This window comes from Drosophila elegans, unplaced genomic scaffold (genome assembly GCF_018152505.1).
Source record: "Drosophila elegans isolate 14027-0461.03 unplaced genomic scaffold, ASM1815250v1 contig_814, whole genome shotgun sequence".
Taxonomy (NCBI): domain Eukaryota; kingdom Metazoa; phylum Arthropoda; class Insecta; order Diptera; family Drosophilidae; genus Drosophila; species Drosophila elegans.
The window spans coordinates 9,436,999-9,509,087 of record NW_024546167.1 but is presented as its reverse complement, the minus strand read 5'-3'; the positions used below and the strand labels follow the sequence as shown (position 1 = coordinate 9,509,087).

General features: G+C 37.5%; 3 protein-coding genes and 1 long non-coding RNA gene across 4 annotated transcripts; 1 reads left to right on the top strand and 3 right to left on the bottom strand.

The window, feature by feature from the left end:
- The first annotated feature begins 17,643 nt into the window (after positions 1-17,643).
- Positions 17,644-19,352, top strand: LOC108150435 (serine/threonine-protein phosphatase 4 regulatory subunit 2). Its single transcript, XM_017278593.2, has 2 exons — positions 17,644-18,096; positions 18,164-19,352. Exons 1-2 carry the CDS (start codon positions 17,787-17,789, stop codon positions 19,177-19,179), a joined length of 1,326 nt encoding a protein of 441 aa, XP_017134082.1. The 5' UTR covers positions 17,644-17,786; the 3' UTR covers positions 19,180-19,352.
- Positions 19,353-24,091: 4,739 nt separating this feature from the next.
- Positions 24,092-33,689, bottom strand: LOC108150434. Its single transcript, XR_001774672.1, has 2 exons — positions 33,535-33,689; positions 24,092-24,440 (listed from the first exon to the last, which is right to left on the bottom strand). It is a non-coding gene; the product is annotated as an uncharacterized LOC108150434 (long non-coding RNA).
- A 5,858-nt stretch (positions 33,690-39,547) lies between these two features.
- Positions 39,548-59,507, bottom strand: LOC108150523. Its single transcript, XM_017278750.2, is given in 7 exon segments — positions 39,548-40,115; positions 40,567-40,717; positions 41,972-42,234; positions 46,049-46,184; positions 47,279-47,487; positions 55,097-55,672; positions 59,290-59,507. Coding segments are annotated over 6 exon segments (1,197 nt in total). The 5' UTR covers positions 55,173-55,672; positions 59,290-59,507; the 3' UTR covers positions 39,548-39,753.
- On the bottom strand, positions 46,472-47,059 carry LOC108150524 (altered inheritance of mitochondria protein 44). The gene has a single exon (XM_017278752.2). The coding sequence runs from the start codon at positions 46,982-46,984 to the stop codon at positions 46,502-46,504; it is 483 nt and encodes a 160-aa protein (XP_017134241.1). The 5' UTR covers positions 46,985-47,059; the 3' UTR covers positions 46,472-46,501.
- Positions 59,508-72,089: the final 12,582 nt, after the last annotated feature.

Here is a 72,089-nt window from a genome sequence, read left to right as displayed (position 1 = left end):
GTGTGAAATGAATGGAGCAGCCAACAATGTGTTGTACATGGCACTTGGACATGGTCCGAGGCGAGAGTTGTGGCATCCATTCATTGTTGATTGCCATACCGACATAGGAAGTCAACATACACCGAGGAAAAGGGGTAAGAAGTTGGATTTCATGGTACAAGACAAGCACACAATAACCACAATTACTCAACCACTTGCAGTTATGATTTGGTTTTTGCTCAAAACAAAACAAAAACTTCTGGGCTGTTGAAAATTTTTCCGAAAATTATAAATAATTATAAGCGTAAAAACTTAGCAGAAGATATGCTTAAAACATCTTAAACAGCTATAAACATTTTAGTATAGCTATCTTTCGCAGTGTATTTCTCATCACAATCGTAAACACGGAGACGGATCCAGCTCGAGCTGTTCTTTTGTTTCCTCGCCACCGGGCACAGTTCATTTCGCACTGCTCCATCATCATTCTCCGCCTCAACGAATCATGCGTTGGCATTCCAGCTTCCTCGTTTCGTCCTTCAGTCCCATTGTCCTTAGAGCTGGTGTTTTGTCTACCAGCGACTAGAGCAGGAATAACAACAACACATGACACGTGTCACAGGCTGCGCCCACAAGCAGGAAGAGAGTGACAAAAGGGTTGAGCTTTGGGTGCATGAAAGCGGTATTCTTGGGAAAAAGCTGGAATGTAGTACGAAATGGAGTCTGGGGTGAGCTGAAAAGTTTTCCTCTGCAGACAATGGTAATGGGTTTCTTGCATTGATTAAGTTATCTCTTTAGTAGGGACACGCATTAACTTTTTAAGTTACCTAACTTTTATATATTTGTTGTTTAATTTGAAGTTGCTTCAAAAATATTTTATGTTGGGATAGTCAGTGTAATTCAGGCGCACTTTTTCTGATTGTCTCTTTCTACTCTTCTTCCACCATCTCTTTCGCTCGCTACAAGTATTTGTAAATTAACGCTTATTGTATTCGATCCCCCCACCAGTTTTTGCATTTTTTGCCCAACTTTTTTCAGTCAGAATTCGCAAACTTCATGTGGGATCGTGATTGTTCTTTTATTTTTTATTTGCCTGCCTGCTTCAACACATGTGCTTTGTTGTTGGTGTTCCTGCGGCTGACACACTGCGAAAAAAAGAGGCTGGCATCTGAGTATATTGGCAGTGGCAGCGTTGCATTTCAAATTTCAATTTACCGACAACTGTTTCGATTGTTTACATTGATTTATTTACGTTGTTGTTTATGCGGTTTCGAATAAATCTACCTCTCTCCCTTCCCCCAATATGCCATGCCCCTACTCTTCACTCCCCCTAATCCACTAATACTCGTGCTATGGCGCTTTGCTTTCGCTGAGTTTCCATATCATGCTCCTAGTTTTTTGTCTGTTTTTTTTTGCTTGTATGGCAACTGAATTGAAATGGATTTATTTGTACTTGCAAAATATTTTCGGCAAAATCCTGACGCACGCAAAAATGCCCAGTCGGTATTTTTTGTTTCGGTTTTTCGGGGGAGATTGGTTTTTGCATTCAATATATCCTACTCATAGATACAATAGTTACTGTTTATATTAGGTCGAAACTGAATGTTCAAAAGGGTAGACAGAAGAGCATGAACATCAGCTCAAATGGCACAAAAGCCGTTGGAAATCATATTTACTGCATTGGGTCTTAGTTTTTATTCAGAATTGCGCTTGCTGAGTAAGCTAAATTTAATAAAAAAAAATTTTCGGTAAGCTTTATTCTTTCGCGATCAATGGAGAAGTTTTTTTTTGTTGGCTAGTTTTCACTCGATTATGTATAAATGGAATGTAAACCTTAGCTGGGAATAATCTTGGCTTTCAGTTCATCTTAGCGTAAAAATTCCCTATTTTAAAAAGCTTTTTAATAACTATATGTTAGTATTTATTGAAAGTCTACGTATTTAAGTGCTTAACAAAAATTAAAACTAGGGAAATTGAAAATAAAGAGATTGATATAAATTCTTATATTTGAAGGTAGATAATAATAATGAAAAATACTCAATACTAATCAAACTTCAACTAAATGTATTAGAAACAATATTTTTTGTTAGTTTGGTAATCTTTTTAAAAATGTAATATTCTCTTAAGTGATCAGATTACTCATGACTTTAAAAGAATCACCGTGATAATCTTTGCTGTACCTGTTTTCACCTCCAGACATTTTTCTGCTTAAGTGTTGATGGAATTCTTCTTTCACCAGCCGCAAGGTGAAGTGGCAAATGCTGTAACTTGTCCATTCTAATTATAAACTTGAGAGCTGCAAATGCTCTTACCCTCTTACACACACTTTAGCAAACCAAAAATAAAGAACAGGCGAACAAACAAGATAAAACCGCAGCAAAGCATTTAAAATGAAAAATCAGTAAATGGTGGAGATTGTGCCAAAAATAAAATCAACCCAAAATTTCTTTATTTTAAATACTTCTTTTTCCTTGAAATTGATATCTTTATTACCAACTCAAATAGACATTTTTTGATTAATAATGAGTACCTTTTATTTTGGTTACATTTCAATTATGATGTTTGCTTAGCGCCAGCTGCTGTCTAATTAAGATGATTATGCACAAGCCGCTGCCTAAAATTATATGCTATGCTAATTTCGCGAACTGAAACTCAAACAAACTGCCGAAAATACATACGAGCACACGGCGAAAGGTAAACGCAGACTGTGGCTTGGCTTGACCTCATCTGATTGAAAAGCCATTAAAAAGCTTTCAGCTGCTCATTATACATTTAAATATTCGCCGTTTTTATTTCGGTGCAGAAAACTCCAACACTGCCCTCACTCCCATGTGGCCTGCAAAATCCAAGTTATTTAAGTGTTTCACCCGTTTTTAAAGTTCATGTCCAGGTGGAGCAGGAAAACATACGAAATGCACACGAAAACATGTTTGGCATGCAATTTATGCTCAGGTAACTACATTTGACTTTATACATAAATGCAAACAAATGCAACAGTGCAATAGTTAAGTAGTGAATTAAAAATCTCAGGATTTTAACTAGTCAACTTTGAAAGGTAGTTGCATTAGCAACTTAAATTGCTAATGAGGTAATTTACAAATAAGGCACCATCATGCGAGGTAAGATTGAAATTACAAGTACCATTTTACGCTGGTAAGTATGCTACATTTTCCATTATTCCAATTTATGAGTTTAATTTCGCCAATGTCAGATCATTTCCATCAGAAAATTGGTGTTGAAACCCAAAACCCCATAGGCACCCGCTAACCCACTGATCCCCAGCCACTTTAAAATGGATATGCACATGGAAATTCAATATCCCGGCAAACAAGTTCAACCTGTTTGGGTTGTGCGGCGACCGCTAATACTATAAACGCCAAAAACAGATTGCACAATTATGCCGGTCAGCTTCCCGAGGGCAAACGTACCCCTGCCGAGCGAAAGAGAGGGGTATCCATGGGGGTTGAGAGAGACAGGAAAACACACTCGCGCGCAGTGAGAAAAGGCTTTAAGGCACTCAACAAGATGAAGCGTCATCAGCTATGCAATGCGCACTGGAATGGCGTGGATGGAAAGACAACTCACTGTTTAGGAGGGGTGGAAATAAAATATTAATAATTTTCCGGGGGGGGCCAGATAAAAAAACTAGACCAGAAATAGCTCGACAGGTGTCGTGCTTGGCTTACACAACAATAAACAAAGATTCGGACGGGGTAGAGAAATCCAGGGATGAGGTCTTCCAGCTGCGTGCCTGGGAATTGGAGCAACAACTCCTTTTTCTGGCTGGCAATCTTTGGGGAAATTAGTTTAAAAGGTCAACGAAGATGGTACCTTTTCGGCAAAACAAAATTAACTGCGTTACTAACTTGTAAACAGATTATTTATGATGCCAATCGAGGGCTCTAGAAAATAGTTAGTGAGAAACATTTTATTACACTTGCCGCATACAGCAGCTAGTAAAATTATAAATTGCACTAAAAATTAACAACTTCACCAACAATTCCACTTAAAATGTTTATTGCGCTCATTAATTTTTCGGTTGTTTTCTGGAGTGCTCTCGTTTTCGGTTGTTTTGGCCAACACAATAAAAATGGGAATGGCAGCTGCCAGCAGTCGAAAACCCGACACTCAGGAATTGCATTAAAGTTTCAAGAGCTTTAATTTGTGCAATACTCTTTCGATCCTTACCGTCTCATTCTCCGCCTGTCTGGTCGTGCTTAATGAAAATTCCGAGCAGGCAAAATATAATTTATGCCTTCTATATGGTTTATTGAGTGCGATTTATACGACAGCAGGCGACATCAGACGGAGTCAGCCAATTCATTGCCAATACAAAAAGAGATATATGTGCGCAATAATAACAGTAAACAAGGACATCATCAACGCAAAGTTATTGTGCTCGCATATATGTATAATATATATAAAATAAAATTAATATTTATAATAACAATGTTGTTGGCCGGTCGAGCTATAAATAAAGGCGACTTAAAGTTTTAATGAAGCGCATAAATAAAATGCGTAAATTAAGTTCATTTTATTTGGCTGGCCTGGGGAACAAGTGTAGAGGAAATCAAAAGGAAAAACAGCATATTGATAATAGATAATCGATGGATGAAAGAAAGAATAATGCAGAGAAGAAGCCATTAATGAACTTGAGTTTATTTTTTTAATATATTATCTCACACTTTCAAATAACCTTTTCTTAAAATGTAAATACATTTCTGATATTGGGCTTATTATACTCTTTGGTAACTCGTATTTCATGAATTGTGTTATGTAACATCTATTAACTTGTTGTTGTTTGTCTTATAATATAATATTATATTAAAACTTCTTAGCATATAAGGAGGAGTTCTATTAAAGCTTCCTTAGTTACGAAAACCCATTTAACTACGTGAAAATCTTATTATAGATCTTAAGAGTCCTTTTTTATTTTTAATAACACAAATGAACTGAACTCAAATCAATCGTGAAGCTTAGACCCTCGAATATAAACACATGTTTCTTGAGTGCCACTTCATGAGTAAGTCCCAAAGCAAAAGGCTTAAAGCCGTAAAAAAAAGCTGGCCATGACAGAGGTGTGGCAGAAACAGACGGGCCGAAGTAAGCGGTCTAGAACACCATGCGCCATTAGGCCAGGAAATGAAACGGGAAAGGCTGGCACTGGGAACGAGAAAGCTACACGAAGATGAAGATGCATGTAAGTGTCCGTCGCTGTCCCCCACAGTTCTTCTCTCCTTCTGCGTGTAAATTGGTGCTAAAGTGCAGTACAGACACGTCGAGCCAAAGGAAAATGTCGCCTGGAATCGAGTGACACATGCAGCAGATCCTTTCAAGAAGAACATATCCGTATATGCCCGGTGGTCGAGCAGCCAGGGGGATTCAAATGAATGTTGAATGGAAAAGGACACGGGCCTGGGGATGAGCACAGGTGAGAAGATTCATCAATGGTTAGATGGATATAGCACAGAAAAAACTGGCATACAAATTCTGACAGGGGCACTTACAATTTTTTTGCCGAAATATACTTATCCATGTGCTTAAAATTTTGTTCTCTAAGGTAAAAACATGTTTATTTTATTTTTTCATGAGATTTTCACTTTTATTATCTAAACACAAAAAAAAAAAACTACAAAATGTAAACTTATTTTCGGTTTTTATTTATATATCAAACCTTAAAAATAATTTCTTTAACAGTTTAATTGGTTTTGTACTTCCTAGAAAATAAATTGGATTAAATTAGTCCAAAGGCTTCTCAAATAAATATATAAAGTTTTCTTTAAATTTTTTTAAACTACGTTCAATTAGTTATTGGATTCCAAACTTTTTTGTACGTTTTAATTTGAACTTTTAAAATATTATTGTGGCCAAGCCGCCTTAAACTGCAAAACTTTTCCATTAGAATGCTTAATACAACAGCAAAAACAACAGCGAAAGCAAGAACAATAAATCCAAAAAATTGCATGGCCACGCCCACTGGCGAAAAGAAGGCGCTCGGGGAATTTTGGCGACCGCCGTCAAATGCACTTCAAACTCATTTCATTTGGAAAATAAAACCTGAACCCAAAAGCGGCGAATAAAAGACATTGGAACTCAAAGCGGCTAAAGCAGCAACAACAACAACGGCGGCGAAAGGAAAACTTAGTTTTTCCAACAGTTATTGTTGTTGTTTTGGTGGGTTTTGTTGTAGTTGTTGCCGTCAAGTGCGCGTGACTTTTTCGGGAGCTTCAACAAATTTCGGTTGAATAATTTAATTGTTGCCAAAAAGAGAGCTCGGGAAAAGTGAGAGGGTGTGGTGGAAAAATGGGTGGGAAAAGCAGGAAAACCTTGAATGATGGCGGCGTTAGTGCTGCGAAAACTTAATGCTTTCCCGCCAAATTTAAAATTTTGAAGCAATGACAAGCCTTTAGTTTGATCAAGATTATAATAAATGTTTTTTTATATTATTTTAATTCATTTTCGAACTTATTTTAATAAGATTTCATTAGGTGATTTTTATAAAAGGATTAATTTATAAGATTGTTTTTAAGTACCTGTCTACATTTCTCGTTTGAGGCAAAAATGAAAACATGATGTTTTAGGCATATAATATTTGTGGTTATTAAAAACTTTGTTTTCTTTCGTAATTAAAATCAGCTTGTTTGAATAACGACACTATTAACATTATCCAAAGCATCTCAGCGTCAATGCAAAAATAAAACTTTTTTACTTTTTTTTACCACCCCACCACCCCGTTTATTCGTTCGCTTTGAAAATAAGCGCAAATAAAATATGCAAAAAGGCGTAGCGAACTTTATGATATTTGACTTTGTGGGACGCTAAGAAAAAAAATCTCGCAAAAAAGAACGAAACCGAAAAATGCCAACCGAAAAAAACTGAGGCAAACTTTTATTTTAAGTTCAAGTTAACTTTCTGGTTAGAATGCTGCTGGGGGAAATAAGGGAAAAGGTCTTTGGTAAAGGGAAATCGGGTAAAAGGGAGGAGGATACTATCACTAAAGCTTTGGATCTATGGATACCCTACTTCGAATTAAAAACTTTCTGCTTTATTTAAGTTATAAAAGCGATTTTATTTTTGAATAATTTTTGAATATTGTGTGCCTTTGATTTTAAATAATAATATGTTTCCTAATAAAATTACAATTTCCCCGCGCTATTTTCTATGTTTTAATAATTTACAATAGGCTTAATTTTTAGAGAACAGGATTTATACACTTTAGATTTATTTTGGTTGTCAATAGTTGTCAACTATTGTTGCAGGACTCTAAAACCAACTTTGTTATGGAAAGTTATAATATTTTTTAAAAAGTTTTATCACATCAAGAACCCGAATTTTTTAAAAAATTATTTTTAACATTAAGCTTACTGTGTACAGGTTAATAATAAAGCCTTTTTTTATTTTCATAGAGAATCTATATCTTTATCAGCGTGACCGGTTGCCGGAAATCAACAGCATACCCTGTATGAGTCGTTGAAAAAATTATTGTACGTTTACCTAGCGATTCCTCACCTGTTTTTGTTTCATACTCTCGTTGCCTTTCGCTTTCTTTTGCTTTCTCAGGCAGGATTTTCATTTTCGGGCCATAGAGCAAAGCGAACGGAATAATTTATTTGCAAATCAAAGTTGGCAGCGCGTTGCGTATATTAGCAATGTGCACTCGCATAGGGATGTTCTTTTTTTTCTGGGTTTTTTGGTTAGCTGCCTAGTCGAAAATTTAATTTCCCAGCTCTCTCTCGCACTGTGTTTTATTTATGATCTTGATATGCTTATTCGTACCTTTCTGCAAGTTTTCACAATTCGACTTGGAGTCATATTTCATATTTCTTTTCTTTGGCTTGGCAAAAAGTTGGCCAAAACGGGTGTGTGAGGGGTGGGCTTAGACTGCCTGCTGGTCTTACCTTTTGCTACCTTTTAGCCAGGTCTCTTCCGCTCTTAGAATTTTCTTGGCCTCCCCCCGGTGCCTTTAACATATGACTTCCGTAATGTTTGCGTGCACAATGAATAACTTACTTCTATGTTATCCTTTTGTGCTCCTGCTCCTGCAGCTGTGCGTGTGTGTAAGTGGGTTGGTCCTCGGGTTGAAGCATACCCCATATAATATATATTTGTGTGTACTATATCCCAGACCCAGCTGCGCTTTAAGTCATAATTTTGCATGCAAGCAGCGACAGCTGCTTAAAAATGTAAGCTCGGTCGCTCCTAGATTAAGTTTGCTCTGCTCCTGTGTTTACTGGCTCCCTTAGAGTTCCGAAGGACTTCAGTTGCCTCTCAGATTCTTTTACAACACACTCATCATACAATACAATACGTTTCTATCAGCCATGGAAAAAAATTAATGATATGTTGACTCATTAAAAGAACCGTTCTGAGATACATAGCTGAGTCAATCTTGCAATTAGCTGAAGAAAATATAGTAGAAAAAATAGTAGTGCTTATGTATAAAATATATTTTTAAAAATTATAAACACAATTGCAAAATTGATTTTTGATATAATGTTCAAAACTAAGGTAAGGAATGTAAAGTACCTAGCTAACAGCTTTTAGCAATTAATTTTAATATTTAAAAAACAAAAAAAACAATAAAAGCTAAACACTTGATTTGGTTTTCACTATAACTACTTTACAGCTTAACACACAAGTTACCTTACTGCATTGAATATGTATATACTAATTAGCATAAGAATTTTATTTTTGTTTGTTGAAAAATTCAGAGCCGACTAATAACGAATTTTAAATAATTGATAAATGCTAATTATGCATTACATATTCTTTAACATCAAAAACCCACACACACATCAAACTCTCGCTCGTTAGCCAATGTTTTCCATTGTTTTAGCCCGAATTTTCTGTTGTAATCAGCGAGTTTGGCAAAATTACATTTATCAAGGCAACAAGAACAACGATGGCGATAAACAAATTACGTTTCTTTTTGCAACTAATCAAAAGTAATCACTTTGCAATTTTCCGACAGAAAGACAAACAGAAAGTGGGCCGAAAGGAAAATGCCTGACACAAGAGAGTTAGAAGGGGGTTTCGGTGAAGGGCGGAGGAAAAGTCTGAGCAAAAGCGGAGGGTACCATCAACAGCTGCCATTCGCTGCTGGCATTCACATCAAAAACAACAGCATCCGAGACACTTTCCCGCCTATCAAGGCACCGAACATACGCGACAAAGTTCGGCAAACAAAATCATGATAAATGAACCCGACCAACAAACAAACAAAGCGACAAACAGAGATCTCGAGAGCGGGCAAAACTTTTGCCTTGTGTCTCTTCTGTGTGTTTTTAATTTGACAAAAGAGAGCAGGAAATTAGCGAGAAAAGGGCAAGAAAAACAAAACTCACGCTGATTGAAAGGGGTGAAATGATTAGTCAGAGTGGAAAACTGAGAAGATCAAAAATAAACTTATTCGAAGCATTAAATACCCTAAATTTTTTGCGGAAAGTTATAAAATTAATAAAAATGTTCTATTAAAAAAAAATTAGAAAGAAAATCAGATCCATTAAATAAATAAATATCCAATAATAGATTTCTTGTAAAACTAAAATTCCTATTAAAAGAAGAATGCAATCTGCAAAAATTCTTTGGGCATGCAAAAACATGTTTCTAAAATAACCTGCGGGCTAGTTCTATTTGACATTAAGCCCTTGTCTTAAAGTGTTTTACATACAAACAGCGATTGTTCAATCGACGCAAATAATTCAACGAGTTATTACAAAAGCTAATTACAACGGCACTTACCACTCCATTCATTGCGAAACCCCTCCGTACAACCCACTAAGTAATTATGTTGCCGAAAAACATTTTGGACGCAGGCCAGCGAAAATATATCCATGTCTGGCCAAAGCGATGCATTTTCCACACGCAATTCGAAATTCGCAATTCGCATAAATTTCCACAAGTTTTCAGACCGCAATATAGCGCATATAGAGCAGTTATAGTTTTCGGATTGGGGGAAAAGAGGAGTTTTCATGTCGCAGACAATGAATGAACATCGATTAGAGCGCCACTAAAATGTTTCGCAAATTAACGACCTCTGAAATGGGTCGTGGCTAAATAATTGCTGTGGCTCCCCAAACATTCTCATTCTATTATAAAGCGGACTGATTCATATTTATTTTGGGCAATTTAGATTTGATTTTCATTAAGATCAAATAGTGCTGTGGTAATAATGAGTTCATTGTGACGTTGACGTCAGAATTAACTCACTCAAGTTAGAGTTAAAACAAAAAAAAACTGATTTGTGTATTTTTATACCCTTGCAAAGGGTATTATAATTTCAGTCAGAAGTTTGCAACGCAGTGAAGGAGACGTTTCCGACCCCATAAAGTATATATATTCTTTATCAGCATCACTAGGAGAGTTGATCTAGTCATGTCCGTCTGTCAGACTGTCTATGCAAACTAGTTTCTCAGTTTAAAGTTATCTGCATGAAACTTCCCCAAAAGTTGTCTTCCTATTGCAGGTAGTATATAAGTCGGAACGAGCCGGATCGGACGACTATCGCATATAGCTCCCATAGTAACAATTGGAAAAAATAAATTAAAAAAATTATAACTTTGTTGTTTTTTAAATTTTTTTTGTAGTTCTTCGACATATAGTAATAGTTAAATATTTCAGAACTACGGAAAAAATGTAACAAAATCGGACGACTATAACATAAAGCTCCCATGGGAACAATAGAAATAATTAAAAAAATATTTTAAAAAAATTTAACTTGCCGAAGCGGCTTTCTTTCTTGATTAAAATGATTTTTTTCGGAATTTAATTAGGGAGTTATGTCGTAAAAATATCAACTCAAACTTTCAAAACAGAATTTTAATGCAAATTTTTGGAGGATTAAGCCACAAGACTTTGAAGATATACAACTTTGAAATCGGATGTGTGAAATAAAAGTTATGGACTTATAACTGCAGGTTTTTGGTCACTTTTCTGCAAAGACGATTTTTTTGGAAATTTAGAAAGGAGTTACATCATAAAAATGACAAATAATCGACCCGAAATAACAAACCAATTTTTAAACGTAGAGTTTTAAGGACTGAAGCTTCAATACTATAAAGATATGCCATTTTGAAATCGGATGTTTGGAAAAAAAGTTATGGAATTAAAACTGTAGGTTTTTGGTACCTTTTTTAAAATGTTTTTTTTTCAGAATTTAATGTCGTTAAAATATGAACCCAAACTTTCAAAACAGAATTTAAATGCACATTTTTAGAGGATTAATCCACAAGAATTTGAAGATATACAACTTTGAAATCGGATGCGTGATATAAAAGTTATGGATTTAGAACTGCAGGTTTTTGGTCACTTTTCTGCAAAGACGATTTTTTTGGATATTTAGAAAGGAGTTACATCATAAAAATGACAAAAAATCGACCCGATATTACAAACCATTTTTAAAACGCAAAGTTTGAAGCCCCAATACATTAAAGTTATGCCATTTTGAAATCGGATATTTGTAAGAAAAGTTATGGAATTAAAAGTAAGGGTTTTTGGTACCTTTTTTAAAATGATTTTTTTTCGGAATTTAATGTCGTAAAAATACCAACCCAAACTCTCAAAACAATATTTTTAGAAGATTAAGCCACAAGACTTTAAAGATATACAACTTTGAAATCAGATGCGTGAAATAAAAGTTATGGATTTACAACTGCGATTTTGTTAACTTTTCTGCAAAGACGAAGTTTGCTTCCTTTCTTGATATTTATGAACAAAGGAAAAACATTAAAAAAAAAAAACAGGAAAAAAAATAAACAACTTGATATATGAGCTATAAATATTTTTCATGTACTACGAATTAATAAAATAGTAATTCTAATTGCTTTTACCTTATCGCACCTCGGAAAATCTATACTTTTCCAACTGTACCCTACCCTTAACTATTTTTATATTTTTCCCTTGACCACCTTTAACCCCAACAATCATAATTCCATAATTTCTCAGACATCATTAGGGCAACTTCAACGACTGTCCATCAATTAGACATGAGCGGAAAGCTGCTTCTTTTCGTCGGCAGACTTTCTGACCCCCAGTCAAGTCGGCTCACATCAAATAATGTCAGGTGGGCGTGAATCAGGGCTTCTTTCTGGGCCGAGCCATTAATGATTGAAATCTATTCAATTGTCTGATTGACTGAGTGCGAGGGTGAGTGGATGGTCAGGGATTTCACAATGTACAACGCATGATTAATGATCTGCAGACATTTTGGGCTTTTTTCAGGCGCCGGGACTTTGGGCGTAGGAATTAAAAAATTATTTGGGGGGAGAGTGCACAACGAGTGGGCATCATTCATCGTTATCGTTATCGAATTATGCGGCAATTACTTGCGGGAACCATCGGGAACCAGTGGCCTTCCGCCGACTGTCTGCTTAGCATTTGTCAATCATTAATCAAACAATTTATGTTAATTGAAGTCGATTTATGGCAATTTTTCAATCAGATTTCCTTTTTTTTCTGTTTTGTTCCCTGTCCTTCCCTTGAACTGTCAGTTTCATATTGATTTTGCATAAAAAATCAAACTCCCACCCGCGCCGAGGACTATGATGTTGATGATGATGATGACGACGATGTGACTATAAAATGTCCGCCGTGTCCATGGTTGGCCGTGTCCATAAAATGTATCCATGGATGCATGCGAATAAGCGCTTTAACTACAGTTTCCCACTGCTTTTATGGACAGTGCGTTGCATAAGCGTAATGCAGTCGTTGATTTGAATTGTGTGGATTTAAAAGCTATTGACTAAAGCTCTAAAGATACGTGGATGTGGCGTAAGCGTGCTTTAATTCGTTTGAAGGACGGAGGTAGTTTCGAAAAGCGTAAAAATAAAATATTATTAATTTCTAATCTATTACCAAGGTTGTAGAAAAATGCACTTGCTGAAAATGGTCTTTATTCCATTCTTGTTAGTGTAAGTTGCCATTTTTTTATTACTATATTTGAATAAACATTCTGAGGGTAATTGGTAATTTAATAAAAATATTTATAAATTAAATTATTTTACTGGTTAATAAACGTTAAATTCTAGTGTCAAATGAAGACTGATACTAACTTATTAATATCCGTTGCAATTACCTTTTGCCGTCGAATTGTCATACGCACTGTACATTATTACCGAAATCAGCTCAAACAATTGACCCAGTTAGCCACGCACACCAGCAAACACATTCTCCTACACACAAACTGATACTGTGTGTATTTCCGATGGATGGTCCAAATTTAAGTTTACCCAAACGTAACGAAAGCCTGACACAGGGGAACCTCCTCCGCAGTCAAAGCGCCCATATTTGTTTAGCTTGATTACAGACCAAATTGTGATTTAAGGCACGTTAAATACACACAGACACGATTCTACCAACGCGTTTACATATATAGTACGCATGAAGGAAGGGGCAAATTGCAACAATCCTCCGGTCCACAATCAAAGCTCAGACAACAACAATTTAGAGGCAGCCAGACGGACGGCTCGTAAGTGGAGTCGTGTCCTGCGGTCAGCTGCAGTTCCACATTACTTCCCGCCCTCGTCTGTACATCTCCGATGAAGCCATAAAATATGCAGGCACACGCCCCTCACATGCGCCAACCGCCCACTTATTTCCACTTGCCAACAACAAGGCGTCATTTGGTAGGGAAAATCGACATATTTTTTTTAATTTTTCCAATATATTAGAACATTTTTCCGATTAAGAAGCAAAGAAACGCAAAAGAGGGGAAAAAGAAAAGTTTTTTTTTTTAATTTTTGTGCACATATATGGCAAATTAAAATATGTAATATTTATACACCTTATACACCTGATGAATAGTTTTTACAATTAAATGTAGTGTTCAATAAATTCATCTAGAAATCATTTAAACTTTTAAAGATTAATATATATTCCTATATATATATATATATAGATTATATTTTTTTTATTGTTAAACATTTTTAGTAGTTTTGTAAAAAAGTTTATTAGATTAAATTTATTTATTTATTTAAATTTATTAATGGGCGTTAAATCATTTTTGAGAAAAGCAGCTGAAAGTCCCTAGCCAACTGGCTATTGCCTCAAAAATTGAAGCTGGGCAATTTCGGCAAGGAATCTGTAACAATGAGTCTGCAGATCCATAGCACTTGGTCCATCTTGGCCGAAACTGATGTTGCAGACCCGGTGGAGATGCACTATTCCTGGAATGCCGTCGACAGTAAAGCCCCCTGTGAGTAGTTTCTGTTGTACTTGCTGGTAGTGGTGGTGATGGTGGTGAATCTGGTGTTGTGTCTATGCTACTGCCACAGCCCGTGATGCCGCTTTAACCACAGCCAAAACAAACCTAAGGATACAGGAACTGCCAGTCCTGGTCCTTACTCCTCACATGCACTTGGAAAAATTAGATTGGGCTTTTAATTAGCAAACATTTTTTATAAGTGAGTTAAGGCTGGCAAAAAAATATGGTTAGCATATGGAGGAGCTTATGTACCTTTAGCAAAAGTTATACATTTCATATTAAACTTGTTAGTTGTGAATTTTAATTTTATTTTTACAAATTTTCAAAAACCACATCACGGGATAACACTTTTCTTGTAGTTTCTTGATAACATTTTTTTCTAGTGCTTCAATCGCCGGTTGACTTCATTGAGGTAGAGGAGCAGGCGATGTTGATGCCACCTCCCGGTTAACTCGTTGTTCCGATGGCCTCACCTTGCTGAAATTGTCCGTACGTATAGTTTGTGGTCTCGTTTGGTAATTAAGTCAAAGTTGCCTCTTTTAATGCATAATGCTTTGCTTTCGGCCCCGACTAAATGACAAATCGTTGCGGGTGAGAAACTTTAACTGCTGCGTGTGTAGGGGATTCATAAAAAAAAATGGCCAAATCCTTTGATTTGTGTGCGTGCCGATGCCAAATTGCTTAATCTCCCTTCGCACGAACACTTGACCCAATTTTTAATCACTTTCCAGGCACACATGCTCACTTTTAGTCCGTCCCGGCATAAATTTGTGTCTTAAAACTTTCCACCTGACCGAGGCGAAAGTTTCCATTGCACGTTTTAAGCTGCCCCAGCAGAGTCACCGTCCGAAACAAGCTTAAAATTGTGAATAAAGCCAAACCGACATAACTACCACAAACTTCCAGCTCCCGATTCGGAGATGCAATATTATAGGAGAAATAATCGGTCGTAATCTGCATGGGAAATATAAGACTTAAAATTATATTTTCTTAAAGAATTTAATGAATTTAAGCAAAGATTTTTGCAAACAACTTTATTTATTAACTAAAAAAAATTGTTAATTTCATTTTAAGTTAAATTATTTTTTATCAATTGCTTGGCCGTTTCTTAAGCTACTCCCAAAAATAATAATTTAAATGGGAATTGATAGCAACTCGTTTTTATTATAATTTAAGTTCATAATTTTTTTCTACTATAATATTTTTCCATTGATCTATAATCCTTGTATATTATACCATATTGGTCGGACAGCCATCTCTAGTTCCATTTTGCATCTGTGCAATTTTTGAGGTAATTTCCGTGTTACAAAATATTCTAAAAACACATTTCCCAGCACGAAACAAAGAGGCCAGGCCAATTGTGTGTGAGCTCTGTTCTCTGACTTTTTTGTTGTGTGGGTGCAAAAGTTTCTAACAATAATAAGCAAATGCCCAAAAGTGAGCAGTGGGATCCTGTTGTTTTTGTCTCCACTGCTACAATTGCCAACACTAACCTCCCCCCAGAAAATATTTGTATATATATCCCTCTCGTTGTTGTTGGTGCAAATACGATTAAATATGGCAAAAGTTGTGCGTACACACACGTCGGCCATTTTATTTAGATTGCAAGAGGGCGAAAGCACAGGCACTAACAGGAACAGGAGCAACGACAACGACAACATTGAGGTCGTCGTCGAGGGGCCCTCAAAAATATTTTGTGAACTGAGAACAAAAAAATTACAAAATTGTGGTTAAAGATTAAATATATATATTAATTTTTAAACGCTGATAGATGCATAAATATAAAAATGAATGTTATAGATTGTTCTTAATCCTTAACTTTTGAAATTAAGATAATAATTTACTGTTGTGTTTATAAATGAAATTTACATACATGGATTAAATATCTGTAAATCTTAGAGTAAACCATCAAAACATTAATTTAATAAATATAGGTAACTGCAGGGATATTACATTTTTTCTGAGCTAAATTTTTAAATAATGTCAAATTAATAATTTTTTAATAGCTTAATTTTGAATGTTCTATCTCATAACTTTTGGGACAACCTAAGCCAGTTAAGTGAATTTTTTAAAGTTTATTTCGAAATAAGACTCCAAATTTTTTGCAGTGCACATGTGTGTTGCTTTTGCTGCTAGGAGGGCCAACACATGTTTTTGTGTGTGGCCCGGACCACACAAAGCACAGCAATTCTGTTAACAATTTTATTATTAAAATGATGTCAGTGCCTCAGTTCGCTTTACCGCCCTCTTCCTGCGGCTCGGCAATTGACCACAAATGCATTAGCGGCGGTCGCCTCCACTTTCACCTACTTCCCAAGGCGAGTTACACGAAAAATTTGCAACACTCCATGCATTGGCAAATAGGTGATTTTGTGGTAATCCCCAGATGACCTACAAGTTGTCGAACAACGTTGTAGAAAATTGTGCACGGATCGCCGAATTGATTTGAATTATCTATAATAATTACATTCATGTTGGTTGCTTCTTTTTTTTATCTTTAGAATTTAATTTCCCCTAGATAAGGCTCAAGTAAATCAGCTAGTACAGTAATCTTTTGCGCTGATACTTCCTTATTATTTCGCTTACTCATATTCGTCATGTATACTTACCTAAGCTGTCTTTATTTCTATTTTTATGCAAGTTCCACTTGTTCCGTCTGGATTTGTTCAGCTTCGGGCTAGCGAAAGCGCAAGTAAATTTTACCCAAGCCAAACAACCTGATTATATAGCCAAACGTTCACAGCTCCTGAGCAGTTATTACGTTTTACTTATTGCGTTTTTCTGCTCTTTGCATTTTCGCTTGAGCTTGCAAAACGATACAGGGACGGGAATGGAAATCGTAACGAGCATTCAAGGAGCCCCAGCATGTGGCTCACATGACATCTGGCCAAGGGGGTGATCACTGTGGTTGCACGAAGGACGAACCAGGACGAACCCCTGCCGAGCCAAGCTCACTGCACTGGGCCATTGTTTGTTTGTTTTTACAACTCTGATTGAGGTGAAATTGCATATTTCTGTGCGCTTCTTTCATTTCATTTCGTTTCATTTCATTTCTCCGTCTGCAGCACTTTCGCTCACTCCTCGTGCAATATTTTCAAACGTTTTATTGAATGTCGTTTACCGCTGGCACTGGTTGCCAGTACTGGCTTTTCCTTTTGCCACGTACCCATCTTCAGTTCCATCTTCAGTTCCATCTTCACATTTTACCTGCGTTTTCCCTGCCTACCTTGGCTTTGTGTTTATTGTGCGAATAAATGTCAACAATGCAGAAAGGCACATGGATTGCCAGTCGATTTAGAAGGTGGAGTGATCGGAAATATCGTTTGTCGACTTTAAGGTGGGCAATTTATAAAATATATTAGCCAATACTTTAAAAGTAGCCATAGTAGCAACAGTAGTCATATAGTAGGTTTTTTAAAAACAATCACAAATATATTTGTTTCTGGCGTTGCAACTCCAGACATTTGTTCACTAGCAGGCCTAGCTAGATACTTTACATTTTCTTTTAACGTGCAGCTCCAATCATACGCATAAATATACAGATCTCTGTCTGAAACAAAAGCAGTCAATATTCACAAAACAAGGCAATAGACCAAAAAAACAGGGGAAAATGCACAATTTGATAAAAAGTCGTGCTCTCCTCGAGATTCTTAAGTCTCCTGTGCAAGATCTTGACTTCATAAAGGAAATCCAGGTGGAAAATGAAAATAAATCTGGCAAACTGGCAGTTACAAGTACAGTGAAGCTAAATGTTAATGCACAAGAGTTTGTGCCACGTTTTAAAACCGAGGAGTCGAGCAAAGATGAGGCTGAAGTCGTTACCAATGAAATAAAAAAAACGTTTGAGACTTTGGATGAGCAGAATACCAATACTAATTTAATGTTGCCTTGGAAAGGATTTCCTAAGAAAGCTGAAACAAGTAAGGGGTTTACGTAGCTTTTGATAATCACATTTTCGTATAATACTTTGCTACATTTATTTTTTAGGTACTCGAAATACCCGTATAGTTTGGTTTAACGATGCTGACTATATTATTCGTCCTTGCGCAAAGCGAACTAAGAAGTCGAAGGATGAAAAACCACTTGTCGACATGGTTGAACACCCCGACCCCAAGGAAACTCTTCCGAGTACATCTACCAATTCTAATAAAAATGCTGAGGAAAAGCGCCGTGAAAAGGAAAGAAAAGTAGCTGTGGAAGCCTTGAAATTGGCAGAACAAAGGCGCATGAGGGCTCCATTAGTTCCGTCGACTCCGGCCAATGAGAATTGCAATGATGGCCAACCAGTTGTCCATCTCTCCCGATCGCCCATAAGATTTTCTCCAGAGGAAAGAATAAGAGTGGATAGTTTGAGGGCCGCAAAGAGGGAGCGCATCGAAAGGGTCCTTCGCGAAATGACAAATGAGAAACAGGAGCAACTGGATAAATTGGAAAAACTGGAGAAACTGGAACAACAGGAGAAATTGCAGCAGGAGAAACAGATTAGTCACGATCCCATGAATCATGTCCCTATTCAAAAGGAAACGGAAAAGAAGGAGGCGGTGGCCTTAGTCCGCAAAAATAGATATATTCCCACCACCAAGGAATGGGACGAGCGATGTCGGGCCAAGCAGATGGCTAAGATGGAGGCGGAAAAGAAGGACTCAAAGGACTCCAGTTCCAGCAAAGCTAACTCGGTTAACCCAAGTCTGGTAGAGATCACCTCTTCGGGGGTCATCAGACTGGGCGATCTCAGGGCTGTGGCTAAGCCTCGCTATTGTCCTCCTGGTGAACTAATGGAAACGGAGAAACGCAAAGGAAATCTTACCCATTTCCGGCCTCTTTCTAACTGGACATCCCGTCAAAATCCCCACACTACCTTGAATACCATTTCCAATCACAAGGGAAAAATAGTCCAACGCTATAGCATTGAGCAATTGCTGGAATTTGAACCGCAACCTGGAGATCTTACAAAACCCATTTTAGATGAGGCTGTCTATCATTTGGGTTTTCTATGCATTTGAATCAAAGAACGTTTTATTCTCTTCAGAAATTTCCTTAACTTCTTCCTCGTTTTGCACTCATTCAGTTTCTAATTAGTTGTGCAATTTTCCATCAAAGATTTTCCTTGTCACCTTAATTGTTATTATGCGTGGAAGCTGAAGAGAAAATTCCCATTCCAAAACAAACAAATAAAATATAGCAATGTAATTCGTTTTTTTTTTAATATCTTTAGGGGTAATTCTAAATAGAAGACCAAGTAGTATTTTAGGCAATTGAACCTAAAATAAGAGCTCCACAGTTACCTCCATTTTTATATTATTGATTATAATAACAGCATAAATTCATTGGCATTTTTCTGCTTTTTGCACTTTGACTCCGGTAATTGAGCAGCGTAATTTTCCGATGCTTTTGGTGTTGCTGTCAACGGCAGTGGCCAGGTGCAATAATTTTAATGCCATTATTGTGCTTATTATTATTATGCCTACTGTGCGCAGTCCGCCGCTTCGGCATATTAAATTTCACTGAAAATTTGTTTTAATTTCATTAAACGGGAGAGAGAGCAATTTACACATCAGTAAAGTGTCTGGCACTGCACTGAAATAAATTTTGCAGGACGAATCCCCTACGGGTCCGTGTAACCGAGACCGTAGCGTAAAAATATTGACAAGTGGCTATGGCAACGATTGCTTGGTGCAGGGGGGTAGGTCATGGAAGTCCCGAAAGGGGGGACAGCGAAAAGGGGGACCAGTGGCAGTATCATATAGCGTACAGACATTGCCCTTGTATATTTGCCTGTTGTTGTGGCTCGGCCAGGGTTTCACAAATAAAGCGGAAAATTGTGTTTTTCGAATTGTTTTTTGCGTGTTCGAAACAAAAAAGAAAAAAACAATGACAGAGACAACAAAAAAACACATACAATCAAATGCATTTCACTGCTCAGCGTGCGTGTGTGCATGTGTTAAAATGACCTTTGGCTTTTATTGTCGCCTGCTTTCTGGTTGCAGTTTACTTTCTCGTAAAAATTCTTTGACCTCTCGGATTCTACTTTCCCACTTAGTTTTTCTTTGTTCCTCTTGCTGTCGATCCCTTACTACAATTACAGAGGTTTCTATCTTCCTGCACATAAAGTATTAAATAAATGACGGTGATTATCTCTAAATCCTTTGAAGTTTTGAAGATTTGAAATTGTAATACCCTTGCAGACAGGAAATGGATCCGAAATGAAGTTAAACCATATGACATAAAACCATAAAGGACAATAAAAGCGAGATACAAACAAATTTCTTCTCTGTTTGTATATATTTAAGTTGACCAAACTATGTAAAACATATTTAAAATTTTACTACACTCGCTTTTAAAGAATTCCATATTTATGATCTAGCCAATAAAGTTTATTTACAGGAAATACCTGTAATTTAATTTAACCAAAGAGCACTGTACTGAAATTGCTTCTTTGCACAACAGCACTTGACTCTGCTCATTTTCCGTTTATTTTATTGTTCTTTTTTTGCAGCTTCAAGCTGTTGCGTTAATTGCATATTTAAATTTATGCTGTTAATTGTTGGCAGCCCACGAGGCTCCGGATGCATTGCCTTCATTGCCAGTCGCTCGGTTGAGTTATGTTTGCCCGGCCAATGCGAATCCTCGAATTCCCTCTGCTGACTGAAAGCCATCAACAGCTCGGTTTGATGTTTGTGTTTCCGCGGATGTGTGTGTGTGTGTTGGGAAGAGGGCGTGTCTGCCGCCTCAATCGTTACATTTTATACATTCCATTCGAGGCCAGATCAAGGAGAGTGGGAACAAGGCACTCAGAGTGAGTGAAATGCCAGCTTTTCACTTTAAAATTTAAACCAAATTCAGTTGCTTTTAAGGGCATATTAATTGGACACTTAAAATATTTTTTCACCACGCACTCCAAACTCGAAAAACACACTAATCTTACATTTACATTATAAAGAAATATTTTTTTATTGAAAAACATTTTTAGTTATATTATGCATGAGATTTTCAGAAAAAAATGTATGTATTTGACGGCACAATAAAATTTCATACAATTTTAATGTAATGTTTTTATAAGAACAATCTGGTATTTATTAAACTGAAGGGCATTTGTTCGTTGTTGTAAATAAGTAAATAATTGTTACAAATTGTATATTGTCTGATAAATTTTTTTTAATTAAACATCTCTATTAGCAAGCAGTTTCTAAAAATTTAACTCTTGGACTAAAGCAAAATCAACTTGTCGTACAGCATCTGCTTAGTATTAGTATCCTAGCAACCAATGGTGGCTTTTCAAGGTTGCCTTTTCTGGAGCAATGAAAGGGAAAATCCGTGAAGTAGAGCTCACATAGTCCACTACGTGTAAGCTGATTAAGGGCCGCAAATTTGAACCACCCATAAGAGGGATTCAGAAAGGGAGCAGGGACGCAGGAGCCCCTCAATTGGCAAACACTTTGTCGCACTAATTAAGCCACTTAGAGGTGGGTCGGATCCTGGGCCTTGGCTTCTTCTTAGCCAAGCGTGTCACTCGGTCGTATGCGTAATAAATATTGAATGCAGCTTGAGGAGCAGCAGCAGCAGCAGCAGCAGCAGCAGCAGCAGCAGCGATAAGCTCAGCCCGGCAAAGGCCAAAGTTTTGCATCAAGTATTCCCTTTTCGGGCAAGCATGTGGGTCACTACGTGATCCCCGAAAGAAAACGTGACGAGCTGCAGAGCTCGCACTGAATTGCCTTAATTTTCTTGCTTCCGCCGCCGTGTGCAAAGTGGGAAGTGCAAAGTGCAAAGTGCAAAAAGAGGCTGCTTTCTTTTCAACCTCGTAAAACCAAAAAGTGCCTTCTTTTACTTTTCATGTGAAGTTTATGGTGACTAAAATTAGTTTCTACCTTGATTTGTGTACCTAGAGTTCTAAGAATTTTGAAATTAAGCAAAATTGCTATTTCGGTAACATATCAAGTTTATTTGACTAAAATCTTTGGAAAAATTGTTTAGAAAAACGTGACTAAAAACAGTAGTTGTACAGCTAATTTATCCATAAACTAATTAATATACAATATTTTAGACACGCTGTTCAATTTTAAAAATTGTTGTATTCCTAATCTACAAAAAATTTCCTCACTTTGGTGAAAACAATTTTTAATTTGGCTCTTAGCAGTACTTTTATTTATTAGCAAACTTTGCCTTATCATCGTGAATATTTTTTTCGAGAAAAAAGGGTGTGTGTGTGAGTGAGTGTGTTTTGAGTGTGGCAAGGGTGCAACAGAGTATTGCCGTGTTGTCACCGATTGTTGTAGTTGCTTCGTGTTGCTGTTTAGCCGTGTTGTTATTGCAGCTGGCTGTTGTTATTGCCGGTGAGGCCATCCCATCATCAACATCATTGTCGGCACCATCAGCGTTGATGGCTTGTTAAATTGCCTGTTTCACCTTGTTCCTGTTGTTGTTATTGTTGCACGTGTCACTTGAATGCGAGTGTGCCAGAATATCTGTGTGTGTGTGAGTGTGTGTGTATGTATATGGGACGTGTGCTGTTGGTGTGCAGGTATGCGTGTCTGGTTTTTGGCTCGCATACATTATGCACATTAGCGCACATTATGAACATGTTCGCTGTGACCCTTTCGGCCCGCATGAGAACATGAAAAATCAGGGCCCCGAAAACTGAAACTGGACTGGAGCGACAGCGACAGCGCCAGTTCGTGACCTGATTGGCAACTAGCCAGAAAGCAAAAGCGTCGAAAATGATTTTCACTCTTAAATTAGTCGTCGCATCGCATCGCATCGCACCGCCCGCCCAGCTGACAGTTGAGAAATTAAGTCAAACCATCAGCCAGCAGGGTGCCTGCCATGTTTTTGTCCCTCCACACCCACAATCAGGGCCAGGTTAAGTGTTTACGTGTGCACTTTAGCCATCATCAAAGCCCAGCCAGCGGATGTCAGCTCAGGGTTGGGAAAAGTGCGTTGGAGTGTTGGAATCACAGGGAGTTCGAAAAGGTTTGCCTGCTTTTTCCTAACAAATAGTTGGTAGTAGGTTTTGAAACTTTAAAAACTCTAATGTTTAACTTAATTTTTCTAAAATGCTTGTAGACGTTTATATATTTTACTTAATTTGTTTATATTTTTTTCACTATCATATACATTTCTTTTAAAGCCTTCTCTTTCAAATCAACAATCCTCGCCGAGGTGCAATTATTCCCTTATTAAGAGTTCGAACTGTTGTCAGCATAAATGCTACTTAAATGCACTTAAATATGTCCCTTCGTCAAGAACCCCGCACCTCAATCGACCTCAAACCTTTGTGTGGCCATAATTATCACTGAAAATGGCTCAGCTTCAATCGATGCTGAAAAATGCAGACACAAAAAGTCGCACATGACAATGAATGTTAATTGCAATGGGGAGACAGAGGCTGTCTCTGTCCCTATCTCCTCCTCATTATCCCTCTCGCTCTTTCCCTGCCTGCCCGCAAATGACTGTGGAATTTACGCGCTCAAATTATGTTTAATAAATGTATAACAATAACAGAAACATTTTGCATTAAGTGAAGCCACAATTGTTAGTGGCCTGTGTGAAGGTTTTTTTATCTGATGTGGCAAAAGCAATAAAAAGATCAGCAAGTGTCGGGCCATAAGGCTTAAACTCAACCGGGAGAAGTCATCAGCAGCTAATGGAAATGAAATATTTTTAATGAAAGATTGTCATATAAATTGCACCTTTATCCCTTTGGTAAATATAAAGCAAGAGGAGGATTAAAGGTTGAGTTGTTAATATATGTTAAACTTGGCTATTTTGGTTCAACGCAAGCTGGTAAGTTTTAAATAATACAAATGATTTTAAAAATTTGTCTTTTAGCTAGCACAAAAATTGTGTTTTAAGTAATCAGAAGCTCTATTGTTAAAAAAAAATAAAGCAGGAATAAAATAATAGCTTTGACCATCAAAATTGAATTCATTATTTTCGTTTTAATTTCAGCATTTTTAATTAACTTTATCGTTGAACAATTTTATGCCATCATCGACTCTTGGTCTAAATTAATAAATGTATTTATTTTTGCTTAGCTTCCGTGTGTCCTATTATTCCAATTGTAATCAGATTTCGTTAATCCCGCATTGAGAGCTTTCATGCCATTGGTTAGGCAAGTACTTTTCCGCATTAACGGCATTGAAATCTATTTGAAAGTTTAAAAAAAATCATTTTAATTATCCATTCAAATTAGTGAAAGGACCTGAAAAAACGAGAATTAACTACAGAACTTCGTGCCATTGGTTAATGAGGTCAGTTGATTTGGATCCTGTAGGAGAAAAAAAAATAAAAGTAAATGCAGATAACTATGAAATTGAATTGCTTTAAATGTTTTACATTTTTAACACCTTCTCCTCAATTAGTTAAATAATAAACACCCATGATTATAATTATATATATGAAATTTTTATTTTTTGTTTCTTTAAATTAATAAAATTATTAAATGTTTTTATTTTATTTTAAGAAAATGAAGCAGGGGTCCTTCAGGGGTCCTGAAAAAGAAACACCTGTGGTCAACTTTTGATAAGGTTCAAAAGGACTAGCCACGATAAGCCTGAGAAAATATGAAGAGAAAAATTGTATGGAACGACGAAACTAAATTGATTTGATTTGGAAATAAAGCTCTAGGTATTTCAGAACCAAAACCAATTCTCTTTTGGAATTTATGGATCCCATATCCTAACCTTAATCCTTGATGTGCATATGGACATTCAGTCAGATTGGAAGTGACACTCATTAAGTTGACTTTAAGCCGCATGGCGCTTTGGCCGCATTAATCCTCTTGTTCGGCTTTCATTACATTTGCGCTTATCTGCATAATTGAAATGAATGTTTCAACATTATTTGCCGTTTTAAATACCTATAAAAGAGCGCATAAAAAACGGATATATACCGGACATGTATTTGTATTAAATAAATGCACAAATGTGCAATGACATATGAAAAACATATCATTAATTTTAAATAACCAAATTAAACAATTAATTGCCAAAGACATGGTCCCCGCGCAAAAGTCCGCGACAGCAAATTTAATTTCACATTTCAATGCACAAACACTCTGTCCCAAAGAACCGATCCCAACTCAAACTTAAATGTATCCATTCCCACTCGACCGTCATAAGTAATTAAAAATTAAATAACTATCAACCAGCTGGCAATGAAAAAGTGCCAAACAAAAGAAATACATTTGCTGGCCTAAATAAATAAAAACCAGTTTAAAGAAAAATGGGGAGATTTTAATAAATTATATGAATACTCTAATGAGAAAATTTTGATGCATTTATTTTTAATTTTTTGTACTTTTTAACAGGCTTTGAAGAAATAAACTTTTTATGTCGGAAAATTTGTTTTTGCCTTATGCTAAAAACTTGTTTAATTTAATTTTAATTATAGCCGCAGAAAGTGTATATAAATTTTAAAATAACGCATTCGTATTGAAAGCAAAAGTGGACAAAACAGCAAGCAAACAAGCCAAAAATGAAAAAGACAGAAAAAAATACAGAGTTCGGTCGACAGGCGGACAAACAAATGAAATTCATTAACAGCCATCTAATTACACCAGACAATGACAGCCAACGGACAGTGGGCAGATGAAGGGACTGGCCATGGTTTTTAGCCTCTGCGTGTGCATTTTGCATATAAATTGCCAAATTAATGAGCACCCGAATGAGAAACCGCAGCAAATAAGGCCCAAATAAATTTATAAATTCAAGGAAAACGGCGGAAAAATTCTTTCAATTATTAACTAATTGTAGATTGAACTTGAAGGGTCTTGGATATAAAAAAATAAGGAGATGTTAAGAAAGTGTTTAGAAATATTTAAAATCGATCAAAAGTAAATTGAAAAAATATTAAATTAGTTCTTATTGTAATAGGCAATGTTGAAGATAGTTGTAATGAAATAAGGCATTTTTTTAATTTCTTAAAATTTATTCAGTTCTGTTCAAAAGAATCCCTTTTAAGTTTCTTTTAGAACTTTTAATTAACCTCTGGCTGCATTCTGCGGTCTGGTCATTTTTTAGCTCTGGGATATTTTTGATCGGTGAGGGGGGGACGAAAAAATTGGTTTTGGCCAGGTGGTAAAAATATGGCCAACATATACATATGCTTGGCCTAGACCCAACAAGCCGAAACAAAGTCAGATGTCAGAAAAGTCAGTCGCCAGAGTCAGGAGTCCGAATCTGTCTATGGAGCCAAATCCTAGTTCACTTAAAATTTCACATTTCCTTCCGGACACTCGAAATGCTTGCGGGAAGCACATGGATTGTCGAGGGAAATGCGGAGAAAGCCGGAGGGAAATGCAGAGGATGGCAGAAACTCACACAGCCCGACACTAAAAGCTGCTGTAGGAGCTTAAGTTAACAACTTATGCCGGTTGTGGAGATATCATGGCCGTAGAGGCGGCGCTCAGCTCCTCGAACGGCGGGACGAAGGACTCGGGGCGAAGGACATCTCGCACAGAGAATGCATTTAGGAAGGAAATTAGTAAGTAAATGTCATAATTTGCCGAAGCCACTGGAAAAGGGATTTGGGCATGAAAAGGGGATTACGAAGTCATTATGGACACATATGCCTGAGCCCTCCCTTTCCTCTCACTTTCGCCCTGCAAATGGAAATTAATGGAATGGGAAGTAGGGATCGGGCACCTTGGACTGTCATTCAGCGCGAGCTAATCAAAATGCAAATTTCAATTTGCCGAGTTTGAGACAGAAAACAAACAGGAGGGGAATACAAACCTAAAAACAAAAGGATAGAAATGCGTTGGCTTAAACACTCACAAAAATAAAAAGTCCAAAGAAAATGAACCAAAAATACAGAAAGGGTATAAATAAAAGCAATAAATGTAATTTTTAAATTAAGTAAAAATTCACAACAAATATATCAATTAATGGACTGGCAAAGTGATGTGATATTAATAATAATAATAATAAACTTGGTAAAATAAATAAAACGCTTAACATTAAAAGAATAATTGAAATGTACACCAACGAATTATTTTAATAAAAGAAAACACCAACAATTTAAATTAATTAACTCAATTTAAACCCACATTTACAGACATTGTAACAAACTTAAAAAAATTGATTTTAAATTAAGTTCACAGAACTCTTTAAACTTTATTACTTTCTCAATGCATTTTAGTGTAGTGAATGTAGGAGCTAACAATGCTTATAATAACGAAGTCCCAATTGCACAAAATCTTTGACTTTTTACCTTGGCCTGAAGAGGGAAGAGAAGGCGAAGACAGTGGCTGCCAAAGGAGCCAAGGACCCAAGGGGTAGCTACAAATGGCCCAATAGCTGGCGACGCTAACTGGTTGTTGTCAGCACAGACTCACACACACAGACGGTCACGGAGAAAGGAGAAAGTAGAGCCAGAAGCGGAGAAATGTAGAAAGGGGAGCTGGCTAAAAGCGAGAGTTGGTCACAAAAGACGAGTCTCTGGCACGCCGTAATCCTTTTCAATGTTAACTTCCGCTGTGCCCACATTGCCCTTGGCAAATTACTTGTGTCCTTTTCTTTCCACATTTTTTTTTATTTTTTTTATGTATACCTTATATATATATATTTCCTGGATGCTTCGTTTTATTTTTGTTACTTGTGCCGCAACTTTTGATAACGTCAACAGAATTGAACATAGCCGCAAACCAGAAGCAGCAACAACTTCTGTCCCTGCTTTGGCATATTTTCTTCTTTGGCTTTGAATTTTCATTTCGGTTTCTCCTTGTTTTTCCTGGACTCGGCTGTCTTTGGATAACATATTTTTCTACATTTTTGCCGCCTTTTGTGTGGTTCCTGGCCGAGAGAGCAAGGAGGAAAATCCCTTTGTGCCAACGACGAGTTTGTCAATTTGTGGCAAATGCAGTAAACATCATCTAATTGACGTTGAAACTACCGCCTGCCAGAGTGCCACAAAAGGTTTGACCTGCCGCACTACAGCGCTTTCCCACAGTTTTCCACAAACCCTGGGTTTCCTTGCTGTGCTTGACATCTGTCCATGTGTCTTTCTTTTATATCTTCTGGCTTTTTATAACAAGAGCCCCTGTACGACATTGGGTATTTGCAATTAAATTGAAACGATCAAGTAACTCAACATTTGATTTGAAAGGAATATCTTAAGAATATTTATTTATAAAATATTTATTTAGTAAAGAACTTAAAATGAGTCAAATGTTTGCAGAGTTTCTTAAATTAAAGTACTATTTAAAATTGTATCACTTGTAAGGAGGAAACATGGCGAGGAAATGTGTTAGTTCTCATACCTGTTTAAAATTGTACTTAATATGACTCTAGGGTATTAAACATAAAATACCTCTGATAAGCACATATGTATTTCTTGTTATTTCCCTCTTTACACAGCTTTTTAATCTGGCCCGTCAACACTGACATCAGTGGGATTGGTCCAAAAGGGATAAACAAACGACTAATTCCCGTCTGGTTTGCATTTGGGAAAAGCCCTCCCTCACATATCCTTGTTTTAAGTCTGCCTGTGCCTGTCAGTCGGTTAATGTTGCTTTGCATAATGTTTTAAATTGAGTGATGGATCGGTTATGAAATTATATCAATGGGGGCTGGCTTACATAAGCAAAGTAAAGTTGAGTTGCAAGAAAATTGAATTGAAAACGGAGTAGGGAACGAACGGCAAAACTGTCGTAATTTTTCAACAAGTCTATCAGTCAAAAATCAAATGTTTCGTGTGTGTCTCACAGTGAAGAAAGTTTTTGGATTTTAGTAAAGTTTTACAAAGTGAAGTGCGTCAAGTGGCAGGGGAAAATACAGAAAATTTGGGAAACCTTACGGCTAACCACTAAATAAAAGAGGGTAATTATACAACAACAAAAAAATCAAAGAAATAATATTTTTGTCGCGAACTGCAAATGTTAATTAATTTAACTTTTTAATTAGCTACAACTGAATTTAGTTTTAGTATGCCATTTTATTCAATTAAAAATATTTGCGGCTTGTGGTTCATATTTGCAGTGCTAATTAATGTGATTGGAAAAGAATCAAAAAGACCGGCCAAAGTTTATTCTTACTCGAAATAAAAATTATCTGTATTCATAATGTGCCACAAAATGAAGTTTTCTGGAGTCTAAAAAAATTTGTTATGCCTTAAATAATTTTTAGTAGAGTTTTAACGCAAGCAAGGTTTAAGAATTTCCCATTTCACGATTAAATCCAAATGTTTGTCAAAGAAAATTTTAATAAAAAAAAGGGCTATATTTATCAGCATGTTGTGATTTCAAGAAATTCTTTTATTTTGTAATAACTCTGAATATCTTTACTCGAATTCACCCATTATGCCGAGAAACTTTCTTTTGTTTTCTCGTGTTGTTTTGAATTGTTGAAATTCCTTTCGGTTTGCCGGCGTTTTATTATTTTTACTCTGCCTCCGTGTTGTTACCTGATTTGTTGTTATTGTTCTAGTTATTGTTGTTGCCCTCATTGCGCATTGTTTGCGCTGCTCGCGTTTTGCTCAGTTGCGGTTCAACGCGCCCGCCACCCACCGCCCGCTTTCTCCTTTCCCTTTGCCGCTTTCATCATCATCAAAGACAACAGCAACAGCAACAACAATAACCAATTTCTGAGCGCGGCGAAAACTTTCGCCCGAAAAAAGTTTTTCTGCACATGCCAATGGAGGCGAAAAAGGGTTCCACATGCGTGCAGGTGCACTCACCTGTGTGTGTGTGTAAGTTTGGTTTAAGTTTTTAGCATACACCAAAAGGCAGTGGGGCAAAGTAGGCGTGGCAGATCGCGGGGGCGAAGTAGAGGCTTGAGCAAAGGCGAATGGCACAAAACTTGCACAAAAGACCAGCAGTCAGACAGCAGTCGAATGTGTGTGTGAACACTCCACAAAATGCTAAGCATGTATTGAAAGCCAAATGTTAAAATCATATTAAATAGATTTAAACATTTAGTAATACAAAAAAAAAATCATTTGGTAAACTAAAATAAACTACTAACTAGTTAAATATATAAAAAGTGTTTTTTATATTTGGCTATAACAAAATTTCTTGAAAACCACAGAACAATTTTAGATCAGCTTACAAGAAATACTAATTTAAGTTATATCATTTTAACGAATGGAAACAAAATAGAAAAGGAATATGTATATTCTTTTAATTTAAAGCTTAATACCGTTTACACTTTGGTTTCTATCTATAAATTTTCGCGCTGAAAAAGACAAAAACTGACTTTAAGGCGTATCATTTTTTTTGGCGCCTTACCGCTAACTTTTCGCTCAGTGTAATTGCAAATGCGAGAGCTTAGCTGCGTGCCAGGCACACCTTGAGGAAAATTTTGCGCCTCGCCCGCAAGCAGACATTGGTTAACAAACTTTTCAACTACCTAACGCACACACTCGCACACATGCGTGGCTTGAGAAATTATTATAACACGCCACGTTGGCAACCTTTTCATATGCCAACAACTTTGGACAGGACGGCAAAATTGCGGGAAGGGGGAGGATTCGCCGGGTTCTTGGCAAGTCCTGTGTAGATATAAAATTATGCGCGTTTATTCGTAAATTAAGTGTGCTGGGGCTGTTGCTCTTTGAAAGTTTGAAAGCAAATCGCTGGCTAACTTGGCTAAAAAGGGAACCCAAGGGGGACTTAACCAGAGCGAATGCACCTTGTGTGGTTAGAGGGGGGTGCCTGGCACGTGCCTGGGCGATTCCTTTCTGCCAGCGTGTTTATTAAAAATGCACAAGTCCTAAGTGGTCATGTCCATCGAAAGCCGCAGCCGTATTAAATTTATTTAACAAGTCTTCCAAAATTACACTACCTTGCAACGCTAACCGTCTTGGCCCACTCTTCTGCCCATGAACCAAGTGCTTTTCGGTGTCTGAGCCTCTGGACAGAAGGTTGGATTACTGACAAAACCTGAATAGAATTAAAAATATCAAAACAAAACAAAAAAATAATCAACAAAAAAAAAAAACAAATTAATATTTTTTAAAACTATTAAATGTTAAATGCTCTAAATTCAGGAAAAAATAAAACAAATTAATATGTTTTAAAACTGTTAAATGTTAAATGCTCAATATTCAGCATTTAGTTCTTTATAATCGATATAATCAAAGGTTTAACCAAGACTCTTCGCTCCTTAAATGATAAGTGAGGTAGCACAAGGAGATGCAACATTGAGGAGGCAAACCCAATGGGGCAGACACCACAAAGTGGAGATGTTGCGGAGCTCCGAACCGAAGCTCGGGAAAATTCAGGTGCAGATGCCAAGCGAAGCGCAGCGCACACAACATTATTGGCAGGTGGAAATAGCAGCCATACAGGTAGCCAAAAGAGGGGGCGTGGCAGGGTAAAAGCTTTGGAGCGCGCTGAAAATTTTTAGATTTTCAGAACATAACATTTTACGGTTTCACGGTTCATTGCCACATGCAGGAAAAGTGAAAGATACATCGCCATACAGGTGCAACTCACTTTCCACTGGTGTGCCCGTGCACAGAAAATTAAGTAACGCTACATTTTTGAAATATTTAAAATATTTAAGACAGTATAAAAATCATACAGCCTTTAGTTTACTTTGTTAAATATACATTTCTTACAAATTTTAGATCAAAACATACAAATTCCAGAAAGTATATAAAATTATAATATGTATTAAATTTCTCTGAGTGCAGTGCACATATGAAACCGATACCTTTTTCGTTTAGACGCTTGAAAAGCGTTTGATGAGCTCGAGGGGACTAGAGGATATTCAGGAGTGGGGTCGTGGACAAGGATAACTTTTGGGTTTTCGTCGATTTTGTTTTTGTTAAGCTTCAACCAAAATATTTTAAGCAGTTTAGAAACTGCTCATGTATATCACAAGAGTTCACATATCACGCACACAAGAGACAGACAAAGAAGGGGGCTACAAATTTCCCCCTATATCGATGCAACTTTTGCTTTTGTTTGGATTTTGTTTCACTTTTTTCGCCGGATTTTGTCCGTTGTTTTTAATTTTTTTTTTTTGTCATCACTCACTTTGGTCGTTGTCGCTAAGCCTTTTGATTTTGGCTCTAAGCGTATCGGATTTTCGCATATTAATTCGTTTAAAATGTGTGCAGAGTTTTATGGTGTCATTTTTTAATGGTTTTTCGCGAGAAATTTTTGCGGGTGCCTTTTGTGGTTTCTCGACTTATGGAACTTAAGCTGGCTCAATTTCTATTCAATCTTATTGCACTCGGTATTTATGAATATAAATTTAAATTTATAAAAGTCCTATAGTATATACAAAATAGGTAATGTTTAGTGATCAATTGTAATTATATGCTTGCGTATTTTGTTATTTTAAATAAGTCGCAACTTCTTTCTCATTTTCCGTTTTCTCTAAATATATTCTTTCATCTTCGGTTTAATGACTTATGGGCATAAATAAATGTCAGCATTTCTCAGGCTACCCGTGCGGTCAGTTTCCTTATGGCCCCTCCCACCTCCTTGAAACCTGAACAGCCTCCTCCATATTGATAATTTATGTTTATTGCTTATGCAAAACGCAAAGTCCAATAAGCGGCAAATCAAACAAATTGCTGGAAAGTTTCCATCCGCAGAGAAGTGGCAGGGCCATCTCGATTTAATGGGGAATGGGTGGCCCTAAGCTAATGGCATTTGGCTCGTTGATAAGCCGCTCGATCTCGAAAATTAGCAAACAAAGTGCGTAGTCCTAAACGCTTTTGCCTTTGGCCTCGACTTTTTCTCCCTCTTCCCGGCGCTTGCATTTATTGTTTTTCATTTTGGGTTTTCCGCAAAGGTGAAAATTGTGTGCGAAAAAATCGTACGTGCGTGAAAATGAATGACGGTGGCCAAGTGTAATTGTCCAGCGATGGGATGGGGAAAACGCTTTCCGAGATGGTTGCGGTCCCGAAGAGATTGGCGATGTTCGCGTGGAGGTTTTCCGTTGGCGTGTGGTCAGGTGTTTGTCAGAGATATGACCATGCCCCCTCGTCCATATGATTTAATGTTAATCACATTTAATGGGGGCGTCTGGAAGAGAATAAAGAATGGAAGGAAGGAAATGGGAAGCGGACGGGCATATTGAAAGTACAAGCTCGTAAATTTAATTTTACACCAACGAACCGCAATGAATAGGAAAGAAAACGGCAGAGAAATGTCGGGAAACTAAACTAGGAATCAAATCGTACAACATAATGGTAAGATATAAACCCCATACATACCATTTTTAAGAGTATCAAAGAAAAACAGTTTACATTTACTTGATATGTAAAGAAAAAGTAGAGTATAACCATAATTAAATTATAAATGGGGTTTTAGCAACTCTAATAGCTTTACATTGGCTTTAGTTAGAAAATGTAATAATATTTTATTCATTTTGTTGAGATAATAAAAAATATAAAAAAGCATATACCTTTCGGAAGGGTGTGAAAAATAGCAGCGGTCACAATGGCCAAATGATGCTGCTACTTGGCTCCCCCTCAGCTTTTCCATCTGCCAGACTAGGCCCATAAATTTTTACTAAGCACACGCAGTGCGCTCTCCGCTGGTCTGCTCCATACTGCGCTCTTGCTGGCCTGGTCATCTATTTCCCTGGCCTGAGAGATGTGTCTACGTCTGCTGTCCGTTATTCTTTTTTTCCTCGCTTTTTTATCGTTTAATTAAAATTCGCAACACGTAAATCCATTTGAGCCGCTGCTGCAATCTTTACTTTAACCTTAAGGCGGTCCAATCCCAGTCCCAGTATAGCTCTCCTGTTTGTTTGTGTGTGTGTGTGTGTGTGTGTGGTAAATCCTATTTTTCTATTTTGTTGCCCTATAAAACCACTTTACACAATTTTCGTCTTTTGTTTTTCGATTTTCTTCATGTTGTTCTGCGGCCATTTTTCCTGTCGTTCTTCTGATGCCCTAGTTGTTAAGTTCTTTTGAATGTGCAAAATAGTTGGTTCTTTGATTGGTTTTATAAAAGACTCGGTTAGATTTTGTAGATTCGAATAGTCCGCTTCCTTTACAATTATTTAAGCTTATATGGCTTATCCAGTAGGCAGTTTATGAAACATTACTATATAATTTGTCTTTTCAAATGTTGGTTAATAATTAGTTTTTAATTAAATAAAGTAATAAACTGTTCAAGATATTTGTTAAACATTTGAAAGACATTTCTTACCTTTTTACAATAGTTCTGTAACATTATTTCCAGCACGCGTAAGAGTATAACAAGGTCGTAATGGTGAACATATCTCGCCGCTTTGATTTCGCTGCTTGTTTTTCAGTCGCAGTTGTTGTTGGCACTGGTGTTGTTGGCCTGCTGAAGCCCTGACTTTTACCAATTATTGCTAGTGCCGGTGCCAGCCAGCGAATTAGCCTTTGTTGGGCAACCAATCAACTGGCGCCCCTCCTTCCATTGGGTATTTCACTGTCTGCTTCCCCTTTCGATTGCCGCTGGCTTTTCATTACTTTTCTATCAACGTACTTAGGCCATTGTTGTGCAGTTATTTAGCACAATCAACACCCGATGCTGCCGAGGGTCGACACCCCCACCAGCCACCCATTTGATTTTCCCTTTGTCTTAGCTTCACTTAGAAGGGATATCCTGCTACTTGGGGCAGCTTAGTAAATTTTATCAATGGCAAACATTTCTCCGGGACTGCACCCCGCATCCTGATGGGTGTTCCACCTGAAGGCAAGATCCTTTGTACATTCACGTTCCAGTGGAGATGCACACAAAATTAATGGAAATTGCTCTGCACAATGTACGGAGCAATCCACTCGGAGCCAAGGAGGAGACAGAGGTATTAAAAAATTAACAAAAAGCCAGCCTGAAAGTGGCTAACTGGAACTACAAGCTGGCCCCGACTTGAAGGCATTCCATGTAATTGTTGCATGTCCTGCCTCCCGCCTGCGATTGCATTCAATTGGAATTATCTATGAATGGCCGAAGGGACAGAGAACAGAGGAGTTGGAATTGTAGGCGATAAAGGATAAGGCAGCTGATGGCAGTTGGGCGCCCACTGATTGCTCAGGGATCTTGTGGGCTCTTGGACAAGTTGTTAAGCGCTTAACTTGGGCTACAAATTGTGTAGAAACAGTCGAGGGCTGTCGAAAGGTTGGATTAGATTTTAAATTACAGGTAAGGTGAGCTCTAAAGGATTTTAGAGCGGTTTGATTGCACATGTATTTATCTTTATTTACCGATTAATTGACGCTCCCTAAAGTATGCAATATGTAATTGTTATGTGCTCTATAGCTACGATCATTTATAGCTATTTAATTTGGCTGCTAAGTAGATATTATTTTTAAACAAAAAACTCGTAATAACTGTTAATAATAATGTCTTCTTAAGTTATTTAGGTAAATATCCAACAGCGATGGATATTATTTTTATAGGCTCAGAAAGTTTTAATTTATTTCTCAACCTAGGTACAGATCTTAAACTTCTTCAAAACAAAATTAAATATTTAGTAATTATTTTGCTCATCGGCTAAATTCAATTCCCATCGATTTGCTTGTTTCTTAATTTTCTCGCTTCTTGTTGATTAGTTTTAAATGAGTTTCGCTGGCGGCATTGCTTGACTAAACCCGCTGCCGCCTTAACCCTTTACACCCGCCTGCCCTGACTGATATTTACGCGCCTTGGCTGATTGAAGTGTAATCAGCAGGCAGTCAGTCAGCGAGTCAGTCGCTCCCTCACTCAGTCAATCAATCGGAGAAGCTGCGGGCCATGTATTAGCAGCTGAATGAAATGTAAGTGAGCAAATCGTAATTAAAATTGCGCCCATCAGCGGCAACAGAGGCAAAAACAAAGCGAAGCGGGCCAACAACAAACGAGGCAGCAAAGTACGCTCGAGGACGCAAACAATATGCATTAGAGCTGAACGCGATGAGGGGCGTGGGAAAGTGGGTGGTGGGTGGTGAGGCGGGAGCGGGTCAAAGCACTCGACTGTCTGATGGCAATGACGTTGACAGAGACGAGACACTAATGAAAATGCATAAGCAGTTGCAGTCAAGGGAAAACAGAAGCTGAAAATGGGAGTACTGCTGTCAGGGACTGCAAATGTTCCTGGAATTGGAATCGTAAATGGACTATACACTCACATTTTTTTTTTGTATTATATTAACCAAAAAAATTAACCCTTTAGAAGATCTTGCCAACATTTAAAATCTTATTCATATTTTCGTCAATTTTGTTTGGATATTTAATCACATTTGTCGTCAAAACAAGTGATGTGAGTTATTTTTTATTTGTAGTTATAATTTATACATTTATTTATATATATATTTTCCAAAAACATATTAAAATGGAAAACATTTTAATTTTTTTTTATCGGAATGTATTTTAAACGAAATATGATAACTCCAAAGATAAGGTAAGTGAAAACATTTTCAATTCTTCGCTTCTGAAGCTCGGCCAGCGAAAAGGGCGGTAAAAAAAGGAGTAACAGGATAATGAGGATTGCGGAGTGGCAGAAAGGAGTTGGCGCATTGAGAATGCGACTGCAAAACAAATGCTAAAATGGGCAGGACAAAAGATGAAAGCGGCTCACTCATAAATGGGGTGACACAAGTGAAAAACGAGGCTGGAGGGGGGTAATGCAGTGCACTCGTCATATGTGTCTCTGTCTGATTTCAGTTTGTCTCTGTCACTCACTCAGGCACTCAGTCCTGTCTCTATCGCCTTTGTCAAGCAGCCCCGTCACCCCGTCGCCCCGTCTCGCTTGCGCCCTCTGATCCGGATTCTGAGTCTCCGTCCGGGCTTAAATCAAAGTGAAAAGCGTGCTAATTGCATTAAAAGCATATAAACAAAATGCAATGCAAGTGGCTGTGATAAATATAAAAAGCAACAGCCCAGGCCCTGAAAGGCCCTCGACTGAATGTCACTGTATGTGCACCATATATTTCCCCATCTCTCTCGGTTCGCCCCGTCCCTTTTCAGTGCCCTTTGTGCTGTGAAATTAAGCAAATAAGCTAGGGCAAAAAAGTTCTGGAGATCCAAATGGCTTTGTAGCCCCTTGAAAAGCCCTTTTCACATTTTGAAAAGCTTTAAAGGACTCGAAAAATTTGACCTACGAAATGGTTGCCACTAATTCCATTGAAATCATTGGATAATAGCTAATCAGTTCAGTTGAGTTTAGGAAAGGTTAACGACAACTCAAGTTAAATTGTTCTTATCAACGTAAAGTTAGTGTAGCACTTCATTTTATAATAAAAAAGAGTTGATGAAGCTAAATGTAAATATTACTTTAATAATGTTAAGTTGACAAGTTACCAAATCAAAGTTTATTTGATTATTTGCGTTCACTAGTAGAAAACGTTGCGTATACTTAATGTGCTTTAGAATATAGCTCTTTTGATAGTTTGTTTTGTTCAAACCTGATATGATATGATATTTGTTAAAAAATATATAAATATTTTTAATAAGCAAAATACGCGGCAGTTAGTTTTTCATTTCTTGATGACTCTGTTAAGTTTATTCCAAGGCAGCAAAGACTTTATTTTTTACAATAAATTCCCATTAATGTCTGATTTCGGCCCACAAATAGTCCGGGATCCTTGAAACTTATCAAAATACATTTTTCTGGAGTATTCCCAAGTCATTAACCCGCCATTAAGAAAGCAGTCTGGATAAGCAAGAACACAATATGAGCTGCTCACATTTATGGTTGGCGATACGAATGTTCTTAACTGCATGTACTCAGGCCTTGGCTGAGCTATGAGTCCGACGCTTTATAGCACCCAATCACGACTGAAAATGAAGAAAGCACCGCATGCGTAGCGAAAATTCAATCGTACAATGTGTTGATATATGACACGTAATCAAATGTTTAAGTGCATGGCACACGCATCGCCAAGTCAAGGAGCCCAATCTCCCATGTTGAAAATATGAACAGAATCTATAGAGAGGGTGGCCTGGGTACACACAGCAAATCCGACAAGTAAATATAATAACAATAAAATGAAGCAACGACATGAATGCCATCGCAGCGCCAAGGCGAGATATTATGACACTGCCAGCAACAATAAAAAAGTATAACAGCGAAAAGAATGCCCGGCAAGGACAATTGCCGGCACGAATCTTTTCCCCGTTCTCTGTTTTCTGTTCCAGGTCAAGAGCGCTCACAATGAGGACGATGACAAGGGGACGCGGCGTGGGAAAATTCCGACAAAAACAAGTCAAATGGATTGGAAAATGGCATACCCTGTCATCCATAAAATATGCATTTTCAAGTCATAGTGTCATAGCTATAAATTTTAGGCCATAAACAAAGTTAGAATAGAGAATGGTTATTTGAGAACGTTGATATTTGAAATAGTATATTTCACTCAGCAAGATAAAAAGAATACTTCAGTTAGAAATGGTAAAAAAGCTTAAAAGCTTATCATTAACTATACATAAAAATAAATTAAATTTTTACAAATTAAAAATACAAGATAATTCTTACCTTTTGCTACTTACCCTATAAACCCCCTCTCCTGAAAAACACAGGGTAGTAAAGACGACAAAGCAGAGGCCCTGAAAATATGTTGGCAGTTACTTCCTTGGGGCGGTGCCAACAACAATCAGGCACTCTCGTTTGATTTTTTTGCATTCTTTATTTCTTTAAAGACTTAATAACATTCATTATCCGCATTTAATTTACACTGCTACACAGGGTTTTTTGGCTTAAGTTCTCTATGGTTGGATATGATTTCGCTAGTTATGGTCTTAGTCTAGGTAACATTTAACAATTTGCTCATCGTACATGAGAGAGACAAAGATTTCCTCAGCGGCGATATGCCTTAAGGTGTGCGTCATACATTTAAGTGCAATAAAATCATTTTAATATGTGTGAGGTGTGATTGTTTTAATCATTCCAATTGAAAAGGATTTTACACAGTCAAATCCTGAATGAATTTAAACATTAGGTAAGACTTGTTGTGTTCTTTAACAAATACATAACACGTATTAATTAAAATCTAAAATAAAGATATTTTTACAATACTGGAATTAAAATAAAAAACTCTAAATACATACTAGTTTTGGATTTTAAAATTTGGAAATAAAAATTTCATAAATAATTTTAATGATTAATCGAATGATGTATAGAATGTATTTAACTTGTACAATTAATTCTAGTATTCTGTTGGCTACATTACTTACTAAGCTTTAATTGAAATCAAGTTCTAAGTCTATAATTTGTGTTTTTTGTCCTTTATTGATTCAACGTCTATAAATGTTATCTTAAAATGTAAATAGCTCAAGAATCTCTATTAGTTTTATTTCTTATATTTTACATTTTTGGCTACTTACTTGAGATTAATCATTTTTACAGTTATGCGTACCATTGAAAATAAGTTTTCACTTTCTTATTCGTAAAGCAATTTCATAGCCAACAACTTTGAGCATTTTTCCTAAGACCGACAAGCAAAAGAAGCCCCAAGAGGAACAACGACATTTCAATGCTTTACTAATGAATGTTTTATATAAATACAGTAAATATATGGATATGTACATACACTAGTTAGGCGAGACGCACACGCGGCGTATACTTGATGTGACAAAAACTTGAAATATTTACAAAGAACTTAATAGGGTTTTAGGCCATAATACCGCCTCTTTTGATGCCGCGACTGTATATTTGCTTTTCGGTTAATTGTTATCTACGCTGACCAGCCTTCTCGCAGCCTAATTGAGTCGACAGGCTGCTCCTGTTTGTGTTGCTCCTGCTGATGTTGCTGCCACTAATGCTGCTGCTGTGGATGCCACGGCTGGCATAACTCCTCCGACAGCAACTTCCCTCGACTGCCGGTCGAAGGCTACACAGAAATGCTATTAGGACTGGCAGCGCGTAGAGGGAAATGCGTGCAATTGATTTGGAAGCTAATATGCGTGACCAGGGCACCGATGAGCCACACCAGACCGCCCCAAATGGCGCCAAAGTTGATGTTGCACTGGACGAGGCAGCTGCCGCTGCTGAAGTTGCCGCTGCAGGGCGTCGGCTCTTCTTCAGTTGTTTGTCTAGTTTGTGGATTCAAAGCGGGTCAGAGGTCAAAGGGGGTTATTCATTGAGAGTGGACCGGATGGTTGGGAAAAGTTTTGTGGACACAACTGTTGCTGCTGCACTCGAAAAAAATAGCCTTACTCTTCCACATTTGTGTGTTAGGAAATCCCTTCAAAGTTAATTTAAAAATGCATATTTGTCCTTACATCACCAACAAAACTAAATAAAACAGAAAGCGTTATTTACAATTCAAATTAAAAAGGAAATAATCTTATGTTAACACCTAACAAATCCTGTTTGCCATAGGTTGCAAAATAAAAAAAAATAAATATTTGAATTATCAAACAATAAAGAATGTTTTTTAGACAAACAAACTTCCAAGATTCTTGTGCTTGCTAAAATATATATTTTTTCGAGTGCACAACCGCTGTTGACCAGCTAACCGACGGATGATTGATGATAACTCACCTTCGAGCGAAGACTGTGCCTTCTCCATGGACTGACGTGACTTGGACATGACCGTCTCCCGCGACTCCAGGACCGGAATCCTCTGGTGCTTGTCGCTCTCCACACTCTCCTCGTTGCTCTGCCAGTACACGGAGGAGATTTTGGCGACACACTGCAGTCGGATTATGGCCGGAAAATGCAAGAACGAGCAGGGAAAACTTTCATCAAATCTGTGTACATTGATAAATGAGTGGGGGGCTGTGTGGGAAATGGGGCAACGACGGTGGATTGGCCATCCTCTTGACGGCGTAGTAAAAGTTTTATGCTTTCATTAACTCTCCCCACGCGGCCAAATAACCCGAAAATGACCCGCATACATCTCCGCAGGACCCACACAAATATGCACACCAGCACACCCTGCGTCACCACATATGCAAACGGACAGTGACCCACACGGTGGCCTAAGGTTGCTGCACAGTGGGCTTAAGTTAGTTAGCTAGGAGCTTAAAAAAAGGGTTAATAATTGCAGCCATTTTCAAAAAATTGCAAACTTTTTTTTGAATAGAATTTGAAATACAATTGCAGACTCAATTAACTGTCGTATCACTACTATTATATTGTTTGCCTTTTAATAATTAATAGATACCAGTTAAAAAAAAAAAAATAATTTGTACAAGGTTCAAACTCCAATGAAATAAACATTTTTAATATAAAGGAGTACTCTAAATACTGTTGCGGGGTAGCAAAAAACAAACACTTACTATGGAAATACATTTAAGGAATTTAAAATCTATTTTACTATATTTAAAACCACTGTCCATACTGGACATGTCAGAAGAGCACTTCGTCAGACGCCCGCGTTCGCATGAAATTTTGTGGCTTGTTCAACATACATTTGCACTCGCAGTGGTGCGGGTGGTTGGGTGGTTGGGTGGCTCAGGGGCTCAATGGCTCAGTGGAGCGGTTCCGTGGGGTGGGGGTGGCCGGTGGCTGAGTGGCTGGCCAACTTGGTCCGAATGGATAATAATCAACATGAGCTGCCATGTTATGTTGTCGCAAATTGAATCAGAGCAACAGTGCGCTGGCAAATATGTATGAGATGGGATATCGGATGAATGAATGTATCAATTTTCATGGCCTGTCCGGGTAGCCAATAATCAGCTTACTTGAAATCCTTGAAGGGAACTTTCTGTTTGACCCCCAATATAGTTAAGTACTTTTAATATACATAGGACATGTTTTTAAAATTCAGAGAATATAGTGTGAAGTTTTGTATTTAATAAATAATAAATAATAATAAGTATTTAGAACAAATACTCGACTTTTAGTAATATCATTAAATTAAAATAATTATAAATATATCATATATGTATTAAGTTTTGCCAAATAATTAAATACCATTTAGTGACTTGAATTTTAAACTCACCTTTAGCTTCATGTCGCCGTGCTTGAAATGTCATCCGCGCACCCGGAACTCCAGTCCCAATCGGGCGACCTCCAGCCCTTCGCGACCCACAACCAAGGGTTCATAAGGTCGCAGCAGCGAGCGATTTGCGTGCATCCCGTTAATCAGCCAGCTGAGATGGCAGACCGGCCTGGAAGCCGCCGAGGTGCAATTGACGCGCACCATGTCGCCAATTTGATACCGCGGCTGTCCGCCAGTGATTTGTGGTCCATGCTTCGGAGTCACTGAAATTGAGGAGAAAATCAATGGTTTCGGATTAGGAGAGTAGAGCTGGTTGTTACCAAGTAAGTGTTCTATTGAAAATGTCCTAAACTGTTTTAATACCCCAAAGCAAAGATACTAAAAAATTGTCATTTCTTTTTTGCATGTATAATTCAATTGTTGTTAAATAAAACCCTTAGGTGCCTTTTGTTATTTGCATTGAAATCACAGTGTCTATACAGTAAAAGTATCGCTTAAAATATAGATGTCAAAAATATCCACATGCGGATTTCACTTTTGTTTTTAAATAAAATCCAAACAAGCAGAAACATTTTGTCACATATTTGAAATAAAGTTGTGTTTGCCAAACAAGATTGATGGTTAATTTGGTTTAAGTTTGTGAACAATTTGTACCCCCCAGCCAATAAGCGATGCCAAATAATGTTTGTGATCCATCATTGGGCAATTAAAACTATTCCGATTCGCAACAAAGAGGGCAGTGCAAATTCAGTTAGAGCTGAACTAAAATGGAAAACAATAATGTTGTGAAAATATCGAAAACATCTCCTTGGTGCGCAATTTTTGATCGTTGTTGCATTTGATTTGTTTCTCGCTGCTGTCGGTTGGCTTTTGTGGGTCACTTTGTGTTGGCCGTTAAGTCCAGCTGCTAGACATATGGAGTGGAAGACAAAGCCATGTCTGCTGGCCGACCTGGCCGACTGCCAATTGGGTCAAAAACTGGAAAAATCGAACATAACTATAGCGAAACTTCAATTAAACATAATCGATAGTTTCGCACTGATGAAAAGTTTGGGAAAGTGAAACGAAACTTCAACGTTTATCGCACAAAAGAATATTTCTGTCACACTCTTTTATCCGCTTCTTAATAACGGTAATATTGCGCCAAGTCTTTGCCAAATACAAACCAAAACGGAAAAAGAATATTTATGAAGGCAACATTGTGAAAAGCATTTTCTGAATTTTCCATTCAATGGAAAATCTTATATTTATTTGTGCCATATATAGCCTTTTCGATTTAAGCTAAGAAGTATAAAATATTATTTATAATTAAAGTTTTACCTTTATTTTTAATTTTAATATAATAATATTATATTGCTTTTCAAAGGTCATACAAATTAATAATCAAGATTTATAAAAGTGTCCGAAATAGGGTCAGATGAAAATTCTCTTTTTTCCTTCAATAAATTTTTCTTTGTCCTTCGTTGGACTTTTCTTTTTGCCTCTCCTTCTTATTGTTCGGCTTAACCGAACTGAACTGCATAAATTATTATTTTCAGCGACTATTTTTACGCTATCCTGACGTTGATTAAGCTGTTGATATTTTGTGGCACTCCTTTTACGATTACTTGCCTTTAATATTTGGCAAAATGTTTAACATTTTCCCCTGGCTATTTGGGTTTGGGTTGAGGAACTAGAAGCTTACATCCCCCGTTGTGCTCTGCTCCAATATCAATTGGTAATAATTGCTGGGCATTTTTATTCTTTAGCCGCCATTGTCCGGCTTTGTTTGCCTCCGAGGGCCTTCAGACAAGGGATCAACATGGATCCAGTTTGCTTTGCGTGGGCCGTGCCCTCGGATTCTCCTTTGTCCTGGACGCGGGTGAACAATGGACTCAATTGAGCAACTGAAACAAATATCTAAGTAAATCGGATGCCTAAATAAACTAACAATTTTTCACCTTAATAGCTTTTTGGGTCACACATCCACACAAAGGGTCGAAGGGGCGCAATTGATTGAAAAGAAACGAGTTGTTGAACTTTTATACCGTTTTATTATTTTGTGGATAGTATTAAGCTATCCCTAAGATTTTCTTTGTTGGGAAAGGTTGCTTTAATTGTTGGTAAAGATTTTACGAACAGGGAAAACATGGATTTGATGACTTCTATTTTTGAGAGGATGCATGTTTTGTTTTGTCCAACTAAACGGGGCGATTCTCGCAGAGATTAAATTTAACCAATTTGTCCCACCGGATGCGGCCATCATATGCAACTGCATCGGGATGACAGTATTTTCCGCCCATTTCCCGCGCACTTCCACCCGGGGAACCTCACGTTTTCAATTTCCGCGCATACACTGCAATTATCGCATATGTCGATTCGCCAGTTGATGCTGTCTAATCTAAGGAACTGGGTCAAACACATTTGCAAACGTCGGGGCGGCTTTTCCCCTCCATAATTGCATTCAATTATTTTAACCACAATAATAGCATTAAGCCCAATAAATTAATTTAAATATTTTCGTAATTTAAATGAGATTTCTAACAAGCAACATAATACATACAGCATTTAGGGAATCTCTCTATTTATCTGTATTTTCTGTCATCACTTTTTCTGGCTTTGCCTTTTGATGGCATCCAGTTTTTCCGCTTTTTCCGGCTCTGAAATTCATTAGGTTTATTGATCTGCAAATCGTCATAGTCATTATGCCTCTGATTTAATCCGCTTACATTTGAACTGAAGAGCGGCTTTTACACTTTTCCACCGCCCCGGGACCCATTCCTCTTCCGATTTTTCTCAATTAAAGTCTAAGCGTAATTGAGTAATTTTCAGCTGAAAACGGAAGCTCTGATTGGCGGACCTTCATCCCTCTCGCTTGCCCTCAGTTGAGGAAATATTTAGTTAGCCTAATTATGCGATATACCAATTTTGATTGCCCCGCTCCGGAACCCTCTCAACATTTCAGTGGACGGAAATGAAGGTGAAATTTACCTGGCTCAAACAATTGTGCCGACTTCTGTCGTTGATAAACATCATCATCATCATCATCATACTGGGGCTTACTGTTGGGATATTTGGGTCCGATATGTTTCGATACTCTACGCGTTTTTTTTGCCTCTCTGAGGGGAGGGGCTTATGTCATCGTTGTATGGTTATGAGGTTTATTTTGGTCCGATGAGTTTGATTATGCTTGCATTTGATATTCAAAAACCATTTCAAATTAATTTGATACATCAAATATTATTTAACAGATTGGTATTACTAAAAAAATACCTTAAATAATGTACTTCATTTTTTGATGAACATTTTTGTCCCTTTAAATCCACTTTAAGCTCATCTTTAAGTGTCGGATGAAACTGAAAATATATATCTCCCCCTCATTTTTCACTGTTATTAAACACGTTTATTCTAAGTTTTCCTCGGCAGCAGTTTTTCATATTGCGTTCGGCCATATTTTTGCGCCATGTTTTGTTGGATTGCGCAAAAATTTCAAATTAAGTTGCAGACCGGGCGAAAGAGAGGGGAGATTGTGAGCGAAAGAGAGCGGGAACGAGTCTGGGTCTGTGGAAAAATCCCGAGCTGTAAGTGAGCAACAGAATTGCATCACGTACATGGGCAATTTGCCAGTGGAATACAATACAACGTACACACACACACATTGAAATTCTGTGTTGGCCAGGAAAAGGATGGCCCAAAATTTGCCTTCTCCCTTTCCCACACTATCTCTATCCCTGTCTCCCTGCAGCCGCTGGCTTTTTTGGCACAGGTTTTCTCCTCGAGAATTTGTAAATCGCAGCGAGAAACAATGCCGGGCATAAACTAAATAAATGTGAAATATTTTATACAATGTCGTAGCGTGGCAAAAGAGATAGGGAGATGTGCAGTGAAAGAGAGGGCTGTACGAGAACGAGACAGAAATAGTTCCTGAGTAAAAGATTACTTTTCGTCGCTTAGTCCGCTTGCTGCAATTAATCTTGCCGCTTTTCTTCTGCCAAACTCTTGCTCTCTCTTTCCCCGAAAGTGTGTCTGTCTCTTTTCTTGTTCCGTCTTTAGCCAGCATTTTAGTGTGCATGTTTAATGTTGGCCACTTTCACTTACCCACAACAATCATGTCCTCGTGACCGGAAACCGTCTGAAACGAAGGCGCCTCGCCGGACACTTCGCAGCGATATCGGCCAGTTGACTGAAGGCTAACTGAGCGCAGGACAACAACCACGTCCGTCGAGTTTTGTAACTGCAAGAAAAACGCGAGGAAAAGAAGGTCAAAAACCGCCGAAACAAAAGTTAAATGTTTCACAAAAATGGGTAGACATTTGGATTTATTTCCAAAAGTTAATATGAAGCAAAAACATTATTATTATTAAAGGACACCCGAAATAAGTTAACCGAAATAGAAATGTCAAGATTGACTTTTATTTTGTGGGGACAAAAAAGATAAATAAATGTCTATATGCTTGCCTCACAATTTAAAGTACTGTAAATACCTTTTCTGAGCAGTATTTCTTATTTTCCAAATGTATATATTAGCTTTTTCTCATATGAAATGAAAATTTAATCAAATATATGATTTTTATGATCTATTTTCTGACTATCGCCCGTCTTAACATTTTCTTCGCCATCGCCCAAGTCTTCTACCTCATCTACATCTTCATCGTTTTCGTCATCCTCCTCATCCTCATCCTCATCGTCATAGTTATCTTCTTCATCTTCATTTTCGCCTTCATCTTCCTCAACGAGAATGGAGTCAGTAAGAATCTCAATCATCTCCCCAAGATCCTCATCCTTTACGGGCATCACCTCATCAAGAGATTCTGCTGTAGGCGAAATATGGAATGTACTCATCGAATCCCTGAATTTGATGGCATCTTCTAGGTGCAGGATGCTCAGATCCTCCTTGTTATTCCGATTCCGTTCAATTGGATCCATGAGAGGCTGGCGAATCTGGTCGGCGATCAGACGGACGACGTCTTCATGATCGATGGGCGGCACAGAATCCTCCAGCGATTTCAGTAATTTCGATTTCCTATTGCTCATTATTAAAAACCAAATAATATCCTAATAATTTACTTTTGTGAAAATTTGAATTTCTTATATATCAAGTTTGTCATTGATTTCAATGAGGAATGATTTAATTGGAAAAGGAATAAATTTATGAAAAATTTTAAAACTTTAATGGAAAATTCATTTTATGCTCTCTAAATATTTTACTTATTATTACTGTGGTACTAAAATTAACTATTGGAATACTCTAGTTAAGAGATTTCCCTGCTTAACACAAAAAACATCAACAGGTTATATTTTTTTAAATATTTTGTAACTTTCCCTTACCTCTACATCGACGCCGGGCAGGGGAAAAACCTGTCCCGGGGGCATGTCCCTGGGCACATAGCGATAGAACTCGAAGCCATCCTTGTACCACTTCACCGAGTACAGTGACTCCCCGTCGAGATCGAACTTGCAGCCGAGCGCGGCGTCCTCGTGGCGCATTATGTGCTTGGGGATTTTGATTTCGGTCATTGTCAGGCATTCCGCGGAATCTGAAAGACGTAAGTGGGGGGAAAACAAATGGTTATTCACTAGAAATTCAAGCACTTAAATAAGCCCATAGTGGCGGGCTGGTTTCGCGGTTTCAATGCCAGTGGCAGGACATAAATAACTTGCAGCAAGTGCATAAAAGTCAAGGAAATCGAAGGAGAGTCGCTGTCGCCTCCCAATGCAGACTAGAACAATGCGCTTTTGTTTTGCCAACACAATGGTTGGGTTGCCTGGCAGGGAAAGTGAAGGCGACTAGCTTGAGCAACGTGTCCTGGTTGGAAAGTCGTTTCCCGGGCTAAGATGCTGCCAGGGTGCTGCCACAGTGCTGGCAGGCAGTGGAAAAGCTCTTGGGCCCCGGCGTAATAACTCAGCACTCGAGACAATGCAGCAGTGAAATGAAAAGTTGCCAACTTATTTAACAGCCCAAGACAAAGAAGGAAAACCGTGTGTAGGCCCTTCCGTTCACAACTGGGAGGGCAATTTGGGTCACGCAAATCGAGATATGAAATTAATATTGCAGAGCCGAAATGAGCAGTTGGAAAGTGGGGCAATCCGTGAGGGAGCATCGAAATGTGCAGCTAAAGCAGTCCGAGCGGCAATCCCTGCAATTTTTGGCCATTTTTGATCCTAGTAATTTGTTTTTTGGCAAACAATTTAAAGGATTAGAATAATTTAACTATAGAGTTTTTAAATTTGTTAAACAGCTTAAAAATCATTTAGAATTTTGACTTGTATATATTTGCTTCATAGTTTAGAGTTTTTAATTAATATTAATATTATTTTTATTATTTTATTTTTAGTATTGTCGTTAAGTAATTATGCCAATCGGTTTTACATTCTTTAGGCTTAACTCCCTAGTAAACATAAGTACCTGTCATTAATTTTCTTATTCTCCATTAGCATGTCTTGCGTCACAAAAGTGAGAAAGGTAAATTAAACTAACTAATCCCTTTATTAAGTCATCGTAACCACTAATGTAATTCTCCGACCAGCTTACACAATTATATCCAAGTGTCAACGCTTTGTTGAAATCCAATCAAATCAAAGGCACAAGAAAGTCTTCGCCGTCAAGTCAAAAATAGAATACAAAGCAAATCCCACACTTGCTTATTAAGTCCGTCAACAGCTTCGAAGTTTATTTTTGGGCAAGCATACAAATAACAAGGCAATAATGTTTAAAAATACAATTGTGGGCGAGAGAAAATAGGCTTGTGCCTAAAAATATGTACAGAATTTCATTACAAAAATGGAAAGACCGCCTTAAAGGCTTTTTGACGTGGGTTTGTTTTATGGACCGACAGGATACAATATGCTAAAAATAACTTTAAAAACTCAGAAACAAACTTAATTAAGGAACAAATTTGTTTTTGTACCACTCTTGTATAAATTATGTATAAGATTGAATTTTACAGTGCTTGTTTCAGGCTTTTCTTTCTTTGTAGGGTATTGAAAGCTTCGAATCCTGACTGAGTCCTTGGCTTCCTGCGTCTTTGTGGTCGTTCAACCAGTCCGCCAAACGAAGCGACAAACAAACCAACCAACAAACAAATGGAAAGCACAATGCACAAAGGCAAAGAAAAAAGAAGAGCCGCCGCCATTGAAGCCGATGACGATGTGGTAGATGTTCAAGCAAATGGTGGGTGACCAGGAAGTGGGCGTACTGCCACGCCCTCCGTGGGCTTTGCTCCTTTGAGTGCATTTCCGCTTTGCGGCGGCGGCGGCGGCGTCGTTTGAGTTCCTTTTTTTCCGGCCGGTGCGTGGCTCCGCTTTGGCGGACACTTTGTGAAATGTTTTTCGCCTGTGTGTGCGGCTTAAGTATAATTTAGCATTTTGCACTCTCCAGTAGTTTGTGTACAGCTGCCTGCCTCGTTGGCGGAAGACAAACAAAGTGCGTTGCCAAAAGGTTTCCATCGCACAAAGGACCCCTGCCAGTGGAAAACTCCTATGTGAGCCATTTTCTTGACGAAGTAAAAGAATTTTTAAGGAAACGCTATGAAAACATCCTTGGGGCCAAAAGAATTCATAAGAAGTAAAACGCGTAATTTGACTTCAAAAATGTTTAACATCCTAAGAAGTATTTTTTATGTTTGAATGTAACAACTTAACCAAAAGTAAAGTGCTAAAATAAATCTCATGCATTAATTCAATTTTCTGCAGATAAATCTGTTACAAATTGGAAATGTCACAATAACATATTGCCTGGCCAAAAGTTTTTTTTCGTTAAAAAAGTTTTGTGATGTTGGCCTGGGTGATTTTTCTTGTGATTGGTTTGCATGTAAAGTTCTCGACTAATAATTTTTTCAATCACTTTTTTTGCAGCTGAGATTTGTATAATTTCTTCGAGTGCTAATGAAAAGTGCATCCTTAAATATGAACCAATTTGTGTTTTATATGAAGATTGCGGTTTCACATTGAATAGCAAATGCTTGATAGACATACATAACAAGTTTAAACTAAATGGAAATAATCCACGTAAGCATATAAATATAAAAATAAGCATATAAATACAAAACTATTACTGAATTGTTTTCAGCAATGAATACATTTATTCCTGGAGCTTGTCCGAAGGATAAAAAAACGTGCCCTTACAGTAAAATTCTTCCAGGACTTATGTTTCAGTAATTATGTTTATTTGGTGCTGTATTAATTGTATTGAATAAGCAACCGTTGTTTATTGTACTAAAAGATGTTATCCAATTCAAAACAAAGCATTAATTTCTTATACCACAGTGGGGAGGCTTTGCAATCACAAGTATTAGGTGTTTATTTTTGGCAAATTTCAAGTGCGCAGTTGAAGCTACCGAAAGTGGCAGACCGTAACCTTCGGGCAGCTAATTAATAAGCCAGAAATAGGAAAGTTTTGTCATTTAACCTGAGCTTAATTAAGAAGAGCCAATGCCAGAAAGTCAGGGCAGAACTGTTCGTCTGACAGAGCCGAAAAGTTTTTCATTTGATGTCGTGTAGACGTCATAGTTATGGTCGAAAGGGGATCACTCAGCACTTCCTTGGGCTTACCTTAAAACGCATTGCAGAGCTGCCGCCAAAGACAAAAGTTTGCTACTTAATTATTGTTGATTTTTAAATGATTTCATTTGCCGCCCGGGGGCAACAAATGTCAACCGCAGACAAAAGTTGCCCGCCTCCACCTCCATTACCCAAAATGATTTTCTTTTTCGGGCTTAGTTGTGCTCGAAATCTAATTCAATGTTGAGGACGACCAAAAGAGGGGACAGGGAATGAGTGTCAAGTGCAGAACTTTACTCAGCAAAGTTTAGCTTTGCATATCATTATGGCTTTTTGATAGGGTGAGCAATGTCCTTAGTCATCTAAATAATGTGGCAGTGGGGTGGTCTGTATAACTAATGAAGTTTTCAGGCGTTCGTCCGTAGTCGATTTTCAAGAGAGAACTAGGGGAGCCATTAATATCATTGGGTTAATGAATTTTTAAAAACAAAGTATTTTATCAGTATATATTAATATTTAGTAGAGCAGGTTCAATATTTCAGGATATATAATTTGTTTCAATAAAGAATATAGATTTCTAAGTTATTTGGTGTTTAAAAAATTTGTTCGAAAAAAGAAGATCTTTTCATTGAAAGTTTTATTGTGACTTAAGAAAAATAGATAGACTATAGTATTATATAGTATAGTATAGTAGTAGCTCACTCAAGCGGATTAGTTACACAATACAAACATTGTGCCTCAATCTCTACACGCTTCTTCCCTTGATCATCCTGAAAAAAGTCAGGAAAATCGGAACAATTGCAATTTCGAACCCAAATCTGACTGTCACATGAGCTCAGCTCGGCTCAGCTATCATTCTCCTCCGCTTTCCCACATCCTTCTATCGATAAAACTCGACAGGCAAATGCAAAATGCAATTAATTTTATTAGAGTCCATTGAAAACTCATTGGAAAAACGGTCCACAAAAGGGGGCTTGTGCTCGGAAGGTTGCCAAGCCAAGAATTTACGGCCCGGCCAAGGCTTCACTTACAATGCAAATTTTTCCAGACAGCACAGAGGAGACAAGGAAATTATGATGCGGCTCGGCTGCAGAGCTTACTCATGGGTTCTCTGGTGGGGTTGGGGACCGGATGCAGAGCCTTGAGCAAATAAAGATGTTTTTTCCATGTTTCGCAGACGCCAGTAGCAGCATCAATACGCATCAATCCCCGCCTGCATACCCGTGCCCTGCAGCTCTAGATTCAGTGCACCCCTTTCTCATTCGAGCAGTCGCCTAGAACGTGCTTAATCTGCAATCAGAGGCGGAAGTTGGTCTCCTACTCAGCCCTCTCTATTGGCCCTCTGTCCTACTGGCTTTTCGTCCACCTTACAGTCCTGTCCCCGTCTATATTTCAGTTGCAGTCTGAGCCCCGCCTTGATACCCTCTTAAAGAGTATCATAAGTTGCACTTTAAAAAGTTTAATACATATCTTAATTACATTAAACTCATGTTGTTTTATTAAATTCAATATCTTATAAAAGAGAATGGTTATAAAATGTATGATAACAAATCAAATGTGTGATTCCCATCGTTTTGCAAACGGTAAAATTAAATAAAATTACTTAAAGCTGTTTTAATTGTAAGGTCAATAAATTTAACCTTTATTTTAATATTTATATAAACTAAAAAAGTGTATAAATTCCTTCTAAATCTTAAAACCCCCGTTTAAGGGATCCTGCATTTTTTTTAAACACTTCAAGAGTATAGATGTCTTCGTTGCACAACTCCCTTACCATCATCCTTTGATGACTAGTGCATCCTCGTTGTCCTGGTCGTTGTCATTGCAGTCGCAAAACGGGAGCACGTCTGGCCCTGCCACTCCCCCTGCGCCGTCCAACGCCCCTTTAACCCCTTCTGGCCACCAAAGCCACCAGCTCCCAGTTGTCAGCTCAGCTCAGTTCAGTTTTTGCTGCATTGCAGGCGCACTTTCATTTGCATATTTCGCAAAAGGAAGAAGAAGGAGAGGAAAACAAAAAATATGCCATAATGTGTAAGAAAAGATGAGAGCTGCAAAAACTTGGCAACAATCGATCGAATCCCATTGAGTCTGTTTCTTGTTAGATGGTTAATCGCAGGGCGCATAAAGTCAGAAGTTCCGATATCGATTCGACTTGAAGGAATTTTGTGACAATATTTATGCTAGGAATTTGTTAGCTTGGCAAAAAGCGCAAAAGGCAATTGTTGTACGGCTTTTCAAGTTAATCCTTTCAGAGATATCGGAAATTGTATTCTTTTGTTGTTGTCTTCTATTATTTCCTATAATTACCTCAATTTGAGTTCGGCATCAAACCGAAATGACTAATGCCTGAAATTAATCAGGCCAACCTGAGTCATCCATCAATGGAATATGCATAATGCACATTATTTTCTTTAATTAGAAAATCAATTAAATTACTCCACACAGACACAGCTGTAATAATATAATTAAAATTCACTTCGCCTTGCAAGCGGAATAATGTCAAAGACGTCACTGCATGAGTCCCCAATTATCCCCGACCCATTGCCCCTCTTTAATGCGAAATCAATTAAATCCATTCAAATTAAACATGAATTTTAACCATTTATGATTAATCACATTGCGGATGGCCAGCCAATTATCCAAATCGAAAGGTGTCAGAGCGTGGAATAAATGTTTCAAAAATTTATATTGCCTATTAAAATTTTTGAATAAATATATTGATAGAAGAAGTTAAGATGTTTAAAATTCATTTTATATTCAATTACATTTTAATTATAATAAAGCTAAATACTGAATACAAATTTTTTTGAGGTAAAATGTACGCAACATAACAAAAACACACGGTTAAAAGAGATTTATAGAAATAAATAACATTTTTATTTAGCTATGCCGAAGGTAGCCAAATGTATAATATCATCCTGAAATTATCCATACGTAATTCCAATAATATTGTACAGAGAAAATCGTAGGTATAGCACATGCACTTATTTACTATTCATTCCATTGGCCAATAAGCCATCACAAAAGCCGTCAATCTGTTGGCACCTCCCAACCTCGGTCCATTCAATGGGTCCTTAAGAACACTTTAACCCCACCTAATCGCTAGAAAAGGCACTTAATAATACTTATAGGTATTTATGATGCCCGAGCAAACCGAGCGAAATCTTTAATAAACTCCACTCGAAGGAGCCTCCAGTGTTTGGCGTCTGCGAGAACTTTCATTAACCGAATAGGGTGGATATCGAGTAGTGTGGGGTGGAGTGGAGTGCGTGTCGCTCAACATTAGTTTCATGTGCTGCCAATAACTGTGTACTTCCCTCGGACATCGGTGCTCGCTCTTTGTTAGTTACAATTTGGTCAGAAGTGTGCGCCACGTTAACTTAATTTCATTATTTGTTGCTCGCTTCCAGAATTTTTCCCCTCAGTGCGGCATGCGTACGTGACCTCATAATAGGAAAATAAGATTTCTATCTATAATTCAGACAACGCTCGCTCCAACCCAAGCCGGCTAAGTGCCAGCAAATAATAATCATTTCAGTTGCCCCGTTTGTCTAGACAGAAATGGTATTTGTCAGTCATTATTATTTCGCTCCACTGTCGCAATTGAGCGTGGAAGGGAAGCTAAGTTAAATAGTAAACACAGATCTGCCACAGAAACTTTTTTGCTTTGACAACTCTGCCGCAAAAGGAAACGGAAACGGAAATGGCAAAAAACTTGAGCATGTTTATTTATTTAATTAAATGCGGCAGCAGGAAAGTTTCGCTGGTGTTTTATATATATATTTTTTTCCTGTTTTTTGACCTGCCTCTCGGCAATCAAGCTAATTAAGTTGAAGGTTTTCGCATACACACAAAAGATTAATATTAATAAAATATATTAATTGTGGTCGGCGCTAATGAAAGATGTGCAAATAATTGAATTGAATTTATGGTTCAGTCAACTGTAACATTCATTAGCTGTGAAATGTGACAATCATTCAAACGGATGCTGAGTACTTTAGCAAAAACTATGCATTTTTTTCTGCTCCATCAGAACAGATTAGTAGCTTTTAATTTGTTTCAGAGCTTTACATTTTTAATCATAATTAAGAGTACATCAAAATAATTTGTAACATTAAGCTTTAAAAACTGTAGCAAAGGGCTTTAGTTTTAAACAAATGCTAAACAATATTAAAACATTTTCATTTAATGAGGATATCTAAGACCTTCAGTCAACCTCAATCGACAACTCCGTCATCTCGGCGAATCAAAAATCTCTTCCTAATTCCCTCTTCTTGTGGTTAGCCGCGACTTTCGCTTGTTTGCCAGTTAATTTTGTTTAGTTCTCGCGCAGCAGTTTGTTGAACTTAATTAAAAATAAATAACAGGCAGTGGTGGCAGTAGCAAACTTGTTGTTTATTAATGCCCTGGCAAGGTCTTGAGGGCAGAAGGGATTTCCTGATAGGATTTATCCCGACGACCTGACAGCCTTGACTTTGCCTCTGACTTTCTCAACTTATAAAAGTTTTGAAAGGCTTTCGACGATCGATTATTGAATGAATTTCAAATGAGTTATCTCGCAGGGGAACACATGGCGTATGAATTATATTTGAAGCAGTTTATAAGTTTATTTTTGGGGTTAATGAAAATTTTGGACTTTTATCTTACCGTAGCAAAGTTGGAGCAGCAGGAAGGCGAAAATGCCGTAAGCGAAGGAATATCGTCTGTTTATTGCAGGATCCATGCTGCGTGTGCTTCTTTTATTCTGTATTTCGCTGATAGTTTTTCTCTGCTAAAACTTTAATTTTTCAATTTGTTTCGGAATTTTCGGCTATTTTTCTTGTCCATGCTCGCGCTTTTCTATGTTTGCCTTTGCTTCGTTTGCGTTTTCTTCCTGTCTCATTTGTGCAATGCAATAAATTTTCTTTGACCGCCAACGAGGGAAAGCGTCAACCAATTGCTTTTCTTGTTGTTGTGCTTGTCGTTGTCGTTGGCTTATTTATATTTATTTTCCATGAGCTCGTTGCTATTTGCTTTTCCTATTAAGCGTTCGCCCACACACACACACATCTATGGGCTATGGACAGTCGCATTTACATGTTCTGTCCTGCCACTATTTGTATTTGCCTCCCTAGTTTCGCTTCCTTTTTTTCTATTTCAGTTTAGTTTCCTGCTCTGTCATTTTTTGGGTCTCTTATCGTTCCGAGTTTAATTGAAAGATCAGCAAAAGTTTCCGGGGACAATCTGTAAACGAAAGAAAATAATGAAATATTGTATATTTGTCTTACATGGAGCTTAGTTTTGTGAGCCAACTTAGTTTTTTTATAACTATTTAATCATTGTCTTAAATGTATGATTTGCGTATTGTCTATATTTGTAACAGGTAAGGGCATTTGCCATTTTCTTTTGTTTTAATTTTAATTGTTAATTAATGTTTCCGGCATCTATTTCTGGTTTCCTGACAGTTTGTTTTTATTTATGGCAGCCCAAAGGTATTTTGCGGGCCATTACCTTTTACTGATCTGCATAATAATCATAGTATTTACGCTTGACAAGAATTTTATCAAATGCCTTTTATAAAGTTTGTGGAAGTTGGAAAACTAAAGTTGAATTTATTTTCATGACATATGTAAGTATTTAACATTTTTATTAAACATTTTATGGTCTTGCCTTCTCATCTTGACCTTTAATGAACAGAAATATTTGTGAATTCCAAACGGTTATGAATATTATATAGAATATTTGAAATAAGCGTTTAGAAGGTACCCCAGCCTGCCCCACAGCTCAGGAAATTCCAGTTGCAAATGTCCCCAAGCTGACAAAGACAATCGCTCGAAATTGTCAGCTCACAGAAACAAGAAACCAAATGAATTAATCATACAATTTATGGCCAATAACAGTTAATTTGAATTAAATGCTCTCCGAACCGAAAGCCCTAAGGAAGAGCCCTGAGCTCTGGCTCAAAAATCATTGAGCAAAGGCATAAATTAACAATAACATTGTACAGCCTGCGATTGTGTAATTGTTCTCGGGCAGGCAGAATTAAATTTGCATAAAATCAATTAAAACCAAAAACTCCCGGAAAGCAGCCAGGCACTTTGGGGCAAAAATCTGTGCAAGCCTTTTGGGCAGAAAGTTTTCCAAAATCATGTTTTGTAATTAGAGGCCATGAATAATTTTAGCACCTTGTTGTCATCTATTTTAAGAGCCACGCACACACTGAGTCACATGTCGAACGGTGAGTGGCTTATGCAAAATAGTCAAGTCGGACCCTGAGTACACACACGCTGCGTATACTTGATGTTGGCTCCCGAGCCAAGTCTTTTGCATAATTAATTATGTGGCAGGCATAGCACTGGCTTGTTAAATATGCAAATATTCGTAGAACGAGGTCTAAGCGGACTTAGACACCGCAGGTCACTCACATCTTGGCAATCTTTGCTACTAGATTTCTCCTCTTAAATTGCGTTTCCCATCGTAGGCCATTTTGAAAGTGTTTTTTGCCCGAAAAGCTTTAAAGAGATTTCCCTACAAGGCCATGTCCAATGGCTTGTCGCAACACACACACACACACACATACAACACACTTTTATTGGGGGCCACAGAAAAGGGGAATATAGGGGCTTAAGCGCCTTGTATGAGAGCTCTCTGAATGCCGAATGAAGAATTGACTGAATGGCCATACGAGAAATGCCTCAGTGACTGACTGACTGAATGACTGGCATTGCCCTCTGCGTGAGTGTGTGTGCTGGCCATTGTGGGTGCTGTGCCAGTGAGTGTGCGTGCTCCGGGGGCCTTGAACAGCCCTTGATGTTAGTGCCATAAGGCAGAATTTGGCTTTAAAATTTAAGACCAACAAGCTCAGAGTTTAAATAGTAAGTTGGGAACAACTACAGGAAATTTTTTAAAAATGTATAATAATTTGTTGAAATGCCGAGAGAAATAGTCATCTTTAAATGTATAATATTAAACACTGATTTTAGTTTATCTAACACTACACATACATATGTGTAAGCTAATAGCTGCAGCCATGAATTAAAATTTAAGTGGGGTTATTTTGCAGCAACGACCTCAAAAATATCACATAACAATAAAAAAGCAATAAAAGTCATGAATCAAGAAACTTAAATTTCAACTGAGTATATTTTTTCATGAAAATACTAAAAACAATTTAACAAATCACAGCAATATCATTGACAAACAAATATTATTGCCCCCAATAAAATAAACTGCCCAAAATTAGCAAGCTAAAAAACAAACAAAGTACTTTCCAAAAAATTTGGCCCATATTTCTTGTCCTCATAATAAATAAAAATAAATATTTCCCATAACCGCAAGCATAAAAGCAGAGCCAATGATATAAATTTCAAAATTGACCACCGGAAAATCTAAAATATGTTTACTCTCAAAAATGAAAGCGGAAATCTTTTTATTTATCGCGATGTTTGAGTTTTAAGTGTCAATTGATAAGGCCATAAACGGCAGCGAGCCATGGAACTGACCCCAGCGTGAGTTTGGACCTTAACGATCTGCTGGTAGGTCTTTTCTCCCTTCTTCCACAATTTCCCCTCCAACTCCCTTCAAACAAAATGAGACTAATAAAAGGTCATAACTCAAAGCCAGGCCAAAGAATGTCCCAGCTCAGCGACTCAAATTAATTGGCATTGTACGGGAATGTCATATATACGGCGGAAAATCGAGGTGTCCACACGGCTGCGGACAAATTTATAAGGCCTATAAAGTGCTTAGTTAAACTACACAAGTAAAGTAATCGACAAATATATACATGCATCGACTTGGTATCTAGCTTACAAAACTAAAATTTCTAGAATGAAAATTTAAATATGAATATTTGTTAAAGAAATTTTCTTAAATATATATATATAAGTTAATTCAATTTGAGCTGATAAGGTAACTAATTCCAGTTACTTCATGATTTTCTTTTATTTATGTTATTATTAATTTATCATTCAAATCTTTAAAAAAAAAAGAACCGAAATTTGATAAGGAATATACTTCAAATTTAGTAACATATTGTTGGCATTGTTCTGAGTATTACCTTAAGATTTCAATAAACCATTAATATCTATTTTAATACCCTCTAAACATAGCTATATATTTTGGGAGTTTACAATCAACCATAATTTCTGGTTAGTCAATATCATTATGTTCCTGGCTGTCCTTTGCTTATAGTATATTGCTGTTTGCCCGTATCCGGCTATAGAATTTCATAATTATAATAATTTATGTTGACACCTGAGGCGTGTGCACAAATTGAACTGGCCCCAAGGTCCGCGCCAAGTTAATAAAACTTTAAGTTACAATTTGTGGGTATATATAGGTATGTTTGTGTGTCTCTCTCTCTATCTCTCTCTCCCTCTTTCTTTTAGCCTGGAAAATCCCTGGAGAAATATGAGGAAAATTGTATGTCGCATAATACTCACTTATTGCTGCTATTTCTGTTGCTGACGATGCCTTTTCTTTTATACTTTGTTTTGCTCTATTTATCAGAGAACTTTAAAGAAGGTCGCCTCCGCACCGGCTTCTGAGTTCGGGAGGAGGGATTTTTGGGTTGGGGGCTCGCTGGTTTTGCCAAGTTCAGCTTTCGCTCTCACACTGTTTTTGCTTGCTGCTGGCCCACGTGCATAATAATAACAAATGATTGGTTGTCACGCACGTAACGGTACTTTTATTCATAATTTATGCATTTTAATTTGTCAAACTAAGTATGAAAACAGCGGGGGGAAACTCCACTTGCTTATGAAAATGAATTCGGTGAATTCCAACTGGAGAGAGATTAGTTTCCTTTTTCGCCCAAGTGCATTATCTGTTCCTTGTTTTTCCCTATTTTTCTCGCTTACATTTTATTCATAAATTGCCTTTTCACTGCAGCTGCCACGCTTGACACAAACACACACACTCGCACTCTCGCACGAATGTCCTCGGTTGTATCGCGCTTTTCAGGACTCGGGACTGGAGCAAAATGGATTGGAGCGAATCGAGAACGGAGAATCGAGAATCGAGGATAGAGGAAATGCCGCACACGGACTTGTGTCGCCTTCGCCAACCACACAGCACCAATAACCGACCAAGACTAAAAGCTTTGCTCTCCTTATTACCTGGTTTTTACTTGGCGCCCAACACGCACACCCCCGCACACCCAACACACACACGAGCCAATTCACGAGCTCCAAAACGACGACCGGATATCAGGATAAAAGGCGAGCAAAACACGAAAAGTTTCGAACACAACGCACAAACTGGTTCGCATTGTCTGAGGTTGCGAAATTACGAGAGATAGACAGAGCCATAGAGAGAGAGAGAAAGAGAGAGCTCTCCGGAGAGAAAGTAAGAGAAAGCACAGGGGAGAGCTCGTTTGGTGTTCGTGATTTGTTTGTTTCAATTCCACGTTCTACAGTCGTATTTCAACAGCCATGTTAGCCAAGTTAACATCATTATCTAGTGGGAAGTTTTTATGGCAAAATAGTGGGAAAATATTTGTGCTTAGAGCAATAACAGAAGAGCAATAGAATTCAAATTCTTTGCCAAAACCTTTTATTTAGCAATAATTCAATATATTTAGGATAAGCTGCCATTAAAATAATTACAAGTTTTTATATACAATTAAATGTACTGAAAGTACTACATTAACAATAGTATTCAACAAATTTTATTTAAAATGTAAATTTGTAGTTTATGTAAATACTTCATGTTACTAAATTTTAATTTAGTTTAAGTACTAGAAAAATTATTTTTTGTGATAAGATACAAATATAAAGACCGATTTATTTTAAGCTGTTTATGCAATGGCCCTTAAATTTTAATTTAAACTACATATTTAGAAATATAAGCTTAGATTTCGAAAGTCTGCTAAATAAGTAGAATTTGTTCCTCCCAATAACTCCATCACTTCGCCTAATAAACCCGGATATGTTGTTCGTCAAATGTCTAGTTAAGTCCTCGTAGAGCCTGCATCAACAGCATTTCCTTTGATACGCACACAACATCGGTAAACAACGAAAACAATAGGAACAAGTGGAAGAACAAGGAGAAGTGTAAGAAAAAAATGGAGGAGTTGAAAAAGGAACACAGATCCTGGCCCAGTGAGGCATCAATAGAAAATACCAATAACATCGACATCATCCTCCGCATCATTAGCCCAAACAAAAACTGCTGACTGGGGCACAATGCCAGCAAGCAAATCGGGTGCGGAGCGTTTTCCCCCAATCCAGTCTGCCAGAACCCCTATCCCAAATCTTCTATCCCCAATGCCCCCGCTCACATCTCTTCCAGACCATCTTAACCCTAGCTCGAGGGGCTACAACTTTTTTTTTGTGCTGCACATGCCCCGCTGGCAATTTGAAGTTGAGCCAGCAGCTAGGAGTTCTCCTCTTACCAGTACTTTTCCCATCTTTGCCCCTTCCTTTTTCTACACAGAGAAACAAATGTTTACTCAAAGGAACAATAAAATCCTCAAGGAGACCTCATTTGTTTAATTTTAGTTGTACAAGTTGAAGACTCTCAAAGAAGCCGTAAATATTTTAAATTTTAAGTTGTTATACTATTAATAATTACTTAATAAAAAAAAATGTGAATCATTTTTATTTTTTTTAATTTTTTCAATTATAATATTTATCAATTCTTTTATTTGCAGTGCACCTGCTGGCATCGGCTCATTGACAGTCATAACGCTGAAATGCGCCTCAACTTGAACTAATTTGTGCGCAATTTGCGCGAAGAAAGGCGTCGGAAGCACCAAAGGCAAAGCGAAGAGAGAGGGCCATACAGATATAGCCAATGAATGGGGAAAGAGGGACGGGGAGACCCTTGGTGAAAGAGACGGCAGATGGGCGGAAAAGAATGGTAAGCATTTGCACTTTTACTTAAGCGTAAAACTTTTCTTTTGCAGGTTGCAGCCAACTAATTTTGCTTCCTTTTCCCCGAATGGTTGGAAAAAAGTGATGGTGGCATAGAGACATTCAGAGATAAGGAGAGATAGAAATACTGTTACTGATTGCGTCAACTTTTTCAGCAACTTGCTTTGTTTCAAGTTGTTCTTTTACTCAGGAGTTTTCGATAAGGAAGTATATAGGACTCTGGAATAAATTGGATTCTTCAGAAACCTGTAAGCTTAGCAAAATTTAAAATTTCAGGCAGTAGGAAATACAAAAACTAAACATTTAATAAACAACAAATTTTAAAAAGTTTGAAAATTGTTTTTGCAGGTTTAAATAAGTTATTACTTATCCTTTTTAAATTTATGATCTGGTTGTGCGAATGCACATAACGTTTTTAATGAGTGTATTTTTGTCTATGTAATATCATTTTCGACAAACAAATTTGTTTCATATTGTTTTTGTGTGTCCCTGCAAATTGCATAAATTTGATTGTTTGAAATTCAGCGTAGGTGAGAAAGACCTATCCAGAGCGGACTGATCCTGTATATTACCTCTCCCGCCAGACCGTATTAAGTTCGCCCCTTTGTGAGGTAAATCCAGTCCCTAATTGTCTTCGTCATGGACTGATTGAATCTCTTACACTCCACAGGCGGCTTTATTATTTAACGTTTCAATTACACGGCGACGAGTCTCAGTCGTAGTTCTACTCAAAATCGGAAAGTGGCATGTGAGTTGGAGGATTGAGAGTCCTTTTGCCAAAGGACGAGGCAAAGGCTATTTAGCATGCAAATGCGAGTCAGTGCCAAATAGTTGAGACTCAGTTTTAGTCGGAGGCAGTATCTAGTTTGCATACAAATGGATTTTCTTTATGTTTATGGTGCGAGTGCGACGTAGACTGGAAAATAATTTCGCAAATGTTTCATTTGATTACGGTATGAATCTTTTCTTGGATCTTTCAATCTCTAATAATCTTTTATGTCAAATGCAAATGAAGGTTTTTGGCCGTGACAGCGGTTACCCAAATTAAGGTTTCAAATTATACATTTAACTGTTATTTAGATTTTCTTTAAGGTTGAAACAATGGTATAAGTCAAAAAAAAAATATATAAAAATAGTTAAATTTATATTTATTATAAAAGTTCTATATTTTAGCAAGTTAAGCGTAATTTTTTATTTCTTTGGGTCTTATCTTTTGCTTGCATGATTTTATATCAGAACATAAAAAATTGAGTTTTCACTTACCAATTCACGTACAATTAAGTTTATTTTATTTTTTATACTCCACTTTATGGGCACAGTAATTAAGAACCTGCCGAATAAAGGAACTCAAGCCTCTGAGGAAAAAATTTCACTCTCCACAAACTATTTGCCGGAGGAAAAACACAATTTAGGCAAAAAGAAAACCCCCATTCGAGCGCAACGAAAGCGACTCCAGGCTCATTGTCGTGGATTTTAAGTGTTGAAAACAATTGAAAGTGTTGGCAGCTGTGCGCCGTGTTGATAAGGGAGGGGGTGGTGCAGCAAACACGACATGCAAACTCATAAATGCGGCCGCAAAAACACAGTCGCACACACATGAATGCAATGCATTTACAACTGCCAGCCAGCAAAGGCAGCAGAATCAGAAGTAGTAACTATAACAAAGAACTCGGTCATTTGGTGCACAAAACGCAGCCAAAAGCACGCCCCATGCTGCTAAATGCTACACGAAAAAAGGAGCAGACGGAGAATTAAAACTGGGAAAAAGGAATGCGGCAAAAGGACGAGGAAGCACGCACAACCAGCACCCTCAATTGCATGCATGCATGTGTGTTTGATGGGTGTGAAATGTTTGCCAAGCAGGCTTCAAAAAGTGCCAGAATCACTGGCGATCTCCATCTAGAAAATGCTGGAAAGTTAAAGAGCCTAATGGTAACTATACACATATTAGGAATTTGTTAAATGATGAAAATAAGCTTAAAAGTTATTTGTACTGATGACAATTTTCTAACGAGACGAGACTAGAGTTTTATTTGGATTGTAAATATTAAAGCTTATAATAAAATTAGAAATAAGTTATTTGAATTTTAATATTATTGTCATAGATTTGTTATTCAATTTTTGAGATATTTGCATAGACCATTCGATTTATTTTAAAGTAAAGTTAATATAATATTTTGTTAATATTAATTATGACACCAAGGCCGGGTGAATTCAAAAGAACTCCTCGAGGAGAACGTGCTGGAATTTATTTATTCGAATCAATTTAGCTGCAACCGTAAACTGATTAATGTTGAGTGAGGTGGCCGCAAAATTGTGAGGTTCCGCTGTTCGCATGCTATTTATAAGCCTGCGGCTTTCGGCATTCCAATGCATTGGCTTCAATGAATAATTAAGCGGTTGGCGCTGGCAGGATTAAGAAGCACCTCCAGCAGACCGCAACCACTCACTCGCACTTGTGAGGCTCCTTTGCCACGCCCCCTTGTTCGCCGCACCTAACGCACACACACACACTCACACACATGTTGGGCTAAGAAGTGGCAAGGATATGCGTGTGTGGGACATTTTTCACTTGTCAGGACATGGCGCATACGCCTCGTTAGCCAGGCAACCAAAAAACCTGAAAGCGAGAAACGCCATCTAATTTATAGAACGTGGCGGTTATTTCTTTTAAGTGCTCGACAAATAGAAACAACAAGCACAAAACACATTTCGTCACGTTCCCCAACAAGAGCCAACAGCCAACAGCCAACAGCCAGCAGCAGCAGCAGCATCAATATTTTTATTTGAATTCTGGCTCCCTTTTTGTTTATAATTTATTTGCATTTGCTCATTGAAATGCTGCACAAACCAAACGGGCCCAAGAGCCACGAGCCTCAAATAAATGGCAATCGTGGGAAAAGAAGGGGATTGATGGAACGCCAACTATATCATTTTGCTGCTCAGGGATACTTTTAAAGGCTATTTCAGTTTTGAAGGTTATTATGCCTGTGCCAATACGAATAATATTGAGTTTGCTTCACATAGTTTTTTCGCATACTTTTTTGAGTCGGAAAGTCAATATAATATATATTTTTAATAATAATTTAATATTAATATTTTATTGAATAATTTAATCAAAATGTAAATAGTAGCATAAAGGTAAAATAAAAAAATCGTGTATAAGCAAATGTTGTCATAATTCAATTAATCTAACGACAAATGCCAATTAAACCATATTATATAAAAAGGTTTTAGTATAAAAGCAAGAAAAAAATATTTATTAAATCAATGGCGCCAATTCTTGTATTGAATTTACAACAATAAAAAAGTAACTTAAAAACCAAACATTTTTAATAAATAAACAAGTAAGCCTCACCTATCAACGCATTTGCTTTTCAAATAATACTGATAAATATTTAAATGGGGTCTGTTTTCAACACCCAAAGCATCAACAGGAAAAAGAATAAAACGGAATGCTAAACGAATTTGAAACATGCAATTTTTGGTGTTTCTGCTGGTGCTGTAGTTATTTGGTACCTTGCGATGGTCCGCATCCATGGAAGCGTCCGTCATAAATTCTCGTTATACAATTTAAAAACATTTGCTAAACACGCATTTCCTGCATGGCAATGACCAGTCGAAATGGCTAAGGGTTTTGGGTGTGAGAATGGCTCTGGGCCCAAAAACATAACATAAATTTACTTTTCGGCTGGCCAACGGCCGTCGCTTAGAAGGAAAAAAAGAACGCAGAAAAATAAAGGACACTCGAACGCCCATGGAGATAAAATTGTCAAAATGTTTGATGAATGCGAAACGAAATGAAAATTTATTTATATATATTTCCGTGTGTTTGTGTGGAAATGTTTGAATTCCCGCACCATTTGATATTATTTGGCTTGTGTTTTTTAGGTATTTTCATAGCATAAATAGATCTGGGAAATGTTTGCAATTCGCCACTCCTCCACTCATCGTGTTTATTTGCGTATGCAAAAAACGTTTTAAGTTAATTTGCCATGAAGTTTTTGGCAACAGCAATAAACCAGGAATGTGTTTTATATATTTGGGTTATATTCTTTTTGGCACGGTACAAAAATTGAGCCATTGACGTTTGACTTGAATTATTTATGTTATTGATATAAAACATATCCTGTCAAGGTATCAAAAGCATGAGACGTTCATCATTTACCGCTCCGTTCGCTTCACTTCTTGAGGAATACTTTTGCTCACCGAAGCACAAAATTAGTGTTGAGCTAATTTACAGCCTTCTGGGGAGGGGAACATATAGATGACGGGACTTAAAACACGTGTCGGTTCTCCCACACACACGCATTCTTCGGGGAAGTACAAAAAATTGGGAGGGGCTAAAACGAGGCGCATGGACAACCTGACGTGCCACTCATCGCCCTTGAGCCCTGAAAATTTATTAACACATGCCAATCATAAAAAGCGCAAATCGCATTTTCATTCGAACAAAAGCCGCCCAACCAGAAATCGAAACAGAAAGAAGTTCCCTTAGTAGAAAAAAAGGCATTCCAAAAAACGGACAAAATAAATGACTGTTAAAAAAGATTGTTTTAAAATTATCAAAAATATGTTCTTCTTTCGGTTTAGATTACTAATTTCTTTGAATAATAAATATTACAAAATGTAGAGTATTAGAAAATGTAGAGTATATCTTTAAATTATAACATTGGTTTTTTTTTACGAGAGAAATGGACAAAACTTTCAAATAATTTAATAAAGAACATTATTTTCTTTTTTATGAGAAAGTTTGTAAACTGCACTTAAAATTCCAAATTACCAAAATAATATGACTTTAAATTTTCCTTGATCTTAATTATGTTTATATATTATATTGATAAAATTCTGTGTAATTTTTTTTCGAAAAAGGTTTTTAAAGAAATTCGAATTTGAGAACGTCATTGAAATGGAAACGTGGCTAGGCAGCTCAAAAATTACAGTCACGTTTTCGATTATGAAAAATTTTATTTCCAATTTTTTTCCCTTTGCCTGTTCCCATATTCTGCCACCCCCTTGTGGTTTTTTCTGTTGATTGTAGGTTCATTCAAACATATATTTATTTTTTATAACCATCAGACAAAGGACAATGGCCGGAACGACAAGTGGGGGAGTGCCACGAGTGCAATAAACAAATGGTAGAGGGGTGATTGCCAAATGCAAGTTGTGGATGGGAAAAACTTTAAATACCGCCTGCGGTTAGTGGAAAACTGTTAATTGATTTTGTCTCTCGCTACGACAGAGTTTCCAAGTCGGCGGCGATCTTATATCCTTTATAACTTCGTCCCAGTCCCGCCTGCACATGGGATTATTGTGGCTTTTGTGCAGTGGGGCGCGGCATTAGCTCTTGGACACCGAACTGAACTGCTTAACTTTCATGCAATTTGCAGGCAGTCAGAGAATAAAAAATGGAATGAAAAAAGTCAACTACTTTTCGGCCCGCATAAATCTCAGGCTCAGCTGAGAGGGGGGAGTTGGCCAGTGAGGTCCTTTTGAGCGACAAACAATTTTATTGTACTGGCCATCCTGGACATTGCTATATGAGTGAGGTTAGTGGCCAGCAGCGACGAAAATTGCAAAAGGATATGAGTTACAAACAGAGGCAGGGACGCACGCAGACACAAAACGCGTTCAGGGAAAATAATCAGGATGGACATTAAATTATCCACTATTTATTGGGTTTTATACTTTCGACTTCCCCATGAAAGCAAAAATAATTTATTTTTCTTAAAAATTTACTGGAGAATTATGCAGTTCCATAAGTAAAATAAATATTTAAAAATTATTTTACATAAGAACACTGATATAAAATGTATTCAAGTTAAAATAGCAACAGCCTTTTAGAACTGAAGGGTATCAAAACAAACACAGATAGAATAGCCCCACATCTGGGGTTATGTATATGTATGTATGTATATACCAAAGCCTCACATGCGGTTGCAGTATGGTGCGTTGGCATGACTGCCAGCCACGCCCACTGTCACAAGGAGCAGAGGGGCGGAGTGGCGGTGCAAGCCACATAAGAGCATTTCCCAGCACAGCTTGATCCTTTTTTATCTTCTATTTGATTTTCATTTTTAATACGAAAATAAGTTTAGCTTAAAATTGAATTATTTGATTTATTTTTAGAGAGAGAGAAGCGGGGACTTCAAAGTGAAAGGGAGCAAGTGGAGATGGAGTGTGCCGAAAACGAAAAGTTTTCTTATTCGATGCAACCAGTCCACCAACCCAACTTGGCCAAAAGTGGTTGTCGGCCAGTGTTTGTTGGCCAGTTTTGTCTGCGCTTCTGACTTTGAGCATAATTTAATCGGATATTTGTTGCTGTTCTAGCTTCCGTTTGCCAGTTTTATATTATTTAAGTTTTTCTCCACGCTTTCCCCAGCCAAGTTTTTCCATATAGAATTTTACAGATTCCATTTGACAGGCAAAACTAAATGCAGAATTTTGCAAATCAAATTTACGTTGCTTTCTATCGCCAACATATATACTCTTGACTTTTTTTTCTTCCACTAGTCACGGCATGCATAGCAAAACAAAAGATTTTAATCATCTTAATTAGTTTACGTTTCTGATTCCACCGAAACGAATCAAAGTAAAACCGGAAAATGCTCCAAAAAAAACATGAGGGAAAGGCTCAGAAAAGATATGTTGACTTTGATAATAAATCATAATAGTGCGAATTAAAATATATAAATATGTTCCTTTAGATTATTATTATAATAATTATTAAAATCCAAAATAAAATTAATAACACTTTTTATATAAAATTAAAAATATTCCTTAATATATAAATTAAATAAGTAAGTTAGCTTTGTACACCAACTTAAAGTGAATATAAATTTCTCATGAGAAATTGATAAGTTTATATTGTATCAAACTACAGTGCATACAAGTTTCCCATTTAAAAACTCGTCTGAACCCTTTCAGAGGGTATCAAGATGGGGAAAAGTAAGACTAACATCTCCAGCAGCCATTTGGTGGGATGAAAAATGACACTGGCCACACAACTTCGCACATGTTGCAGCCAACTTGCAACTGTCTTCGTGTGAGTGCAACGTGTTTGTTAGCCAAATTGAATTTATGACCTGTGGCGTTACACTTACAGCGAGACACACGCACACCGAGGCAGAGGTCCTATTCGAGGGGATCCCCCAGGTGCAGGGAGGGAAGTTGGGTGACGACCGCCCGGGCGACATTGTTAAATTTTGCGTTCTAATAGCCAAAGTGTTGCACCTGACAGGTGAGACAGCAGGTGAGACAGCCGGCAACGAGCCAGAATCAGAATGTGCCATGTCACACTTGACCCCAAGCCGAGCTCGTTGACTCTGTTTGCTGCATTTTTTTTTGTATTTCCCCCGGCTACAAAGCATTCCGACTGTTTTAATATGTCGACCTATTTGATGGAGCTCTCTCATACAAGGAGCAGGATGAACTCAAAAACTGGAGTAGCTAGAAATGGCATGGCTACAGAGGATTTATTGTGTGCTTAAGGAACAAACTGGTGAGATTTTACAACATATGAACGCAGTACTGACTGAATGAAAATTGATAATAGTTAATAAATAGTCTTACAGTTTTAAAGCTATATGCAGGTAATATATAGGTCGAAACGGGCCAGATCGGAAGACTATATCCCTTAGCTCCCATTGGAAGAATTAGAAAAATACATAAAACATTCTATCTTTGTTATTTTAATTAAATACGTTGTATGTTGAAGTTGCGATTATTTCGTATAAGTTTTCAGTTTGCGAAATGAATAAATAAAAGTGTTTAAAGCTACAATATTTTTAATAATATTTTTTGATTTGTATTTCGTATTTGTTAATAAGTTCGTATTATGTGCATGTACTTAATTTCAATGCTATTTTCCCTTTCTTCAACTACCTTGAAACACTTCACGTTCCACACCCTACATCCCAAAAAAAGTGATCACTTTGCATTGCCTGTGTGCTCCGCCTGCAAGCACTCGTGGGAAAGCATTCCTAGCCAGCTTTAATTAATTGAAGCCAACTTACTGCCAAAATGCAAACGACAATTTGCTAAAATCCCACGAGGGCCACCTTTAAGTGACTTCTGCACTTGGTTTCCTTCCCCGGCCCAACGAACAATTTCCCAGAGTTTGCCCCCTTGATGTAGCATGGGTGGGTGTCAGCCACTAAGTTGGACTGCACAGCACCATCAATATGTTGTCCACACCCAAAAAGTATCTATTGCCAGGGTTAAAAACACGCACACACGCACACCTCACACCATATTCTCCATGTGCATAATTTCCACAGGTCGTTGGGAAACAGTGGGTGAATCAAGGGAGTTATTGGGTTGTGGTGTTAGTGGCAGGTTAGTAGGAAAACTTATGCGCGAACCGAAGGCAGATGCAGATGGAGATGCCATTTGTATGCATTTGCCCAACTGAACCTGGCTCTAAGCACGTTTCCAGATCTACAAACGGATGCACTGCTGTAAATAAGTACAAAGATATATTGTAATAATTGTGATTTTAAGATGTTACACATATGGCTTATTATTCCTATCAATCTTTAATTATATTCATTTTATATAGTTAAGCTTGTCAGAAATAGTTTAAAATTTGTTATAATTCAGCTACAAGCTTATACTTCGATAAAGAACTACCTATTTTTGGCCAGTGTGTGTGGGTGGGTAGCTTTGTCTTGGCTACCGCCATCTCCCATCCTGGGAGACATCCGATCCGAGCCCTTGTCCTGACCCGACCCATTCAGGACCTTTCCTCGTGTAGGAGCAGTGTTTCGGGCTCATTGTTGATATCAACACAATTTAGTGTCTTATACATGCGACCCGAGTTGCTGCTGTGCAGTTTGGCCTGCAACTAGGTAGAGCTTTAGCTAAATACCTGCCATTGGAGCCACCTCCACCTCCTCCTCCCGCTCCGTTGCTCCGTTGAATGCCTAAGCAAACAAGCCGCATGCGAGGACAACCACCCGCCCACTCACATGGTCACATAGTCCATGCACCTGCATAGGAAACAAAATGAGTTGCATGTTGATTAAGTCACCTGTACACACTTTTGCACAAGCAAACAGCACATCATGCATACCCTCACCTCGCGGGGATGGGGATGCGGGGATGGGCAGAGTTCCAGAGTGCCAGAGGGTAGTGGGTAGAGGGTAGCACATGTTGAGAGCTTTCTGGCTTTACCTGGAAATTGTTGCTTTTTATGCAGCATCTGCTGCATTTGGTTCTGCTCCTGCAGCAAGCTAAAAATTGCTTCATTAAGTGTTTCTTGTTGGCCTCTCCGTAGCCGTAGCCGTGTATTAGTAACGCTTTTATGCTAATGTCTTTCGAGCCAGGCAAGGCCGCAAAAGAAAACAAACCGAAAACCGAAAGGCTTTCAACTCACTAGTGCAGGCGGAGAATAGCTCAGGTAACTGCCAAAGTATAAAATCTAATTTAAAAGTATAGAAACACTCAAACTCTGTTATAAAATTAACTTCCCACCTAAAAATTTGTACAAAGAAAAAATAAATTATCCTTGTAAAAAGAGCTACAACAACAATTATGTACTTTTAATAAGTTTTTGTCATTTAGTGAAACATATCCAAAACATGTTTATTTTTTACGTAAACGTAAAGCCTTGTTTTAAAGTCCTGCCATTTTTTTACTGTGCTTTCATCATTTGAAATTCTGGAAGGTTTCTTTTGCATGCACGCGTGACTTAGACAACCTTTTGTCAACGGGCTACGAGTATATTTTAGCATAGCGTCTAAATACACATTCATATTGACTTGATTGATCTGGTGGTGTGTTAAATAACATGATGATGTTATTTTGTTGTTTGTTGGTAGCAGTACGAAAATTTATGCCTATAATTGCCGTACAAATAAACTAGGGAAAATAAAATTAAAGTCTTAATTTACTCCTACAATCTCAGTTTTTGCTACCCATTTTTGCCAGCTTTGTGTTTTCGCTTTTTGACAGTTCTCCCAAGATTTACAACGCCCTAAATCTCCGCTTCCCTTCCTTTTCCCTCACATCATCCACAATGCTTCATTGTCTCCGCTTCAGCTTGACGTGTAATTTATTTTTGCACTATTTTTCAATTATTTAATTTCCCCTGCAAGCACACACACTTCTAGGCAGTAAATGAAATGTAAATTGAAAATTCTGCATCTGCTTGGCAATCAAGATAAGGATGAAAGAACAACGGAGACTTTGCAAGCAGTTATTTTGGAACTTGGGTTTCTCTTGAGAATTCTCATGTTGAAAAAATTATATTTTTAATTTAAAAAATAAACAGTGAAGTATAATACATTTTCATAATTATATTCTTAAGCCTTCGAACCTTTTTCTTCCCATTTGTTTAGGAGAACTATGTTTTATATTATTTTGTTAATGAAAATTTGTAAGCCGTTTACTCGGATTTACCTAGAAAGTGGCTGGAAGTAAATCCTTAGACTTAAATGCGATACAATCCTCTGGCTGTTTCTCGGCTGTTTCTAATTGTCTCAATTTGAGCAGCCACATAGTTTCAATTAGACGCATTGCGCCTTGCCTTGACGATTACACCCGCACTTCACCAAAGCCCTGACTTTTTCCACTCCCTTCGCCGGAATTAATTCCGCACCCAATCACACACCCAGTCGAACTCTCGCACATATTTGTGTATGCAAATTTTTCGAGCTATTTGCTGCGAAATTATGCCAGGGGCTGTCGGCGCGCATACGCGGCTAATAAAATACGCAACAAACTACGCGATGCCTGAGTGATGAGGCAGCGAAGCGTTTGCCATAATTTATGTTGCGGCAAGC

Coding starts and splice junctions, on each gene's coding strand:
- LOC108150524 (XM_017278752.2), bottom strand. CDS start 46,984: ATGAGCAATAGGAAATCGAAATTACTGAAATCGCTGGAGGATTCTGTG.
- LOC108150435 (XM_017278593.2), top strand. CDS start 17,787: ATGCACAATTTGATAAAAAGTCGTGCTCTCCTCGAGATTCTTAAGTCT. Junction 18,097..18,163: donor TCCTAAGAAAGCTGAAACAA/GTAAGGGGTTTA, acceptor TTTATTTTTTAG/GTACTCGAAATACCCGTATA.